Source organism: Canis lupus, chromosome 3, assembly GCF_011100685.1.
Source record: "Canis lupus familiaris isolate Mischka breed German Shepherd chromosome 3, alternate assembly UU_Cfam_GSD_1.0, whole genome shotgun sequence".
Taxonomy (NCBI): Eukaryota; Metazoa; Chordata; class Mammalia; order Carnivora; family Canidae; genus Canis; species Canis lupus.
This window is the reverse complement of record NC_049224.1, coordinates 11,111,992-11,184,080: the sequence shown is the minus strand read 5'-3', so window position 1 is coordinate 11,184,080 and position 72,089 is coordinate 11,111,992. Positions and strand designations below refer to the sequence as shown.

The following is a 72,089-nucleotide window of genomic DNA, read 5'->3' as shown; positions in this document are numbered from 1 at the left end:
TTATTTTTTTGTAAAGATTTTATTTATTTATTCATGAGAGACACACCCAGAGAGAGAAGCACAGACACAGGCAGAGGGAGAAGCAGGCTCCGTGCAGGGAGCCTGACATGGGACTCGATCCTGGGTCTCCAGGATCACGCCCGGGTTAAAAGCAGCACTAAACCACTGAGCCACCTGGGCTGCCCTGGGCAGAAGTATTATTCGGAAATTAAACCACCCCAAACCAAACAGAAGCCACAAGAAACTTGAAGCATTTTGCGATTTTGTTAAGAACTTTTACAGTGAGATAGAGACAAACATCCTCGGCCAGCATACAGTCCAGATTATTATTATTATTCTAAATCAATCATTTTTTATGTCATTCTGTCAGTAACTCAACACAGGCATGTGTCCTAATAAAGAGATTGTCTTGTTATTTTGATGAAGAGACAATTTGTAGATCTTCTCCTGCTCCTAAAATTAATTTTACCTTTTGGGTATTTATTATTTCTATTTCACGAAAAAAAAGGGAATTATAATCTCTTTCTAATGCTATACTACTTTGCCAGGATGGAAGAAGTGTTAAATTAAGGAACGATTAAATTTAACATTTGTTAAAAAAAAAAACATTTGTTAAATAAGCATCAAAGTAAATATGGTGGCATAGGTTAGGTGATGAGCTGACTGGTATGTGTCCCATTCTTTCCGTTTTTTTTTTTTGGTTCTTGCTTCTAATGCTGTTTGTCCAATACGGGCAGTAAGATTGGATGAACCTTTTTACTTTTTTGTTTGGTAGTGGTGGTCGTGGAATCTGGGAGGGAGTTGGTTGGTTTTATGATCTGTTTCGGGCTGTGATAGAAGGTGGATAGTTAGGAAACAGAAACTTTAGAAAAAGAAGGTTGTGGTGGCCATAAAAGATGAGGAGGTCATACACTGTTAGTTTATGTGTTTGCCTCTGTCCACAGTTGCCTATCTGCCTTTATCAAGTATATGAGGAATTAATTGGGGCAGAATAGTGAAATGGATGTGGTTTCTAAATTGTTCTATGATGTGGAAGCTTAAAAATAGAGTTGATAAGAGGCTGGTGGAAAAGGATGTATTTGTACATAAACTCTTTAAGTTTCCTTATTCTTTTCATTTCAGAAAATAGCATGATATTCCCCCCCTGCACATTATTTTCTAATCATTTAAATGTTGTCATTAAAATACAAAAATATTTTATCTAGTATTTCATTCATTATGAATTTACATTAATTTGAAGAGGGATTTAACTGAAATTTACATTTTTAATGAAAAAAGTTTGCTAAGAAAACTTTCATATCAAAGTGATATCAAAGTGATATTTGAATGGTACAACTTCCTAATTAGGTAAACTAATTATTTTCAACGAGTTTAGAAATTCTCTAAACATAATATAGTGTAATTGCTATTTATGGAATAAATATCTAAATTACATTTCAGGTACATCAGTAATTTAATTAAAGTCATTCTTATCTATTCATTAAAGTAAGGCTTTAATGTTGAGTAGCTCAATTAATATATGCAACTGTAATAATAAAGCTGTGTACTAAAATTTATTTTATAATTGGGCATATAATAAACACTTTTCATTAGATAAGATAGTTCTTTTTTTCTACAATTAATAAAAGCTTGATAAAGTTTTTTTTTGATAAAGTTTTATAGTCTTAGTTTTTCAAAAGACACTAAAAGACAAGGAAGATTTTGAAATAGTTAAGAGATCAATTTATTTTTTCATTAAACTCCTTATAGTTAAAAAGATTACAAATTACTTTTACACACTGAAGTAGAATCTTGGCAAAATATATAGATATATATTTTAACCTTTAGAGATTACAGTATTGATCATGTAAGCATTGTGAAGTAAGGGCTGGAAATGTGGGTTATTTTTAACAGAAAACCCTATACAGTATAAAAGTAGTATCAACAGTGCAGTAGTACAAAGCAGTGTATTATTACAAAATAGTATTAATTAATCTTGTGGTTGGGTCACTAAGCATGATTGAGTCTCAATTTCCCAATTCACAGTATGGGGAATTTGGATTGAATGATCTGTAGGGTTACTTATAACTCCAAAATAATACATATCTGTAGTATTACTATCACAAAGCCTCAAAGAACATCAGTGTATATCATGTAATTTTATTTAAAACAGCAAGACTTTTGGGATATGAGTTTATTCATGAGGTTAGTTTATTAGATCAAAACATTTCACTTTGAGAAAACTAATGAACTTTCACAATTGTTATCCCTGAAGGAAAAACTATTTTATTTCCTAGTGATGTAAATGATATGCCATCTGAAGTTTGAGTCTGTTGTTGGCATTCATGTTTGGGGACAACTGAAGAAACCACAGTAGCTCCTTATTATTGGTTGCAGTTGGTATTGATGGTATCAAAGGATGTAATCAGTTATTTGGAGTGAGATTCAGTACTTTCCTTTGGTCATGCAACATTTCAAAAACCTTGCTTGGAAGAGAAGTTTGTATTTCATAGGAGAGCTAGTGATCCTTTTGAAATGGAATTATGCTTGTGTTGTCATGGCAACACAGGATTCCATGCCCCTGCTTTGTACAAGGTGTATTTCTCCAAATCTGGATGTTTTTAAGTGTTTTCTTCATTGGTGGCAGTGTGTGGTTATTGGCATCAAGAAAACAGATTGGTCAGATGACATCCATGGTGTCTGTCAACTTTGAATTCCTAAAATCATTGAGCATTTCAAAGAAGGTGATTGCAGTGTCTCTTATAAGAGGTAGGTGAGATTCTAACTTTTACTTTCTATATTAATTAGTAATATGTTTAGTGCTAGTGGCTGTATCAAGCAACCACCATTTGTCACAACAAAGGATTTTTTTTCTTGCTTTCGGCAGATGTGAACAGGACAGATCTCTCTACCAGAGAGTGACTTGTCTATGTGGACCCCAAGAGGCTAGTGTGAGTCCTCCACTGTATCTCTCTCATCGGCCTAGCTAAGAAGGAAAGAGAAAACAAGCAGAACTGCACAGATTGTTTTATAGCTAGATTTGGAAGTGATGTCATTCAATTCTGCATACATTCCATTGACCAGAACCCAATCATGGAGACCTAATTAACTGCAAGAAAGGCAGGGGTGGGGGGAGCCCAGTGGCTCAGCAGTTTAACGCTGCCTTTGACTAGGGGTGTATCCTAGAGACCCGGGATCGAGTCCCATGTCGGGCTCCCTGTGTGGAGCCTGCTTCTTCCTCTGCCTGTGTCTCTGCCTCTCTCTCTCCCTCTCTCTGTGTGTGTCTGTCATGAATAAATAAATAAAATCTTAAAAAAAAAAAAAAGGCAGGGGTGCGATGATGTGTAGTCTTAGCAAGGCCCAGCAAGAGAAACCAGACCGACAAGCAGCCTGTCTCTGCCACTGTGCCTTTTGTTTACAAATGTTTTATGTTTAATTAGAAATCTTTAGAGAAATTTAGATCTCTATTTAAAATTCACTTTGAATCATGAACAGGTGGTAGCTGATATATTAATTAAAATTTATCCTTGTTGCTTTTTCATGAAAGACTTCCTCACTTTTCCTTTCCTTTACAATTTAGGGTATTCCAAATTTAACTGTTAGGTTCTTGTGTTTGTTTGTTTTTATAAGTATTGCTACTTTACAATCTCACTTTAATTATCCAGTTCTTGCTTCTGTTGAAAAGAACTTCGTAACTTACCAAGTAATAATCATAACAGGACTTTGTAATTCCTTAGAGGCCACATAAACTTCGTTTGAAATAATTTAAAGTAAATTATTTTGGTCTGAAATATCACATTTAGTTTACTGATCTGATAATACAAAATATGTTCCTCTTTTTCCTCTTTTTTTTTTTTTTTTTTTAGAAAGAAAGAGTGTGAGCAAGTGCAGCAGAGGGATGGGCAGAGGGAGAGGGAGACAGAATCTCAAGCAGACTCCATGCCCAAAGCCTGATGTGCAGCTCGATTCCATGACCCCATGGGTCACAACCCCAGCTGAAATCAAGAGTCTGATGCCTAACTTACTGAGCCACCCAGGCAACCCCTCAACAAGATGTTCCCAATGATGCCTTTGCTGTTCCTTATATGTGCAGTGAGTGTACAGCCATGTGTGACCAGTTAAAGGTGTCTATCAATTCTATGACTTTTTCATGGAGAAATAGAGTCTGTGTTCTCCTTCAATCTGGGTGAACTCTGAAACTGCTTCATCAATAGAATAAGGAAGGGTTGATGCTGTGCCAGTGTTTAGGCCTAGATCTTAAAAGAATGGCAGCTTCTACTTTTGGGCTCTTGGAATCGATGCTCTTGGAATGAAGCCTCATACTGTAAAGATCAACCCCACGTACAGGCTATGTGTAGGAGTTCTGAATGATAGCATCAGTTGATTTCCCAGCCTACAGCCAGTATCAGTTTTCAGCCATGTGAGGGGGCTGTCCATCTTGGTTGGACATTGGTGCAGTACATCCTTCAGATGACTTTAGCCCCACGTTGCTTTCTGGATGTAATCAATGAGATACTTCGAGCAAAAACTCTTTGGCTCTTCCAGTCAAGTCAGAAATAGGAGACATACTAATACATTGTTGTTTTAGGTGATGATAAAAACTTGGAACATCATGTTTTTCGTTATTAAGATTTTACTCCCAAAAAGCTTCTAATACCATCACAAGTTTTTACCAACCTTTGGATATAGTTGAATAGTCTTTGGATTTTAGGAAATGAACATGAATCATTTTACTTTCTTTTTATCTATCTTCTATCTATCATTTATTTATGTTAATTGCAATGTAGCTTCCAGCTGGGACAAGTGGGTGGATTAATATTTGAGGCTGAGTGACATTGCCAAGGACTGAGTTCAGTAAGATATATTTCTCAAGGTTGGCAGCAGGCAATATTCTTACAGTTTTCTGGGTCACTGTCATAAACCAGAATACTAAAAACATAATAATTTAGTTTAAGGGAACATGAAGCTCAATAGTTTGTCCCTGGTAGCAGTGTCAAAATGTAGTTGGTAGGAAGGCTTTGTGCTCAGGGAAAAACTGCACACTTGAAGCTGTGCAAGGAATAGAGGATCCAAACGTTACTACTGAAATAATGTGAGTATAATCAGGTCAAGCTGTATGTAGATTATAATGATTTATATTCCCTCTATAATCCTTATATTGCATGGCTTGGAACAACCAGTAAGGATCAGATTGCCTTAAAGACTTCTTTTAGATAGGAGTTTGAATCCCAAAATACAAGCATTGCAAATCAGTCATTTGAGTTGTTCTTTTCCTCCAAGACCTCCACTAAAGCATGAATATTCTTTGGAGAATATCACTTGAACAAATTTATGCTCAGGTATTAAGGATTTTCGGATAAAATCTTTCTTCTTTGTGGAGAAGAATTTTCAGAGCACTGGTGTTTTTATTTAAAGAGCCTTTAAGATTTGGTGTTGTTCCTGGGAAGATGCTGAGTATTAAAATAGAGAAAAAGAAGAGGTGACGTATACTGTGTACTTCGTAGTTTTATCTGAGTGTATGCTAAATGCACTGTGCATTCTAAATGCATACACTGCATTCTGCTGGTCTACTTCGTAGCCATTTGCTCTTTGAGGCAGGTTCATATATTGTATACATTTTAGAAACTAGTAATAGAGTAAGTCAACAGCACTTATTAAGACCTACTATTAATTAGTAAGCATTCCTTTTATCAGTTTTATTCTAGGGTATTTAGAAAATACCAATGTGAATCCTGAATAGAACATGATAATGCTTTCTTCACCAGGCATATGTTTAGAATTATGATTCTTTTGGTAGTTTCTTAAAGTGTTATGTATAAACGGACTAATAACCTAAGAAAATAGTTTCTCTGGATAGTACAGCTAAAGTATTTCACTGGAAGGCTCCCCTTCCTCTTACCATTCCATTTTTTGGGAGCCTATAGCCATCTAGCTAGAGACTACATTTCTCAGAATTCTTTTGGTTGAGAGTTCCTGCATGACCAAGTTCATTGGTGGGATGGGAATTGATGTGATACAGAGAGCTTCTGTCTCATTGCTTAAAAATTAAAAATATTCTGGATTTCCTCCCTGTTGCTCCTTGTTTTATGAACATAATGTGTTTTTGATCCAGTTTCAAGCATGTAGATGAAAATTATACATTAGGTGAGTGGTGGAGCAACTAGCTAAAAGAGTGCTATAATCTAAAGGATCTTGTGGATCAGAGCTACCCTGACAACCTTGAATGCTCCCCTTGGATTATTATATGAGAAAGAAGTTAACTGTATATTATATAATCATGGGTTAAAAAAAATCTTTGTTAAAGTATTTTAGCCTTAACTGTAACTAATATATTTCTTCTGTTATGATTAAAACGAATATTCTCTTCTGTGAAAGAGCTCAACACATAGCTTGTTGAGTCAATTGCCTCAGTAATTCAATGTTAAAAGAAAAGTTCTGAAAATGATGCACTAGGTTAAGAATGTACACTCTGTGGGAAGGATGAGCACTCAGGATATAGACCCAGTGGGAAGGCATTGAATTTCTTCCTGTAGAAGTATTCCTTATTTTTATTGTTCGCTTCTTTATTTATTTTAGCACTTAGACTTCTGTAGCTGCTTAATAAGTATCTTTTTCATTCACTTATTGTGTCCTTACTTTGTTCTAAACACTAGAGAAGTCAAAGAAATATTGGCTCTGTTTTCAAGAAGCTCATGCCCTTATCTATTTTGAAATATCATCTCCCAGGACTCAGAACAGTGTCTATGATGTAGGATATTTGAGGAATATTTGAAGACTGAAAGAATATAATTGATGAGATCTATACAGAAGAGCTTAGTAATACAAAATAGTATTGGGATGACAAGTGGCATTGAAATAAGAGCAGTGGCGTTCAGACTACTGAGAATCATCAGTAGAGTAGCAGCTCTGCAAGATGTAGGAGATTTAGCTGGAGAGAGTTATGTTGTTTTGTAGAGACAGGAAGAGGTAGTATGCACAAAGTTAAAAGCAATATAGATAATCTCTGTCTAATAGAACTTTCTTTGATGATGAAAGAATTCTATATCTGCACTGTATGTATGGTACCCACTAGCTATATATATATATATATATATATATATATATATATATATATATATATAATATAAATTAAATAAAATTATTAATCAAATTATATTTAATATATAATTATATTAAATTAATTTCAGTTGATTATAATGAACATTTAAATGGCCACACGTGGCTAATGACTACCACATTGAGGGCATAGTTATAGATAATTCAAACGTAAGGGTATAAACAAAGATTTAGATAGAAGAATGAGCTGGCTATGAGTGAGTTGAGGCTTAGCAAATGCCTGAACTCACCAACTAACGTGCCTGACGTGAGAGTCCTAGGTACAAAACGTAAAATAAGGCTGAGGAGAGGTGTATGTCTTCATGTCCCACCTCGAAACTGCTAAGTTTGCCTTGGATTTACCATAGCACTGCTCTAATTGTGCACACAGGCACGACCTTGAAGTGAGCGCTAGTTATTAAAAGATACTGAGAAAATGAAAGGAGGCAGCCAAGGTTTTTAAACTGAAGTCTGTGTTTTTTTTCCCCTTTTAAGTCCTAGTTACTGCTTTTTATAGAAAGTATAATTCTGAGAGTATGTGGATCAAGATATCCAAATTCCCATTACGTGAGTTTTCCTCAAGTTATGTTTCCAAGCAAAGCCATGGTATGGTAGCTAAATAATGAAATTATTTATTTCCTGGAAAGCCAGGGACAGCATTCTTTGAGTCTAAATATTTTCCAGGAAATCATGATTTGTGAAAATAGAATCTACAATGCTTTCCTTAAATCTACCGTAATTTACTTGAAAGTTGTAGTTATTTGTGTCGACTTGCCCAAAAAGAGGTCTTTTTATCCATAATAAGTGCTGATAGCTGAAATTTAGTAAGCACAGTTGTGAAATATAGTATGTCCAATTTTGTACATTTATGGAGAAAGAGAATTAAATAAGGGTAGATGGAAATGAAGGAAGGAAAGTTGAGAAAACAGGACAGAGGACATATTTACTGATTTCCTTGGTGGAATATCTAGTTACAGTGAATATTTGAGTCCAATTTCTCTATTCTTGAGCTGCATGCAAGTGAAATGGAACAGCAGCAAGACCTCTCTAAACTGAAAAGTATCAGAATGTGATAAATCTCTCTCCCAGCTGTCATGGGGTACTGCATAGTATAAGCAATGTGCAGTTTCTGTGATATGGGAAAATAGAAGTGGATGGGAAAATAGAATATTTTTCCTTCCAGATATCAAGGTCATTTTATGAGATGTAAAGACAGAAGTGTTTCTGGGAGGCATTCGGCTCACTCCCAGGGAGCTTTTATTGATCTACTGTAAAAAGCCAATTTCTACTTTCATATGTGTAGAACTCCTATTGAGGTCAAAGGTAAAGGACACACCTGGATCCAAACACGATGTTTTAGCTTGAATTTTCTAAAATAAATTTCAGCAGGGAAAAAAGTTAATATGAAATATTAAGCCCATAAGAGTCATTCTACACACAGTGATATCTCTGTAATGTTTCTCTGCTCTGTAGGAAACTTGATCCACTCTATATTTGTTTTGAATTGCTCTGTCCATCTATCTCACTTCCAAAGATTACCTTTATTCTCCTACTCAGCCATTTAAGGGAAAAGACAAAAGAAAAGGTCGAACGCAAAGGCTGCTGGAAACTTGGGTTTTTAATTTGCAGCTATTTGTTTTACTATTAAGTAGTAACAGTTGAGTGGCTTGGGGCAAGCTACATTAAACTCTTTGATATTCAGATTTAGCAGTTTTAGATTGGGCATAATGATCCCTGTCAATTGTTGATGAAAGAATTCAATAGGGATTTTTGTGTTGCTGTTTTTAAATTGAAAATATTCATGGTTTAAGCCTGATGAGCTTCTATGCCCTTCTATTTGCAATCTTGCTTTCATTTATATTAGACCAGTTATTGGGTGCTTACTGTGTTAAAGATATTCTTCAGGTCCCCACTGTAAAGAAGAGATTTGTGTTTGGACTAAGATAAGTTTTTAAAAGAAATTCTAAAAAAAAAAAAATAGGCTCTTGGTTTATCGAGTAATTTTATTTTTCGATGAAACACATTTCTAGATTTTTAATTCATTTCTGACAAAGAAATTTATTCCCCACCTTGCTGGGACATTTATATTTATTTAGAATATAAAGAATTTAGTCCTATGGCTCTGGAAGGCTTGATAACTGATTCCTTAGCAGAGAGTCCATCTCAGACCTCTGAAGCCATCTGTCTCCAAATCTGGACCTATAGACAAGCTGTGGACATCCTCACAACAATTTCATGTTGTAGTAATTGAATTAGTCTCTCCTGGGGCTTGTAATGACCTCTTTAAGTCTTCTGGAAAGTCTGCTAGGACTCTTTCTATCAGGGATGCATGCAAAGGAACTTCTCGGAATTTCTGATGAAGTTTGGGATGGCTGCTTGATATGGAGAATCAAGAGGGCCTTATCTGAAGGGCCGGCCAGGTGTGTGACTTACACCTTGTTATTTCCTAAACACAAGTCGGACTTTATCATATCCAAAGTATATCCCATCATAATCTTGCTCCACCAGTCTTCTTCCTTTAGCAAGATTATCACTGACAATGGCTCTTCCCAGTCTTAACTAAGGGTCCTTTTGTCAGGGAGGGTATATATGTGTAATGTAAATTTATACCTTCTCTCTTCAGGTTACTAGCTGTTTTCTTCTCCATTGATCCATGCCATGTCACCTCCTTATTCCCATATTACTCAAAGTTTTGAACCATTTAAAACAAGCCAAAACTTCCCTGTGTCCTTTCTTCAGCTCAAATTTCCATGTGAACATTTGATGTCCTATATTGTTAAAGGAGAATAAATAAATTCAAGGCCATTTTAAGAAAAACAACAGGTTAATTTTTTATATAGATTTTTTTTTCAAATGCAAAATTTCAAAAATACACAAAAAAGGAGAGACTAGTATAATGAACCTACATCTCTCTTCAAAAATTATCAACCTTTGCCAATGTTTTATCACCTTTTATCTTGTTGGTTGGTTTTGAAGCTAATCTGAAACATCATACCATTCTACAAATAAATACACTGCCCCACATTTCTAACATATAAAGAGAAATTTAAAATGTAGCTATCATGTAGTAATCATTTCTATCAAATTTAACAATAATTCCTTCATATCATTTATAAGTAGTCTTTACATTTTTCTCATGATCACAGTGATGTGTCCATAATTACATTTAGTTATTATATCTCTTTTTTTTTTAATTTTTTCTTATTTATTTATGATAGTCACACAGAGAGATAGAGAGAGACAGAGATACAGGCAGAGAGAGAAGCAGGCTCCATGCACTGGGAGCCCGACGTGAGATCCGATCCCGGGTCTCCAGGATCGCGCCCTGGGCCAAATGCAGGCGCTAAACCGCTGCGCCACCCAGGGATCCCTAGTTATTATATCTCTAAAGTCTCTTATTACACTAAATTCTTCCTTTATATACCTTTCTTTTCTTTTCTTTCTTTTCTTTTTTCTTTTCTTTTCTTTTCTTCTTTTCTTTTCTTTTCTTCTTTTCTTTTCTTTCTTTTCTTTTCTTTCTTTTCTTTCTTTCTTTCTTTCTTTCTTTCTTTCTTTCTTTCTTTCTTTCTTTCTTTTTTTTTGTAATTGATTTGTTGGAGAAACCAGTTAATTTGTCCAGTAGAATGTTCTACATTCTGGATTTGACTGATTGTTTCCTTGTGATGTTATTAAATGTCTGCTTTCTTCCATGTTTCCTGTTTACTAGTCATTAGAACTAGAGGCAAACTATGACTCTCAGATCCAAACTGTGAGAGAATACTTCATAGTAGCTTCCGTGTGCTTCATAACACATCACATCCTGAAGCCTGTTCTCCTTTATTGATTAATGATTAATTACACTGAGATTAATCAGTTGGTTTAGGCAAAGTTAGCCTAAGCCCTCCATTACAAAGAAGAGGCTATGGAACTTTAAACTATAAGATACTGTAGTTACAGGATACCTTGTAGTTTTAGCTCCCATTGCTGATCGTTGTCTGGATTCATCACTGAATTGTGGTTGTAATTTATTTTTTTAAGTTAAAGATTTATTTATTTATTTGAGAGAGAGAGAAAGAGAGAATCTCAAGCAGATCTCCTGCCAAGCATAGGGCCTGAGGTAGGGCTCGATTAACCCTAAGATCATGACCTGAGCTGAAATCAAGAGTCTGACTCTCAACTGACTGAGCTACTCAGGCACCCCTATTAAAAAGCTTTTTAAAAAACAATTCTTAAAAAAAACAAACAATTCTTAAACTTACTGAAAATTTGGAAGTACAATATAGAAAGAAGATTGTTTCTTCCTATGTCTTTGAGAGTTTGCTAATGATGTGAAGCCCATCCATTCCCTAATACTTCAGTATGTATTTCTGGCAACAAGGAAGCAAGTGTCCGTGTTGGGGAAGCCTGTGTGAAAAGGAACTGTGGAAAGCCTCTAGGAGCTGATGGTGGCCTCCTATCAATAGCCAGCAAGAAATCGATGCCTTTAGACTGTTAGAGAGAACTGAATTCTACCAACAGCTTGAGTGAGATGAGTGTGGATCCTTCTCAAGTCAGATAAGCCCGCAGCTCCTGCTGAAAGCTTGATGTTGACCTTGTGAGACCCTAAGCAGAGAATCCAGTTAAGCTGTGCCTGGACTTCAGATGCATAGCAACTGTGAGATAATAGATGTGTGGTTTTAAGTCTCTCAGTTTGAGGTCACTTGTTATGTAGCAGCAAACAACATTCCACTGTGGAACAGCATGTCTCCCTCTGTCCTCAAGCCTGGATGCCTACTTGCAATGGCCTAACTAATGACTCTAGGACTGGATTGTTTGGGAAGGAAAGAGAGGGGTAAGTGAGAGGGAAGGGAAGGGGAGGGAAGTGGCAGGAAAAGGGGAAGAGGAAGGAAAAGTAAGAGAGATAAGAAAGATGATTTTCTAATTTGGTTTCCTTTCTGTATTTTTTACCTGGAAGTCTTCTTTAAATAAAAGTATTACCTCAACTACTTTGCTCTCCAGAATTCTATTTGTACAGGAAAAGAAGAAAAATCCTTAATGTTCCCTTTTGTTTTTCAATGTTCAGAATAAGGAGTTGGTGCCCTAGCAATATCTGATAGTGAACAACAAGTTTATTTAGAGAAATATAATCATGAAGCCATGAAATTTTGTTTTCATAAGATGAATTTCAATTTATTGTTGCTATTCCTTTTGATGTTTAAATTGTTCTATTATGAGGTTATTGTGAGCCCCTTTATGTTGACTTCCATGTCCTTTTGACATTAATCTCGTTTGTCTTTGATAGCTTTTTACTTTCTGGTACAGCAAAATGATCCAGTCTGTGGGGTATATCTATGTTCTTGATATGGAATAATCGAAGAAGCCTGCTCAGAATTGTTATTTAAAGATCAGAATCTGGGAAATAGAGATATTACTACTACTGGGCTATCATTGTTTCTAGACCTTTTCAGTGGGTAGAGTGGGAAAACATAGTTTATTTTTTAAGAGTAAAAAATTGTGATTCATACTTTTTTTTTTTTTTTTTTTGATGTGTTTTATTTAATTTGTCACCAGGCACAAGGCATTGGTCTACCATCCCCTCCTCTCTATCCTGGTCCTCTCTCCCACCTTCTCCCTCCCCTGAATTAGAATAGATAAGAGAAACATAAATATGATATAACCAGGCAAACCTTCTGATTAGCTTTCCCTGATGAACACTAGCTACCTTGGTCATTACAGTGACGTTTGTATATTTGTTTTATACACTTTCACCTCAGTTTATCTCACAAAGCTTAATGTGCTTTGTTCAAAATTGCTACAGGTACACTTTTAACATTTCTGATAAACAAAAAAATAGGTTTTGTCTTTGCTGATTGAATAAAATTGGGAGGTGCTGTATTTTTGTTGTTTGGTAACAGGGCTTACATTGGCTGAGAATGTGGTGGCGATTTTCAAGGGCAAGAAGTCTGTCTAAGCATTTTCTGTTAAACCATTAGCTGAAAACATTTGGTCAAATCACAAGTAGCGTGGGCTGGGCTTCAGTAGGTGGGACTCTGGCCACTTGCCTTCTGGGGCTCACAGCCTCCCATCTGTTCCCCTCTCACCCCTGCCATGCCCCCTAGAGGCACAGGGTTGCGGAAGTGGGGGTGGGGGAAGGGGCTCTTACTTTTCACCCTATGCACATACTGATGTTTTTTTTTTTTAAATTCAAATTTAGAATTTGCAAGTACCCAGAGTTAGCTAACCTTGAAGTTAAGGGCACAATCCTCCAGTCTGGAGGCCACATCTACTTAAGACTTCTGATACCAGCCGTAAGTCTGGGAGTCCCCAGGGCCAGCCTGACTTCATATCAGTTGGCTACAAGTCCCCATGGACTCCCTCAGGTATTGAAATTAGCTGAAAATGAATCACAGAACTCATGAAAGCTCTACATTTATGATTATAATTTTATTACAGAAAAATACACACATCAGAATTGGACAACAGAAGAGACATTGCAGGAGGAATCTGCATCTGGGAGGGTTCTAAGCTTGAAGCTTCCATGCTCCAGGGGCATGTTACTTTTGAATCTTCAGTGTGTGACAATATTGCCAACCCAGGAAGTTTTGTGTCCAGATTTTTACTGAAGCTTCATTACCTGGGTATGATTGATCAAATCCTCACCTCATGGTTGAACTCAGTCTCCTGCCCCTTCATTTCCCTGGAGGCCAAGCTGATATCACATGGTTCAAAACTCCAAGTCAAAGCACATGGTTATTCTTTCTGATGTGTCGAGCTAACATCGTGAGTCATTTCATTAACATAAGCTATCTGGAAACTCACCAGGAGTCTACTAGGTAGCATAAGCTATATGAATACCAAAGACACTCCTACCCTTCAGGAAATTCTAAGAATTTAAAGCCTACTTCCCAGGAGTTGGGCAGATCTCTTTTTTGGGAAAATTAATACTTCACTACACAACGAAGTTTTACTTAATGCTTTTGGCTTGATAATCATATTTCTTTATGCTAAAACTCCTGGTTGATGCTCAGGGATAAGATGATCCCTGGTTTAAGGAATTAGGGAACTATAAAATGCAAGAAGCGTACCAAAAAAAATGAGGTCACAAATGAGTGTTGGAATGTATGGTGTAATGCACAAAGGCTCAATGGGTGTGAAAGAGAATGACCATAAGTAGTTTAATGGAAGAGGCCGGTTAGCATAAGTTGAGTTGTTGTAATGAATAGAAACCAAAATGTGAGTTTCAACATATTAGTAATTTGTTGTTTGCTCATGTAATAGTACAAAGGCTTCTTGGTTCCATATAGTTATCAAGAATCCAGGCTAATGGCCCAAGTTGCACTTTTAATACATGGCTTCTAAAGTCAATCTGGATATTACCATCCCAGTCTCTTGGTTGTAGGAAGGAGCATGAAGCACTGATTGCTGGACACTTGTTAGGTTATACTCATGAGTGGTTCATACTAACCCACTTACATTCCATTGGGTGGTCCTCTTTCTTAGGGGCCCCAACTGAGAGTAAGGGAGGCAGAGAAATCTGGTAAAGATATATTCTCAGCAGGGAGGTAAGAATTAATTTGGAGGCGAATTAACAGCCTTTGTCACATAGAGCCTGAGTTAACTTTGAAGATGAAGTATGATTGGAAAGGAAAAAAAGAGAACATATTTCTGGGGAAGATGGAGAACAGTGAGCAAAGCAGACCAGAGTCAAGTTACATGGTTGCGAAAAAATAAATTGTTGGAAGGGCTAGAGACATGATTTGATAGATTATTCCTTGATTCACATGGATTTATAAGTACTTGTTTAAAAATTAGTTTCCTCAACTAGACTATCACCTTCTAGCACAATATCTGTCATACAGTGGATATCCAATTAATGTTGTGAAATCAGGATGCTAATTTTGATTATTTAACCACTGAGTTTAATCAGTACAGTGCTGCCTTTGAGGAATAACTTATCTGTCATCTTCAGGATGTATCAGTTTTATTTTATTTTCATTTTTATAAAGATTTTATTTACTTAATCATGAGAGATACAGAAAGAGAGGCAGAGACAGAGGCAGAGGGAGAAGCAGGCTCCCTGCGGGGAACCCGATGTGGGACTCCATCCTGGGACTTTGGGATCATGTCCTGAGCCAAAGGCAGATGCTCAACTGCTGAGCCAGCCAGGTGTCCCAGGATGTATCACTTTTAAAGGCATCCCATCAACTAATACTCTAATCAACATGTTATTTATTTATTTAGCAGAAACTTTAGGTCTTACCTGGAACTGCCTCTTAATTTGTCGTAGTTTTTATTTGCTCTTGTGTTTATGCACATTGAATGTATGCCTTTATGAACCAGGTCAAAATGATCTACATATTATGGCTGGAGATTGAAATAAATTTTGTTTACTGAAAATACAGGTATTATATTTACAATGAAGGAAGATATCCTTAAAATAGTTAGACCACAAGTGAAGCTACTCAAAAGAAGAAAAATACGGCGAAGATGGAAAACAGTCAATGATTATAGAAATACATGAGATATAAATATCTTACCCTTTTTTATTCTTATCTCTTTATTTAGCTAGAAGATGAACAATTATTCTGAATGAAACACTTTGATTATAGTATTTACCATGATTTTGTGTCTACTGATAGGAATTTTGTTCTTATTTGTACTCAGAGCGCAGAATTTAATAATAAAACATAACAACACTGATAATTTTTATTCTAAGTACGTACCTTGATTTATTTCTTAAGGATCTGCAAATGTGTAGGCAAAAATACTGCTAAGGAGGGGGATGACTGGGAAAAAAATGTATGTTGCTTGGCCTATACATCTGATTGAATTTGTTTAAAATGGAGAATTTCAGTTACTATGCAAGATCTTGCCTTTGACCATTCAGATTCACCATCTATCCTTCTCTACCGTGGACTGTGTCCTGGGAGGCTACCCTGGATGGACTGCTTTGGGGTTTCTTGTCCTCTGGCTTCAGTTTGGGTTCGGACAGTGGGAATACTTGCAGTATAGGTCAGAGAGAGAAAGAGAGGAAAAATTATTCCTCTAGTTTCTACATGGTGGCATTGTGTCAAAAAATGAATGTATCTTTTGTCTAAAATTCACAGCTCCTTTTAGGTAGCCCTCTCTAAGCAATGCTCTCCCTCCTTCCTTCTCTCTCTTTCTCTGTGTGTGTGTGTGTTTGTCTGTCTGTCTCATGGATTCTAGTAGATATTCCTTATAATCCTCATTGTTTCAGACCTGCGAGGATTAGCATTTCCACACTATTACTGGCTCTAGCACACTATACTACCTTTTATTGCTTCCTTACAAACTGTCTATACCTTTGTAAACAGATTCCATTCATGAAATTCTCCTCACATAACAAATTTGAGACTTCATTATTTTGGGGCCAAAACCTGTCTGTAGTAATTGGCACCAGGGATTAGAAAGGGTACTGGGAGTGAATTGCTCGCTTAGATCAAGAGAATGTTCTTGCTGGGGGCATGGGACATGGATAATTTTTAGCATACAGTAGCAATATGATTATCTCAAAATTCATAGTAGTGGCGTGGGGTTAGGTGCAGGTAGAGGGCAAGGCATTGAGAGATCAGTTGTGAACTTAGTTGCTATCACGGCAATAATGATTAAAAGTTAGGGTCCTAGAGAGTGTATACTAGGAAATGGAGAATTTTAAAGCTTAGAATATGTATCAAAAAGCCAAACCGCCTCAAAGGCTATTTAAGAGTGCTATATATCTTATTGTGGCAGGTCAGATACAACTGACAAAGTAATGGACCTAGCCGGAAGGGGCACGGAAATTCAGCCCCAATTAAATGTTCAGCATTGTCAGGTCTATTAGATAACGTAAGAATAATAAAGGAGAAGCATGGGGACTCTGAAATATGGGAAAGAATCCTTTGGGCAGACACACAGACAAGGTTGACTCAAATCCTCTTCTGCTGGCAAAGGCAAAAATCTTTCCTTTATCTCAAAGAACCTGCCTTATCCTGTAAAAAAGACTTTTGATGACAGTTTCTGTTGCCTCAAGGAGATGTTTGATAACTTAGGACTTCTCATCAAGGCTGACCCAACAAATGCTACTGGTTTATGGTACTCATCCTGGACTATTCTCTGGGTTACAGGCCAGCTACCTGATAGAAGGTTGATTGTATGATACCATGCCTGTTCCTCATGGAGGGGACAAAACTTAATCTTTCATGATCTGGGCACGGATTTGTATTTCTTGCCCAGTGTGCTTCTGCTAACACCGCTATTAGTGCATTTATGCTATGGGATAGCATGCTATGGGGCGCCTTGGCCATTGACTTGGTATTTTTTTCATGACATTGCCTCCAATCAGAGGACTCATTTGACAAGAAAGGAGGGATAATAATGGGCTAATTCCATAGAATTAACTGGTTTTATCATGAGCCCCATTGAATAGAAGCAGCTGAATTACACATGGAGGAATGGCTTGTTGAAGCTTAGTTACAATTTCATTTGGAAAGTAATGTATGCCAGAGAAATGAGTCCTGTAATGCTGCTTTATCCTTTATGACTTTCCTACACCTCAACTTTTATGAAATTCTCTTTCATTTATCAAGCATGTTGCTTTTTACTCTTATTTTCCGCTCCTCTACATAGCCTGATTTATAACTGATCAGTTGAAGTCAGGGTGCATTTCTTGGGATTTATGGAACTAAACAGATAAAGGGATAGTTGTGAAAGATTTGCTCTTTAGCTGTAGAATGTTGCTAGTAATTAGGAGGTACCTGTAGGACAGCCCAAAATTTAATCTAAGAGGTTAAATTTAACTTGTAAATGGAGCAAACTGTTTGTTCCAAGTGTTGTATCTTCATTATTTTGACAGCAGGGATTTTAAAAAAATTCACATACATTAAAACTATAGATGTGTGCATCAGTGGGTGAGAAAAATAAATAATTGAAGACTCCACAGCTCTTGGGCCTTATTTCAGAGGCACATTAGGTAGCCTCTCTGAGCTCTATTATAGCACAATTCTTTGCTCATTCCCTGTTTCATTTGTCTAAACAGGAGCACGTTGGAGAGGGTTTTAAACGCCTGCATCCCAAATAGCAAACTCCTTGTGGAAATCATAGAGTTTTCCTCCTGTTGGTGGTTGGGGGAGGATTGGTGACACAAGTTTGTAAAGCTAAACATCTTAGTCTTGAGGGCTTATTCAAGGTTACTTGAAGGTTAATTTAAAATTTAAAAATTAATAACTTTTTAAAGTTAGTGCTAAATCATACTTTCTAGCCCAGTACTACACAACCCAGACAACTATGTTGAATTTTATTTATTTATCTTAATAGCTGCACTCCCTTTTCTGGTTCTGGCCCTTTTACTAGAGTTGATAACATTGAATGATATTCCACAATCCTGAAAATTATGATTCAGAAAACCTGTCTGATAATTTCTGATGATTCTACAGACTTCACTGACATGCATTTAGGCTGGTTCCCTTAATATGCATAAACTTGAAATGCCTGACCACTAAAGGTGAAAACCTGGAGGTATGAAAAGGTCAACTGTACGTATAGCCTTAGACAGAGGTCAACACATTCATGGTACATGTCAGCAGATGTTTGCAGCTCTTAGAAACCATATACTTTCCTGGTCGTATTTTATCAGAAGCTATTCCTGCAGCTCATAATTTAGGGATTTTAGCAAGTCATTGACCTCTAACTTTGTATTTGTATTCTTTTGGATTAAATTGATGCTAGATAGAGTGTGTATGAAGGACCAAATCAAGAGGCTCCAACAGTGTCTGGACAGTATGTGTCTTAGTGCAAGGTTCTGATGCCATCCCCCGTAATGTCACAGGTCCTGTAAGTCCCATGGAACTACTTGTGGTTTTTCACAGACATTATGCTCTTGTTTCTCTCTCCATTTAACCTGAAATATCCTTCTTCTTTTTATCTTTCATTTTCCAGTTCCCATCCCATAGAAAACATTCCTCAGGGACTCAAGTCTATGGCAGGTTTTCATCTACTGTGCCCTTATAGGGTGCATTTACTCTCTCTTTTATAGTTGACTATTTATTACACTAAATTATATTCTCCCTGAGGGAAGGAAATGTAACTATTTATATTTCTGTTCCTAGGAGTGGTTTAATATATATGAATACAGTCTTTGCTATCTGTGAAACTTGGGTTCAAGTTCCAATTTTCCATTCATGAGGTATCACCCTGGATGAACTATTTATACTTTCTGAGTATATTAGTTTCTTCACTTGAGAAATGTGAAAAATAGTATTACTTAATACAAGAATTTTGAAGATGAAATTATCTATATACAAAGCACTTAGCTCAGACCCTAGAGGATATTACATGCTCAATAATTATTATAAAGTATTCCCAACAGATGCAGAATAAATCTTCCCCATACATATTGAACTTGGATACCTAACAAAAATGGAACCACATAATTATCTTGAATCATTGGCCTACAGGAAAAACTGTTAATCATCAAGCAAGTAAAAATTAAGGGCAATGAGCAAGATCTGACAATTAGTTCATTATTGTGCCATTGCAAACATTATCCTACCACCCACACATGTATTATTACATTTGAGTAAGTTATAATATTGCTATGAAATTTCTTCCAAAATACTGGAATTGAGAGTTGTAGCAGTTAGCTTGCCCTGTTAAGAATATTATTGAAAGAATGAAGTTCAAGCTTATTTTCATGACACAAAGAGCTTTTCATGGTCTTTCTTCTTTCTCTCCTAACCTAGTTCTCTATTCCATTCTACATTTTTGGATTCCTGTCATAGGCAGTTTTATCATGAACAAACTCATCCAGTAGTTTGCATTCCTCCCAATTTCCATAGCAGACACTGAGATTCAGATCCTATGGCATATTTGCTGATAAAACTTTTCCCATAATCTAGTATATAAGTTACTATGTTATTTTTTGTGTTCCTACCATACCCCATAGATTTCAGGTCACATTTCTTCATATGGATATGGCTTCCTGTAAACCACGTGAGGGCAGGCCCTGGTATACAGCAAATGCTTAGTATATCGAAGCAAAGCAACAAGTAATACAGTAATCTAAGCATATTTAAGGGACATTAGAAACTGTAATTCTTACATTTTAATTCCACTTGTTCTCCATGTCCTTTAAGAAACATCTGTTTATTTCTTATATTTTCCAAAGAGTCTTTAGGTTTCTTCAATATGCATTTGGATATATAGATTACCCATATTTGCCCAATGATCTGGGAAGATAGTCTCTACAGGAATCAGGGAAACATGCTCATAATATTTAGGGATCTTTTATTTTAATGGAGATCTTATTCTCTCTTAAACACAATCAGTACATTTTCCAAGGTAATAAAATCTGACAACAGTGAAAATAAAGACAGAATTTCCAAATATGACAAACTACACTATTTTGTATATAAAATGAACTTACATAGTTTGGTCAATATAAAAACACTGAATTCAGGGATCCCTGGGTGGCGCAGCGGTTTGGCGCCTGCCTTTGGCCCAGGGCGCGATCCTGGAGACCCGGGATCGAATCCCACATCAGGGTCCCGGTGCATGGAGCCTGCTTCTCCCTCTGCCTATGTCTCTGCCTCTCTCTCTCTCTCTCTGTGACTATCATAAATAAATAAAAATTTAAAAAAAACAAACAAACAAACACTGAATTCAGATTTAGGACCACAGTTCAAGTCAAATCAGATCAACACAATGACTAATCTGAGGTCAAACTCAAATAAATACTGCCTGAGTGAGATCGATTGCAGGGCTAGAATTTAGGCTTTATCCATCGCACTCAGGATGAGAAGAAGCAAAACAGGAACTTGCCCTAGCCTACTTCGGCTGCTTCCTGTATCTGACCCCTGTTTGAGGTGCAGACATCTCCTTTTTCTCCTGCTCTCTTTTATCAGTCCTTTTGGCCCTGATTGTATGAGGGAGCTGGGGTTTGGTTGTCCTTCCTTAAGCACTTGTACAATCTCTCCCTGTTCTTCCCCTTGCCCAAGAGGCTGCACAGATATGAAGGTTGAGACATGAATGGAAGTCCACCCTCCCCTCATTAGAAACGTGATCTTGTACAAGTTTCTTAAACTCCCTGAAGCACAGTTTCTGCCTTTCCTGAATGAGATCACATGTCTTCACAGGATATTTGTGAAAATCAATGGTGGAATATATATGAAAGCAACAAGTAAACTGCCAAACAATATGCAAGGGTGAGTTCAATATTACACATCTGTGCTACATTGCGAGTGCCAGTAGGCCAAGACTGTTTTATGTTGAACTCTCCAGTATTTTTCTTTTAAGGGTGATGTTGGTAGACGACATTGTTCTGTTCCCATCTATTGAGAGGTAGAATGTGAACATGGGGACATATCATGCTCCAATCCACTCACTGGACAACCTTTGGGGTAAGAGTCTGCCTGTAGAGCCCAGTTTTCTATGTAGCTGTAGGTTTATCTTTTGTCTTAATACTTTAAAAATATTCTTGATGGAAATTGTTTAAAAATAAATTGAAAGGCTGAAGGAGCTAGTGAAGAAAGATGGATGGATGATTTATTGTGAACAGAAGGAAATATAAAATATATTCTGACTCTACCTCATTGCCTTCTAAAGAGCATAGTCACCATAATTTTCTATTTTATTAGTAATTCAGGGGCACCATTATGAATATTAGTTACACTCTGCTATAACAATATGATGACTTCAGGGAATATGCTGCATATTGGGTTATATTTGGCTTAATACCACATAACTTTAAATTGTGTGAGATTTGATTGTTTTATAATTTTTTATTTCCTCCTCTGCTGCTCTCTTCTCCTCACTATGAGGTAATACCTATACTAGCCCTGTTTTTTCTTATTTACTGCTTTCTCATAGAAGTCAAGAGTGTATTCTAAATAAGTCCCCCTCTCTGTAGGCCTCTCTCAGAAGAAGCCTGGTGGTTACTCCAGGACTCTGAGAGCTTTAGAGAGATCTCTAACCTCTCCCACCTCATTAGATACTAAGAAACTTTCCCCCAGATGTGTCTCAAGATAGTCAGGAGGAATAATCAGGCCAAGAAGCCATTGCTTTCCAGGTTATATATATATATATATATATATATATATATATATATATATATATATATTCATCTATTATTGGAGTCAGCCATTTGCTAAGCCACCCTCACTTCAGAACATCATTTAATCCCCAGTTAATTCATCTTCACATTTACCTCAGAAACTGCCACCGATCCAGAACTGATCCTTGCTTCCAAGTATGTTCCTTAGACTCCTTCAAGCAGGAACCCAACCCTCATAAAGGATGCCTCCCCTCCCTCTTGTTGAAAGCTGAATTCCATGATTCCTCTGAAGTACTTTCCCTTGATGCATCAAGTCAATAATTCTGATTTCGTCCTACTACAGGTGTGTTCCTCTTGGTCTTTGGTCGATTAGAGCATAACACCAGTTACTGGCAAATCCTCTTTATCGCTAACCTCTTTTCTGAACGTGACATTAATATTATGTTCTAACTGGATCTGGACACTTCTCCTGGAGCCCTCCTCAAAGTGATAGCTATATATATTTTTTCATGTGTCTTATACCACTGGGCCTGCAATGGACTCTATGTCCTCTTGGTTGATTTTAGATCATCCTTCTTCTTACAAACACTCAGTGTTAAATCTTATTTCATCAGACTACATTACTACCCATGACTCTTCCTTGTGGTAGTCATCTATTGTCATCATCTGCCTCACTCTTCCCTGAAATTTTCAGCTCTTGGCTTTACAACAATATGGTTGTTTTAATTCTTGGTAATTTCATTATCTATATAGATGATACTTCCAATACCCTCAGTTCCTCAGTCCTTGACTTTCTCTTTTCTTATGACTTGTGTCTTCAGCCATCCCTAAATCATTCACTCCCATGGTCATGTTTTCGGCGCGTTCAGTACACAACAATTTAATTCTTCCATGATCTCAACTTCAAGCCCCCACTCCCTGAATAGCAGCTCCTACTTTTTTTCTGATGCACTTGACTATCTCAACTCCAATAATTTTTCAGTCCTACTGGGTAAAATTCTACCAGCATTTGCCTGTAACTACATCTATGCCTTCAATTCCCTCATTTTTTTTTTGGTCTTAGATCACATCCTTTATCATTATAACTTCTTACTTGACCATGAAAAGCAAACAATGTTGTTTAATCCAACTCTCCCCTTGCTCTATGTCTGCATGACTAAACATGACTGTGGAGGAACATAAAGCCATGCTGTCTGATTTGATTTGATTTGATGATTTTTGCTTGACAGATAGTGTTTTTTATTGTGACAGAACATATGTAACATAAAATCTACCATTTTAAACATTTTTGAGGTAGACAATTCATTGGAGTTAAGCACATTTATACTGTAGTATATCCATTACCACCACTCAGTTCCAGAACTTCCTCAGCTTCCAGAACTAGAACTCTGTATCCATTAAACAAAAGCTCTTCCCTCCTCAACTCCCCAAACTACTGGCAACCACCATTCTACTTTCTGTCTTTCTGAATTTGACTAGTCTAGGTACCTCATGTAAGCAGAATCAGACAATATTTGTCCTTTTGTGACTGGCTTATTTTGCTTAGCATGAAGTGTTCAAGGTTTGCCCATATTGTAGCATGTGTCAGAATTTCATTCTTTTTTCAGGCTGGGTGTATGTAGCACATTTTGTTTATCCATTCAGGATTATATTTTAAATTTCTGGTCATTTAACTCCTTTGAGCTTCAATTCCACCAGATTGTCTTACTCCATTCCCACATTAATTTTACTATCTTTCCTAGACTATTATTTCATACCTTATTCTACTTTCGCAAATCCATAAGACTTTACTCTTAGCCATTGATTTTGCTTTCTATATTACTGAGAAATTAGAAGCATTCAAAGAGAGAATGTCTGCAAGATTCCATTGTCATATCTACCAATGAATCTTAGCACTAATATACACTATTTCCTCACCTTTCATTGTCATCTATTTTGGACTAGCTTACATTCCTTTTTATAAATACTCAAGGTCATTGCTGTAACAGTTGTCCTCTCTTTTGCCTACAAATCAGGTTTCCTTTTTAAAAAACAAGTTTAAAACTTTTTTCCAGTTTTACTGAGATATAGTTGACATATAGCACTCTGTAGGTTCAAGGTGTACAGCATAATGTCTTGACTTACATATATTACAAAACAATTCCCCCACAAACAATTTGGTTGGCATCTATCTTCTTCTCATACAGACACGTACACACACACAAATGTTTTTTTTCTTTCATATGAGAACTGTCAGAATTTACTTTTTTTCAAAGATTTATTTATTTATTTATTTAACTTTAGTGGGTGGTAGTAGAAGGGGAGATGGAGTGGGAGAGAATCTTTAGCAGGCCCCATGCGCAGTGTGGATCCTGACACAGGGCTCCATCTCACGACCCTGTGATCAGAGCCTGAGCTGAAATCAAGAGTTGGATGCTTAACCAACTGAGTCAACCAGGTGCCACCAGGAATTTCTTTTTCTTTCTTTCTTTCTTTCTTTCTTTCTTTCTTTCTTTCTTTCTTTCGATAGTCACAGAGAGAGAGAGAGAGAGGCAGAGACACAGGCAGAGGGAGAAGCAGGCTCCATGCACCGGGAGCCCGACGTGGGATTCGATCCCGGGTCTCCAGGATCGTGCCCTGGGCCAAAGGCAGGCGCCAAACCACTGCGCCACCCAGGGATCCCTCTTTCTTCTTTCTTTCTTTCTTTCTTTCTTTCTTTCTTTCTTTCTTTCTTTCTTTCTTTCTTTCTTCTTTCTTTCTTTCTCCTTTCTTTTTTAAGATTTTATTTATTTATTCATGAGAGACACACAAAGAGAGGTAGAGACATAGACATAAGCAGAGGCAGAGACATAGGTCCTGGGATCGAGTCTCCCAGGACCCCAGGATCATGACCTGAGCGAAAGGCAGATGCTCAACCACTGAGCCACCCAGGCATCCCAGGATTTACTTTCTTAACAATTTCTCATATACCATCCCATAGTGTTATCTACAGTCACAGGTACACTATATCAAGGGGAGGTATTTTCCTTTCTTCAGTTGAAGATCACAGTTCCAACCAGCCCTGAATTGTGAACAGGCTGATTCAGGAAGACTTACTATCAAGTCACTATAAAGTCTAAAAATTACAATTCTGATTTTTTAAGTGACCCAAAGCATGTGCCTTAAGTGCATTTTTTTCTTCTAAATTTTTATTTAAATTCTAGTTAGTTAACATAGTTTTAGGAGTAGAATTTAGTGATTCATCACTTGCATATAACACTCAATGCTCATCACAAGTGCTGTCTTTAATACTCATCACTCATTTAGCCTAAATTTCTATGTACTCTCAACTCTCAATGAGCCTTCAAGATCTTTTTTTTTTTTTTTAAAGATTTATTTATTTATTCATGAGAGACACAGAGAGAGAGGCAGAGACATAGGCAGAGGGAGAATCAGGCTCCATGCAGGAAGCCCAATGCCAGACTCGATCCCAGACTCTGGGATCACGTCCTGAGCCAAAGGCAAACACTCAATCACTGAGCCATCCAGGGGTCCCAGAGCTTTCAAGATCTTAATGAGTCTTACATAACTAAAATCTGATCACTTTATATAATTTCTTCCTTCACTTCCTGAATGTCTTGACTTAAATACCACATTCTCAGGTTAGGTCATGTTGGTCCCTCACACCCAACCATAGCAGTTTCTATTCTACTTTCCTGTTAGCCTTCATTGCTATCTAGCAAACTATATTTTCATTATGTATATTTTATATTGCACATGAGAACAAAGATTTTTGTTTTGTTTGCTTTCGCAAACAAATTCTATTATATTCTCAATGCTTGAAACAATGCCTGACACGTAGTTGGAATTTAATAAATATTTTCTGGATGAGTGAATGAAAAATTAGTACTGAGAATTAGGAAAAGTTAGATATTTAGAGCCATGTGTACAAGAGCAAATGGGTCCTTGGTTATCATATCCGTGGTTTTTCTGTGAGTAAAATTTTAGTTTTATGAAGTAGCAGCTTAATAACAATAATAACAACTGAGAACTTATTATGAACAGAAGCCATCCCACATGCTTTCTTCATTTCTTATTTAAGCCATACAATCACAAGAAATAGCTATCATTACCTCCGTTTTATAGATGAGGCTAAGCAACTTGTTCAGATTCACCTTGCTAGTAAGTGATTGTATTGGGATTCAAATCAGTTTCATCTGACTCCAAAGTTCATTTTTTCCCCCCACTACATGGTTTACTTTTTGGCTCTTGGCTGGTGTTTTGGTTAATGGGGTATTAATGTAGGCAATAAATTAGAAAAACTGAGTGATATGCCATTTAGCCTTTTGAGTTTATAATTTTCTTTATTATGCAAACTTAGGTATAATTCAGTTTTAATATCTTCTGTATTTGTGAGAGATATGAATAGTCAAAATGTAGGGTAAGCATTGTTTTCATTTTTAATTGAAAATTAAAGTTTGTCCTGTATCAGAATCTGCATGCATGTAATAGTAGAGACAGATATGCTTGACCTTTTTTAGTGTAATATTTGGTTATTAAAAATGGAATTTTATTTGGTTTGACTATTTCTCTTGCATTTAAAAGGCAATAAAAAAGCTTTCCTGCAGCTAATTTAAAAATAACAGCAAATTCTCATGGATGCAATGCAAATATCTGCTGTGAGGCAAAGTCTGTTTCGTTTTATTTATTTATTTCTTCACTCATTACATTGATTACACTGTAATCGGATTCAGGGACCCTAACAATGGAAAATAAAATTAGATAGGTATATGTGAGAGAAAATTAGTGAGCTATTTGTCCAGCAATTGTACATGACATGGTGATTTTTGTTTTGAATTTTGTAAATCATTCATTTTGAGATTGTGATAAGCAACATTGATATCACTCAATTTTCCAAATGTAATTTGGAGCATTTTTTTTCTTTTAACATATTTTTGGTCATGTGATAAAATGGTGATAAATTAATTTACTTTCATATATAAAACTTCCTTTCTTTGATCAAAGAAAATGTTCATTGTCATTATACATACCTGAATAACTGAATGGTTTAGCCCTTGAAGAACTGATTTCTAGCTCCAACTTTTTTATTTTCTTAATTTCTGTGCCTTGATTTCTTCCTCTGAAAATTCAGCGTAATCCTTTTCCTGTTTATTTTATGGATAAACTGAAACTTCCACTAGGTAATTTATGAAAAATCACCTTGTAAGTTGGAGTCTCTATGTAAATGTAAAATAGTTGTGGTTTTATTGCTATTCTGTAGCTTAAAGGAATTATTAAATGCTTTATCTACTTAGGGTACGTGGGTGGCTCAGTCAGTTAAGACTCTGGCTCTTGGTTTCATCTCGTGTCACGATCCCATGGGTCCTGGGGTGGAGCTCCAAGTTGGGCTTTATGCTCAGTGGAGAGTCTGCTTGAAGAATCTCTCTGCCCCTTCCCACCCACACACATGCACCCTAGTGCACAGGTGGTCTCTAAAATAAATAAACTTCTTGCAAGATACATCCACGAAGGCAAAAGAAACAAAAGCAAAAATGAACTATTGGGACTTCATCAAGATAAGAAGCTTTTGCACAGCAAAGGATACAGTCAACAAAACTAAAAGACAACCTACAGAATGGGAGAAGATATTTGCAAATGATGTATCAGATAAAGGGCTAGTTTCCAAGATCTATAAAGAACTTATTAAACTCAACAGCAAAGAAACAAACAATCCAATCATGAAATGGGCAAAAGACATGAAGAGAAATCTCACAGAGGAAGACATAGACATGGCCAAGAGGCACATGAGAAAATGCTCCGCATCACTGGCCATCAGGGAAATACAAATCAAAACCACAGTGAGATACCACCTCACACCAGTGAGAATGGGGAAAAGTAAGAAGACAGGAAACAACAAATGTTGGAGAGGATGAGGAGAAAGGGGAACCCTCTTGCACTGTTGGTGGGAATGTGAACTGGTGCAGCCACTCTGGAAAACTGTGTGGAAGTTCCTCAAAGAGTTAAAAATAGACCTGCCCTACGACCCAGCAATTGCACTGCTGGGGATTTACCCCAAAGATACAGATGCAGTGAAACGCCAGGACACCTGAACCCCGATGTTTATAGCAGCAATGTCCACAATAGCCAAACTGTGGAAGGAGCCTCGGTGTCCATCGACAGATGAATGGATAAAAAAGATGTGGTCTATGTATACAATGGAATATTCCTCAGCCATCAGAAACAACAAATACCCACCATTTGCTTTGACGTGGATGGAACTGGAGGGTATTATGCTGAGTGAAATAAGTCAATCGGAGGAGGACAAACATTATATGTTCTCATTCATTTGGGGAATATAAAAAATAGTGAAAGGGAATAAAGAGGAAAGGAGAAAAAATGAGTGGGAAATATCAGAAAGGGAGACAGAACATGAAAGACTCCTAATCCTGGGAAACGAACTAGGGGTGGTGGAAGGGGAGGTGGGCGGGTGGTGGGGGTGACTGGGTGATGGGCACTGAGGTGGGCACTTGACAGGATGAGCACTGGGTTTTATTCTGTGTGTTGAAAAATTGAACACCAATAAAAAATAAATTTATTATTAAAACAAATAAAATAAAATAAAATAAAATAAAATAACATAAAAATGAAAAATGGTGCTTAAAACAATTTTATCAACTTTATACCTTCTCCAAAATTGTTGGTTTTGGATTGTAACATTCACCTCTTATGATTATTTTTTTAGTTAGTGAAGAAGTCCCTGGGGTATAAAGTAAGCCCTTCATGGATTTAAATGATAGCACTGGTAATGAATTAACACCCTAAAACTTACTCAGATTGTATTTTGTTTTTCATGTTCATTTTTTTTTTGTTACTAAAATAATCAATGTTGATATTGAAATAGTTTTTATTTTTTGTGGTTATAAGCAAGGTGGTAATGCATTTTTGAGTGCATATACCTTCACATATAATTTAATCCTGAGTTTTCTGGTTGACACGGTATATGACATGATTTATAAGAGATTGTGGGTTCAAATGGAACCTCATTTTGTAGCCTCTTCCCAATTCTATTTTCTTTTCTTCTCTTTTCTTTGGAGAGAGAGAGAGAGAGTGTGTGTATGAGCACAGGGGGAGGGGCAGAGGGAGAGAGGGAATCTCAAGCAGACTCCCCACTGGACACGGAGCCTGATGTGAGCCGCAGCCTCACGACCTTGAGATCATGACATAAGTTGAAATCAAGAGTCTGCTGCTTAAATGACTGAGCCACCTAGGTACCCCAATTCTTCATTTTTAATCTATAATTTTAAATCTACAAGATGAACATCTAAATATCACATTTCTTAATATATGTAAATCCTGAATCATAGTCAATTTATGCTTCAAAAAAGAAAAAATAATAAGACTTTTTGTTATTAATTTCTAGTTTAATTCTGTTGTGGTCAGAGAACATACTTTGTATAACCAATATCCTTGGTTTTATGGCCCAGAATATAGTTTATCTTAGAAAATGTTCTGTTTGCACTTAAGAAGAATGTATACTCTGCTGTTGTTAGGTAGTGTTTTATTAATGTCAACCAGATCAAGTTGGTTGATAGTGTTATTCAAGTTTTCTATGTCTGTATTAGTTTTCTAGGGTTTCTGGAATGAAATATTGCAAACCGAATATCTAGAGGTCTGAAGTCAAGGTATTGGCAGAGTCATCCTTCTTCTTCTAAAACAGGAAATAAAAGATTTATTCCAGGTCTCTCTTCTAGCTTCTGGTAGTTCTTTGGCTTGTGGTAGCAGAACTCTGAAATTTACATATTGTGCTTGTTTCTGTGTCCAAATTTCCTTTTTTTATGATCCAATACAATCATATTGGGTCAGGGACCTATCCTACATTGGTAAGACCTCATCTTAACTAACTACCTCTGTAATGTTCTTTTTCCAAATAAGGTCTCTGAGATATTGAGGATTAGGACTTCAACATGTGAAGTTTTGTTTTTGTTTTTGTTTTTTTTTTTTTTTTTGGGGGGGGGGTGGTGGGGGACACAATTTAACCCATAAGAATATCCTTACTGATTTTTGGTCTAATTCCCTATATATTACTGAGATTGGTATTAAAATCTCCAACTCTAATTGTGCATTTGTCTGTCTTTGTATTTCCTTATAGTTGTATCAGATTTGCTTTATATATTTTCAAGCTCTATTATTAGGTACATAAGCTCTTAGAATTGTTATGTTCTCTTGATGAATCAACTCCTTTATCATTATGAAATAACTTTTATTCTTGGTAAATATATAATATTTTTTGTTTTGAAGTTGATTTTCTCAAATATTAATATAGACACTCAGGCTTTTGATTTGTGTTTTTCTGTATTCATATTTATTTGCACAGCTTATGAGTCATCTTTACTGTTTTTTTTCTCATTTCTCTCTTTGAATTTATGAGCTATGGATTCTTGGAAATGTCTTGACCCACAGGCCCTGTAAAGATTTTATACAAAATGTTTCATAGCTTAAATGTTCCTCACTGTTTGAAGAGACCTGCAGTAGATGAAGAGGTCTCATCTATTATTTTCAGCCAGCAACATGCACATGATGCATACAAAAAGAACTTGGGAAACCATGCAAGATGTCTGAGATATCTCTGTGCTTTGACTGTGCATCTTAATTTTGTGAATCCTTGAAATTATTAGTAAAGTTTGATAGTAAGATCTCTGATTTGTGGGAATCTGATCCTTTCGACAATCTGATCTTTTGTGTTAGCTCATATACTTAAACTTTTTAACGCACATCTGCCAAAAAAAGAATTTTAAATTTTCTAAAACATTTTGATTTTAAGGTCCCATTGGTAGTAGTAGATACGGCTTTAGGGATGGTAAGGAAACAAGCTTGCCAATTAAAGATTTATTACTCTCTTCAGATTTAAAACAGAAAAATAGCAACTTTAAAACTGGTAATAGTTATTCCAAAATTCTAATCTCTAGTAAATCTGTTACTATTTTCCCTCTTATATATTCTAAAGTGGGTTCTACAGGTAGGAGGAAGTTTACTTGACCTTACCAAGAAGAGGGATGATTTGTGTAGATGCGGGTCCCCTGCTATGATCTGAGTTCCTTCCTATCTCGTCTGGTCAGTGTACCCTTGCTGGCATATGCTGTTATGTTTTGAGCTGGTGAGACTCATCTTCTGGCCTCTCTGCGAGGCCTATGAATAGGGTAATGTCTCTCCATCTGCTGACCAGACATCATCTTGGAATCTGCTTTTCCTGCAGGTCCTCTGAGACTTAGCCATGTCATCCCTCAAACCTCAAGACCTTGAATCCCCTCACCCTTTACCACAATGTCCCTATACCAGACCCACTGGCTTCAGACTATATGTGAATGATTGGTTATTTTTCACAACCCATAGACTCAAAGGAGTCCCTGGAGAGGGATGCTCTCACCCACCATTTTTGATATGTGTTCTCCACACAATTTCTAATTTGCTGAGGCTATTCCATATTGTGGTAGATGACTTTCCAGTAGAATCTCTAGTGATAAGTTAGGCAAAAGCCTATATAATTTCAACTTTGTCCTCTCTTATGCTTTGATGTTGCTGACTCTTGCTAATAAACTGAGAGAATAATAAAGAGCTTGACATCCTACCTTTTTGTTCTACTCTTGGTACTGGCTACCCCTTTTATCTTATCTCTTGCAATATTCTTCTTTCCTCCACTGAATGAGTGTTTCTCTATGACATATACTTTTACTTTTTATTTCACGACCTATTTTAATCCATTCTCTGTTTTCTGATGCAGTAAATCTCAAATGAATACTCAATGGCTGAGCACTGTAGGAGGACACGATTTGTGGGATCTTAACCATATATTGGTTTGATATTTCCAAAATTATTGTCCCAAATTTTCAAAACAAACCTAAAACAAATGAAGGAAACAGATCAGAGAGTGTTCAGATTTTTTTAGGAGTATTTCCAGGGTGTTGGAACTAGATGAAGTTGTAGGAATGAGTTACCATTTATTAAAAAAAAAAAAAAATTTGCCTGAAAGGGGAGCTAGAGGATGATGCCAAGAATAGGGTAATTAAATGACATTATGAGGGTCCTGCTGACTCCTTCAATGCATAAGACACTTATTATAGCTTATTATTTCATATAATGCTTTTTCATTAACCTTGTAAGTTAGATTTTTAAAACATAAAGACTTCTTCATATATGAAAAACCAGAGAAAAAATTTATAGCTAAGTGTGAAAAGGACAGAATTTGAACCCACAAATTCCCCCTTTTTTGTGAATCCTAAATATGTGTCTATTATATTCTTCTATAGGTGCTATAAAAGACCTGAGGCTCATGTCTGTGGAATTATTGGCTGTATATAATCTACCCCACTAGCACCCATGAAAAGGAGTTAAATAGGCTATTGTGTCATACGTGATTTTTTTCCTGATTTAAGTGAGGTCTGTACACACCTATTTTTCTGATAAAAATCTTATAGATAGACACATAAGTAGGGAGACTATTCCTGAGTACCTCATAGCCCTAGGGAAAAAAACCCCAACAACGAATAAGTGAGATAAAGTTTAGGATTTGTAAAGGAGGTAACTATAAATGTACATTGGTGTTTGGGAAGAAACAAAGTGAAACATTTTTAGCAAAGAGCATCATAGATGCTTGAAAATATGTTGCTACAAAAAACTTAAATTAGGCTCAACAATTCTTGAGACTTTGATCTAAATCAAAAGGTTTTTGGACAGCTTATGGATTTTTCCTTCCCTGAAACTGTTGGAAGCCATAGATTTGAAAAGGAATTTCACACAGATATGATCATCACAGCAGCGATAAATGGTTATCTCTACAGAACAGAAGTAGGCAAGTCAATGGGACCAGGTTCCTCAGCCATGGAGACACCAGAGGCTGGTGTGGGAAAGCCAAACTGAAACCTGGGATATTATGCATGTTAAAGGGATCCTGATGAAGTTTCACCAACATACACCTCACCAAGTCACTTTCATGTAAATAGGATGCTTTCATACTGAATGGCTTGGAAAAGGGAACTTTTGCTTTCTCTACTAATTTTGATTTAATGAAAATATATAGCTATGTGAGCTAAAATGTTATCATCTGAAGCAGTGGTTTCCACATTTTCCAAATTGCACCCCTTATTAATAAAACATTTTAAAGCACACTTCTCCAAATTATATTGCTTTTATTTATTTAAAAAATTGATACTAATATGTATTATAAAATTATACTCAAATGGAAATTTAAGGCACAAAATGAAATAAATAACATTAAAAATTAAAATTTTGCTTTTACTTAAAATACTAGTATTATGAATAAAAATATAATTGAATGTATTTTATTCTTTTCGAAAAAAGTGGTTTCACATTTCGTGATCCAGGTATTTGGAGGTCTAAGGTCATACAATGTGAAGGAGATCCAATGCCATAGCTAGATTTCTGTGGATTCTTAAGTGAATTATGAATCTTGTAATTACTCTGGCTTTAAATTCTTATTCTGGTTGGGTGTTGTTTACAGTGTCTGATCACTAACCTGCTTTGTACTCAATGCAGAGAATCAGTAACTTTCCTTTCCCCAAACTGCATTGGGGTGTTCAATATCTCTGCTCTTAAATGTTATTTGGCCCTCCTGACATCAGGACTTTCTCATTGACCAACGTTGCCCATTGGCTCTGGCCTCTTAATAGTGGGCCTCTCTCCTTCCTTTCTCCCTCTCAAATCATTCTCTGATAGTTACTCATGGTAATTTACTCTCTGTTATTCAGCTTCTTCCGTATCTAATTATAGTTCAGTGTGATTTGTTAAAACAAACCATTAGCCACAATAAGGACTTAGGGAGACTTTAAATGTCTTCTGTTCCTTTCAGTTTTACACTCTGAATGATGCCACTGTCTGCAAAAAGCAGAAATGGCTAAAAATAGTTTTGTTTTGTTTTTTAACTGAGCTGAAATTCACATAACATAAAATTATCCCTTTCAAAGTGGACAATTCAGTGGCACTTAGTACATTCTTAGTGTTGTGCAACTACCACCTCTGTCTGGCTCAAAAACATTTTCATTACCCTAGATGCAACCTCATTTCCATTAAGCAGTCATTTTCTATTTCCTCTCGTCCCAGCCCCTAGGACATCATCTGTTCTCCGTCTCTAAGGATTTGTGTATTCTGGGTATTTTATATGAATGAAATCATATAATGTATGACCTTTTGTGTCTGGTTTGTTTTACTTAGTATATCAGCACTTTATTCTTTTTAATGATTGAATAATATTCCATTTTTTATACATGCCATATTTGCTTATCCATTCATCTGTTTTTTTTTTTGCACGTGAAACAATTTTATTTCACAGTTGTCTTTAAACCCACAAAGACACAATGTTCTCATAAAAACATTAGTACAGATAACTATACTTTCTAGAAAATGATAATATAGACTCTCTCAAAGAAAAATGCATACCATTATATGGTTTCAGACAAGTTGCTTGGAAAAAACATCTGGAGTGATTCCTAAAATATACCATTAGACCACCCTGCATCTTTTTCTTCTAAGAATTGATTACTGTCATTGGTACATGCTCCGGCATTTTTACTTATTGGATAATACAAATATATAGACTGTCCTGTGCCTTTTCAGCTCCATTGGTTTCATCAGCAGGCCCATCAGCAGGTTGCCTAGGCTATGCCTTTCTCTGTGGTCTTTCTTCAAGGACTTCCAGCAATGGAGATACATGATCATCATCATGAATTTTAAACTCCAAGTCTTCACCAGCAATTCCAATGGAAACATTCTTTGTAGTTAGGTCCTGTTCTGCAGGAAGTTCTCTCATAAGGCACACAGACCATGTTTAACCAGTTCGTTCAAATTTTCCTCTATAAACCCACTTATGTCTCCCTAAGAAAGTATGAACTGATTGAGAATGGGCTCCAAAAGGACATGGGTCTACAGTTAAAATAGTTGCCAGATGAAAAGGTTTGGAAAATGTGAGGGCCCATATCATCATAAATGGCAATAAGCAATCCAACACCATATGGTCTCCGGCCATCTTGTTGTGTTGGTATTTGGGTCTTGCTTCCAATTAGAGATACAAAATGAGACACAGGAAGAGGTCTGTCACATACAAATCTGGGATCCAAACACTCCTGGCACATAAAATTATGTAACAGTCTAACATCAGCAGTAAGACCTGCAATTGGAATACCAGTGTGGTTGTCAACATAGAGAATTTTTTTTCTGATGAGCTGCAAGTTCTGACTGTGCTCTCTTCAATGCAACTAACACTGCTTGGGTTTTTGATTTCAGACCAACTGCGGTTGAACCTTGTTTGAGGGCTTCCATTGCATACTCAATTTGATGCATCCTGCCCTGAGGGCTCCAAACAATGACATCATTGTCATACTGGTTGTGAAACGTGGTTCCAGTAGGGGTCCGGCTGCAGCCTCCCACAGAGGTGTGGATTCAGGAGCCTATCCATTCATCTGTTAATGGATATTTGGATTGTTTCTACTTTTTGGTTGTTGTGACTAGCACCACTATGAACATTTGTGTACAAGAATGTGGTATAATCTTGGTTTTAAATAATTTTTTTTCATTCCTTAATATTAGTTTCTCTTCTGAACATTGAATCAATCACTACAGTGATTTGACATCTATGAGAGTAGTTGAATTTTATACTGGTCACTACTTTGGCTTCCCACTCATTTTGTTGACCTCTGTTTTCACTGCTGGGGAGCTTCTGTTTTAACTGTTTCCTTCTGGAGGGAGAACACTAGATTTGGCCAGTGATTTGGTTCTGGATCAGCTTGTACCTCACTGTGTAGGTGGGAGTAAATGTTGGGTCAGCAGCTGAAGACATGCAGTATGAATCTGATGCAAAAGTGAGAATTTGAAGGAAAGACCCAGGAGCACTGGGCCTTGGAAGTTGATGAAAACAGGGGCATTAGTTTGAAGCCAGGTTCTGGGATTCAGTGGACATGATTTAAGACAAAGACACATTTCTGCCCCATTCCTTTTTTTTTTTTTCTCTCTTTTTTTTTCCTGCCCCATTCCTATGTTCTTTTAGTGCATAGGTCTCATCTTTTTTGCAGTTTGCCTTGTCTTTTTTTAGGTTAACTGTATTCATCAGCTAGAGTCTAAATGTTACATCTTCTTACCCCATAAATCAGAATCAAAAGACTACTATTATCACTTTTGTTAGCGATCAGTTGTATTGATAAAAATGTTTACTTAAACTGGGTCAGTTTTCATGTAAGGCTTCTGCCCCACACTGGAAGCACACAGCAATTAAAAGCAAGAAGCAATTGTAAGGAGAGAGCATTATTAGCACTCAGTTACAACTTCTGGGCCATGAGTTAACTGCTTGTCTACAAATCCATGTGTATGTGGGTTTTTTTCCAGCTAATCAATTTCTCCTAAATCTTCGAGCAATTGTATAATCAATGTGGCTGCTTAAACACTTAAGGCAGATAGAGTCAATAAAATTTCCTAAAGAAATTGGAATTAACTCTGTGTTGCCTCTTATTCTTTGGAAAAAAGATCATGTTTATTGTCCATTTGACAGGTTTTTATTTGCGGGTTTGAGGGAGTCAAAAGTAAAGCAAATAAACATTGTTAAAGGGACAATATTACTTATAGGGAAGATTAAGAATATTACGTAGATTTTTTTTGTTAATTGAAAATATTTTTTCTAGCTTTATTGACATATAATGACATGAAGTTGCATACATATATAAGATGTATGTGGTAGTTTGGTAAGTGTACATATTGTGAAATGATTGCCACAATCAAGTTAATTCACACATCCATCACTTTTCATTGTTGCCGTGTGTGTGTGTGTGTGTGTGTGTGTGTGTGTGGTGAGAATAGTTAAGAACTATTATCTTAGCAAGTTTCATGAATCCAATGCAGTATTATTAAATATAGTCACTATACTGTACATTAGATCCTCAGAATTTATTCATTTTATAGCAGAACATTTAGGCCCTTTGAGCAACATCTTCCCAACCTGTCATCCCCTCATAACCACCATTCTACTCTTTAGTTCTGAGATCAACTTTCTAGATTCCACATATAAGTGAGATCATAAGTATTCGTCTTTCTATGTCTGGATTGTTTACTTAGCATAATGTCCGATCCATGCTGTTACAAATAGTGGGTTTTCCTTCTTTCTCTTCACTGAATAATATATATTATAATTATATAATATATCATACACCATATGTTTATCCATTCATTTGTTTGGTGGACACGTAGGTCATTGGAATTGTGAGTGTTTCCTGTGGATCAGAGGTAGATCCCACGGACAGAACATGCCAGCATAGATCTGGTTTTGATCTTACTCAAAAGAGGAGTGATGGGATTCCAATGGTGAGAGTCTGTGTAGAGTGGCAAGGAGATAGCCAGGAGCAGACGAGTGAAGGAACTGAATATGTCAATAATGTTATGGAATTTAAAGTCAGAAGGATTCAGTAGAGGAGCCTCTGATGGGCTCAAGAAAGCAACCACAGGAGAGGGAATCAGCTCAAAACATCTGCCATGCATGTTGTGGTCTAGTATACAATACATTTTAAATTGTTCTATGGGCATATAATATTCTCTGTAAGATATAAAATTAGGAATAACATACTTTCCATTAAAAATTTATTATCAAAAATTATTGTCAAACTCATTAAACATTTATTATCAAAGTGTAGTTGACATGTAATGTTATATTAATTTCAGGTGTGTAACAGTGATTCAGCAATTCTACCCATTACTCATATACTAGGATAAGTGTAGTCATCATCTGTTACTGTACATTTTATTCTTCTTATTATCATTGATTTCCTTTATGTCACTTATTTTTATTTACTTGAATGAACATAAACAATTGTTTATTGAAGACTGCCAGTCAAGTTTTGTTTCTTTTTGGTTATCTTTGCATCTGATAGATTTTGTTTTATAACTTAGTTTGATGCATGGAAGTTTGAAACTGCTACATCTTAATTACGAAAACTACTACAATCCTAATAAATAATTAATAAAGGACACAAAAAGTTCATTTATAACAGAGAAAAAATTAATGTAAAAATGCACATACAAAAAATGTTGAATGTGAATAATAAACAAAGCAGCAAATTACTGTGGTCGTTCAAAAATATCCATTAACAAATATTTTTTTTTTTTTTTTACATTTTTTAAATTTATTTATGATAGTCACAGAGAGAGAGAGAGAGAGGCAGAGACATAGGCAGAGGGAGAAGCAGGCTCCATGCACCGGGAGCCCGACGTGGGATTCGATCCCGGGTCTCCAGGATCGCGCCCTGGGCCAAAGGCAGGCGCCAAACCGCTGCGCCACCCAGGGATCCCCCTATTTCTTGAAAACCTATTATGTGTCCACCACTGTGCTGGCCAGAGGTGGAGGTATACGACTAATATCAGATATGGTCCTTGCTCTCATTGTGCAGATGGAGAATAATAGGTCCTATTTTTATATAATTTTATTTTGCCTAGCAAACCAGCATGTATAAAAATTATAATGCATAATGCTGATAAAGGTGCATTGACAAGGCATTCTTGCAAACTGGTGATCATAGTGTTTGGAAATTTATCAATATTGGTCATACTTTTTAACTTAATCATTGTATTTCTAAGGTCTTTGGGAAGAAAATAATAAAGAAAAAGAGGTTAAAATCATGAATAACAGTTTTTTTAAAATTTTTTTTTATTTATTTTTGATAGGCACACAGTGAGAGAGAGAGAGAGAGGCAGAGAGAGAAGCAGGCTCCATGCACCGGGAGCCCGATGTGGGATTCGATCCCGGGTCTCCAGGATCGCGCCCTGGGCCAAAGGCAGGCGCCAAACCGCTGCGCCACCCAGGGATCCCTGAATAACAGTTTTTAATAGCACTATGAATCATAGCAAAATTATATAAAACTCCAACATTCAGCTAATAGTGGAAGATTATGTTATGGAATGCTTGTGATAAATTGCTAAGTAAAAAGTAAAATATGAAGTTGTATCATTCAATATAATTTCAACTATGTAATATATCTATGAAAAAGATACAAAGAAAATACATTAAAGTGATAATAGATATTAGTCGAGAAGATTTCCTTATGGCTTGGTTATAGGCATATAGATTCGCCTTCACTTCCTAAACACATCTTGTTGACTGCAGAGGAAACATGGTGAGGATTCCGTTCTGGTGAGGGTGGGGAGTAATCCTGAGACTCTTCCCTTTGGAGGTGGAGGTCTACAGCAACTGCTGTTCTTTTTCTAGGTTAAAATAATTTTTCCTGTGTTCCAGCTTCAGAATTTGGATTTGTTCTTCTTTTATTCACCTTATACACTCTGGAAGACTCCATTTTGGCATTTGGATCACTGGAGAATCATATGATATATAGGTTATATGAAAGAAAATTGACAGGTTAAGCAAATATGGCACTGACTCACACTGTATATTAAATAGAAATTAAATCTGCAATTTTAGATATTGCAAGATCTAGAAATTGCTTTGCAGATATTTCAGAAAGCTATACAGTACTGTGGATAGTATAATTGTTATACTGTAGATATAATTAGTAGATAGAATGAACTCCATTTATAGCTGTGTCAGCAAGAAAAATGCTAAAAGAATAACATGATAATAGGACAAATGTATAACTTGGGAATGAGTATCTTAAGCCACTTAATTATAGTTTGATCAACACTTTTTTTTTGCTATCGTCTAGTTTTACTAGTTATTGAATATCACTAAAAGAAAACCAAAGGAAATGAAAGACATAGAAGAAAGATTGAATATATAGCAAATTGAAAAATGTATTCCTATTTAGATATACTTACTTCCATATAGAGGATATATTAAGCATGCCTTTGTGTGTTCATCTCAAAATTACCAGAACTTTTCGAACTTCCAAGACCTCTTATCATGATTTTATGATACATATCTGAATATAATGAAAGATGTAAAAGTGAACATATCTGTGTACAATTAAATGTTTTACAAACCCTACATGGTGGCCTTGTCATTTTAAACAGTATGCAAAACAGTCAAAATGACAAACACTTGCTTGAGGTTTATTTCAGTGCAGTATAACCAGAAGGTAATGCAAAATCTCACCTTATTTGCTTGCTGTTGCCTGGTACAAAACTTGTAGCCTTAACAGAACATCGCACATAGTAGTGACTGAAAATAAGAACACGGTAAACCACTCCCAAGAATTTGAAATGTCAGATTATTAAGAGTGAATGCATAGGAGTAACTGGGTGGCTCAGTCAGTTAACCATCTGCCTTTGGCTCAGGGTCCTGGGATTGAGCCCGCATTGGGCTCCCTGCTCATCGGGGAGTCTGCTTCTCCTCCCTCTGCCCCTCCCCAACCTGTATTGGCAGGGCACGTGCTCACTCTTTCTCTCTCTCTCAAATAAATAAATAAAATCTTAAAAAAAAAAAACCTGAATGCATCGAGATGATCCAGTTGAGGATGCCATTTAAGAAAGTTTCTGAATATGCTTTTGGGGAACTTGGGGCCACCGAGGAGTAGAATCAAGAAAGTGTGGGTAAAGTGTGAGTGTAACTTAAGAGAGTTGAAACCTCAATCAGTTGTGTTCTACTGGAGTCAAAGGGAAAGCACGCATATTAACAGATAGGGAGAAGGTTTGCCAAGAATCTCGAAAAGAGGAGCTCAAGCTTTTTGTTTCTCTCTTATCCCAGGAGGGGAGAGTCCTCACAACTACCTGAGAATTCTAATCTTACACATCAACCTCTGCCAAAGGGAGGAGCGGTTTGGCCATCACAGGTCAGTGTGATGCTTACTAATCCTCTTATTCTGATTCTACAATAGTCAAGCAAAAATGTGTGTATTTTAATTACAGAATTTTTATCAGGGAGACAAATAACAGATTCTTTTTATCCTAACATCACATAAATTAATTGAATAATTCAATAAATATTTATTGAGTATCTATGTTACATCTGGGTCTTAGGTCTATGAGTCTTTATATCATTCCTGGTTATTTATCATTATTAAAAAATTATGATACGATGGTGTATGTATTTGGATTCTTTATTTTTATTGGGACTCTTATAATCTGATTAGATGCATACGAGTCATGCTGACTTGTGTTGTTACTCTGTAAGCATTGTCAAAAAATTAGTTTTTAGAGAGGCAAGTGAGAATAAGATTCTTGACTGCAATGTCCCCCAAATGGTTATACAGAACACAGATATTATCTGCATGGTTAGCTTGTCACCTTCAGTGACATCTCTATCTTCTTTCCTCTTACCTGAAATGAATAATAACTTCAGAAGCACTGATGAGACAATATTTCAAATGAAGTATGTCAAGAAGTGAAAATGATCTTCATAACACTATTCCCGAATAGGGATCATGTAAAAGGGGTTGTATTGATACTCAGTTCTTGCACAAATGAGAATAGATACAAGTAAGTCACATTTTAAGTCATCTAATTTGGTCTATGAATTATTTCCCCATTTAGAAAATCAAAGCACAAATGTCACTCTAAAGGAGTTTCTTTAAAACAACTTTGTTTATAATGTCAGATATTTTGTTTGAAATACACTTTTTCTTAGCTAAATTTTTCAAATTTCTTCTTTTTTCCTTCCTTCCTTCCTTCCTTCCTTCCTTCCTTCCTTCCTTCCTTCCTTCCTTCCTTCTTCCTTTTTCTCTTTCTTTTTTCTTCTCTCTTTCTTTTTTCTTCCTTTCTCTCTTTCTTTCCTTCATCCCTCTCTCCCTCCCTTCTCTTTTCTTTTTTTTCTTTCTTTCTTTTTTTTTTTTAATTTTTATTTATTTATGATAGTCACACAGAGAGAGAGAGAGAGGCGGAGACATAGGCAGAGAGAGAAGCAGGCTCCACGCACCAGGAGCCCGATATGGGATTCGATCCCGGGTCTCCAGGATCGCGCCCTGGGCCAAAGGCAGGCGCTAAACCGCTGCGCCACCCAGGGATACCTCTTTCTTTCTTTCTTTCTTTCTTTCTTTCTTTCTTTCTTTCTTTCTTTCTTTCTTTCTTTCTTTCTTCTTTCTTTCTTCCTTCCTTCCTTCCTTCCTTCCTTCTTCCTTCCTTCTTCCTTCCTTCCTTTCTTTCTTTCTTTCTTTCCTCCTTTCTTCTTTCTTTCTTTCTCTTTCTCCCTCCCTCCCTTCTCTCTCTCTCTCTCTCTTTTTCTTGCCTCATAGCCCAGGCTATACTAAGCTTCCCTCTGATTGTGATAATCTCTGTCTATTCTGAGCCACACTGTAACGTTTTGTACTTTTGTTCAGACTTATTAACTACAAATTCTTACAAATTCAAAAACCACTTCAATTGCTACACCCATACTACTCATTTATAGATGAGGCTTTATTTATTTATTTATTTATTTATTTATTTATCCATCCCACACAGCTATAGTCCATAAAAAACTATATGGACACCTCCACTTAATACACCGAAAAATGTTCCACAGCGGACTTGGCTTTTTCTTCATTTATGTAGATTGTTTTGGTGAGGGAGGTAACTTCCTTTCTGGAATCTAAGCTCTTAGGACTACACTTATTTCCTATTTGTCCTTATTAAACATCTCTTTTGTTTTAATTTACCAGTATCTATAGGTTATAATCCTATAGATAGGGATCCTTTGAGGACAGGCGATTTTCATTTTGAGTAATAGGAAGACACACACAATTTGCAATTTAGGTGCAAATGTGTCTGAGCATGTACGTGCGTTTTTATATATTGCAGCTTTTATACTTATTAATGTTATAGATTCTCAGAGAGGTCATGATTGCAAATCATAAACTGGATAAAGCATTTGTGGAATAGTAGCCCAGAGATCTGATTCAGATAATTTCTGTTGTTGTTCACATATATTTATGACAGCTTCTTTTCATTATAGTAATAACAAACCAGTCCCCAACTTATGCCCCAAAGCAAAGCAACAGTAAAAATAAAACAATGCTGCATATGTAGAATTGGGAAATCATCAGTCGAATTATTGTATATAAAGCTAAAGACACGTTACAAAGGTATTAAACTGATGTTTACAAACAATTTTGACATGCAAGCTAAAAAAATATTATTAGTCAGAAATGCCTCGTGTTATTTTTAAAAAAGAAAAGACATATGTATGAAGTTATTAATATTTACTATTTTAGGGGTAGCAAAATTATATTTAATTTTAATATTTTTATTTTTCACATATCTAGATAAACATGTATTTTTATTATTGAAACCAACAAACTTTACTCAAATGATTTAGTTATATTTATTTTGTAGCTTCCTTCTTCAATGTGGCCTCTTCTCTCCCTTTAGTTGCGGAGCTTTTTCTGTCAGTCTTCAGGTTGATTTATGGGTGTTTAGGATGATTTGATAGTTATCTAGTGTTCATGGGACGAGCCTAGGATCCTCCTATTGTGTTGATGTCTTCCTGTCCTTCCGATTCAGATCATAGCTGAAGAATTTAGGAAAGTCATTTAATTTCTACCAGAATCCTTTTTTCCATCTATGATTTTAGAAATTGAAATAGAGGATATCTAAGAGTACTTTCTACTCTGTAAATTTATTATTGTGGCTTATTTATAAATAATGTTCTGAATATAGAGTACTTGTGAGAATTTTAGATACTCTAGTTTTATAAAGAAGCTAATGAACAGGGTTGTGCTTCATATTCAATGAATCATCATACTGAAAAATAGGTAACTTACAAAATACAAATACTCATTTTACACAGCTAAAGGTAAAAGAAAAATAAAAATATTTTATAAAACCATGTTGTAAGTTTGGGTTTAGAGAAGAGAATTTATTTTTTATTTATTTATTTTTAAATATTTTATTTATTTATTAGAGACACAGAGAGAGAGAGAGAGAGAGAGAGAGAGAGAGGCAGAAACACAGGCAGAGGGAGAAGCAGGCTCCATGAAGGGAGCCTGACGTGGGACTCCATCTCTGGTCTCCAATATCAGGCCCTGGGCTCAAGGCGGCGCTAAACCACTGAGCCACCCAGGCTGCCCTAGAGAAGAGAATTTAGAAAGCAAAAATAAAACTAACTTTAAGAACTATCTTCTGCATACATTAAATGATTATTATATTTATGGTTTAAGATAGGGATAGTATTTTTTCCAGCTTTATTAAGAAATCATTGACAAAAATCACTGGGTAAGTTTAAGGTGCATAGAATGATGGTTTCATTTACATATATTGTGGAATGATTATCATAACGGCTTCAGCTAACATCCATCTTGTCATGTAGATACAGTAAAAAGAAAAGCACGAAAAAAGGAAGAGAGGAAAAAAAAATTTTCTTGGTGATGAGAACTCTTAGGATTTACTGCAATGGCTTTCCCATGTCATATAGCACTGCTAGCTATGGGCATCATGGTGTACATTAAATCCCTAGTCCATGCTTATCTTATGAATAGAAGTTTGTATGTTTTTACCACCTTCCTCCAATTCCTTGTCCCTCCATACTCCACCACTGGTAACCACAGTCCTATCTCTTTTCCTAGGAGTTAGTTTTATTTTATTTTATTTTATTTTATTTTATTTTATTTTATTTTATTTTATTTTATTTTATTAATTCCACATATAAGTGAGATATAAAGTATTTGTATAAAATATTTGTCTTTCTTTGAGTTATTTCATTTAGTATCCTATCTTCAACATCCCTCCATGTTGTCACAAATGGTACAATTTCCTCTTTGTATTTTGGCTGACTAATATTCTATTGTGCATGGATACTACAACTTCTTTTTTTTTTTTTTTAAGACTTTATTTATTTATTCATGAGAGACACAGAGAGAAAGGCAGAGACACAGGCAGAGGGAGAAGTAGGCTCCCTGCAGGGAACCCAATGTGGGGCTCAATCCCAGGTCTCTAGGATCATGCCCTGGGCCAAAGGCGGCGCTAAACCGCTGAGCCACCCAGGCTGCCCTATACTACAACTTCTTTATCCATTCATCTATCAATGGACACCTAGGTTGTTTCTATGCCTTGGCTCCTATAAATAATAATGCTGTTATGAACATGGGGATGCAGGTATCTTTTCAACTCAGTTTTTTCATTTCTTTTGGAAATGTTCCAATAAGTGGAACCACTGGATCATATAGTAGCTGTATTTTTAATTTTTGAGGATCCCCCATACTGTTTTGCATGGTGGGTGCACCAATTGGCAATCCCACTGCCTGTGCCCAAGGGTTCCCTTTTCTCCACATCCTCCCCAGGATTTGTTACCTCTTATCTTTTTGATGATGGCCGTTCTAACAGGCACGAGGTGCTATTTCATTGTGGTTTCATTTTCCATTTCCCTAATGCCTAGTGACGTTCATCATCTTCTCATGTACCTGTTGGCTTTTCATATTTCTTCTGTAGGAGAGCTCCTGTTGTGACCTCCTCACAATCCTGCTGTAGTGTTGCATTGTGCCAATTCCTTTTATTTTAAGGGTACCTCATATATTTCAGTATATCCTGACTCAATGTGAAGCTCCTGGGAGCAGAATTGAAGGCAAGGACTTGGGTGAGGCAGTTTACTTGCGAGGTAACAGCAGGATTCATGAGTGAGGAGTAAGAGAGTAGGGATGGAAAAGGAGCAGAAGTCAATGGAGATGGCTGCCTCAGGCCATGAGGGCTTGAACTCTGAGTAGTTCACCTGGGAAACGGGAGGTTGGATCATTAGCCTATCTAGTCCCATCTACTGCTTGAAGGGTGCACTAACTACCTGCATCTACTGAGTTCTGCTTGAAGGAAGATTTGGTGCCCTTCCCACAATGGTGAGAAAGATTCTGGGGCTTGGCAGGAACCTGGAAATCTTGGGGATTGAACCCTGTCCCACAACTTTAAGTTAAAGGGGGAATGCGACACAGGCCCGAGAGGCATTTGCTGCATACTCCATTGAGAAATCAGTGCTTTCAGGTTGGGGCTTCTGGGATGGAATTGGACCAAGCAGATCCACTTTGGGTGAAGGAAAGATTGAGAACAGTGGTTTTCAATCTGTTGTCCTTGGAGTTCCTTCTAGAAGTGTGGGACAAAGGAATAGGTTTAGATATTTAATCCTTCACCTTCGTTCAATCAAATGGGTTTAGTTCAAATTTATCTAGTGTACATATTGAACTTCTGAATGAGCTTTTGCTCTGAAGCTAAGAACAATTTTGAAAACCATGGAGAGTGATGATTAAGAGTGTGGGCTTAGGCTACAAGCCTGGGCTTTGCCACTTAGTAACTATGTGAATGTTGGGGAAGTTACTGAAGCCTGTTTACATATCCCGTCACATTTAATTGTGAAGAGGATTTAAATGCATGAAGGGTTTTAGCATAGGGCCTAGCACAGTGCTAATCCCATGGTAAGCTGGATAAGAAGCTTTGAGCAAGGGAGACAAATGGAAAGCCTGAGAACCTGGTCAGGCTTCAAGGCAGGGAAAAAGAGAAATAGAAATTTAACTATTAGGAGCTGCACACATGGCCTGAGAAGGACGCTGATGATGGGTACTAAGCATTAGAGATACTGAAGAATTTTAAGCTTGACAAAGCCAAAGTCCAAGCTTTGTACGTACTTTATACAATGAGAAAAATGTGCAGCTTTTGAATAATACAATTAAATTCAATCGGTTTCTTCAAATATTATCAACATTTTAAAGATCAAATCTCTACATGTTTCCTTGTGTAGCTTCATGTTTAGAGCAGGTAGAGAGAATTCGTTTTGGTGTATGTTGATGGTTATACAGTTATTCCATATATTGATTAAATCTTTTTGGCTCTGAATATGTATTTAGCATACTAGCTTTCATTTCACACCAATTGTAATCCCATCTGAACCAAATTAGAGAATAAATTAACATTCTACATATGCAAACTCATTTAGACAAAATGGCTAAAAAAGATTATTTTTTGGATTCTGATAGCAGACCTGAATATTTAATGTTGCTTTAAAATTTTTATTCTTATAATTTAATTTTTGAACGTTCCCTTTATTTTTCCCAGAGTTTGGGAAAGTAGCCATAATTTCTATTTCCTAGCTCTTTTGTGTTAATTGTAAGTTTCTTTATAAGGAAGTAATAATACACTATTACATTTAAAGGAAATTATTAAAGCAATACCTATAAAATAAATTTTATTATGTGCTTTCTTTAAATAGATTAATAAGCATATAGTTAACTATTCCTGTAACTGGAGGTGGTTTTATAAATAATGAATACTTGAATTGCTAATTGATGGAGTTCCTCACTCTTCTGTACTACTGATACTCATTTAATGTATTAGCTATTACATATACACATCTAATATTGGCACTGTTTTTTCTTTTCAAGATTTTATTTATTTGTTTGAGACAGAGAGAGAGAGTGAGAGAGAACATAAGCAGGAGGGAGGAGCAGGCTCCCCACTGAGCAGGGAGCCTGAAGTGGGGCTTGATCTCAGGACTCTGAGATCATGACCCAAGAGGAAGGCAGACACTTAACCGACTGAGCCACTCAGTGCCCCTGCACTTTTTTCCCCTATGTTATCTCATTAATGCAATATTCAATGCCATGGGTATTATCTCACCCATACTTAAAAGAGGAAAATAAATCACACAAAATAATTAGCTCAATGTCACAGTGATAATATGTGACAAAGAAGAAACTAGTACCTAAATCTGACCTCTAAGCAATGATGGTGGTATGTATCTCTGGAAGAGAAGAGATTTAATTTGCAAACCAACTTCAATATTTTTGGGGGTCATTTTGTTATACACAATCAGACTTAGTGAAGATTCTATCACTTTATTACCAGTTGACTTATTCTTTGTATGAAAAGAAATCTTGGATCAGTCAGTGTGCCAGTTTAGAAACCATTTTTAGGGGATACCTGGGTGGCTCAGTGGTTTGATCCTAGAGTCCTGGGATCGAGTCCCACATTGGACTCCCTGCCTGTGTCCCTCTGCCTGTGTCTCTGCCTGTCTCTCTCTCTCTCTGTCTCTCATGAATAAATAAATAAAATCTTTTTTTTTTTTTTTAAAGAAACAATTTTTAGACCAGAACATCTAAGGTACCCGGTATTTCACTTATTCCTTATGTGACCATCTTTTAAGGACCTCCTGCATCAGGACCTGTGTTGTTGCTGGGGATGTGGAGATGAGGGACAAATATTGTGCTGTAGGGGATTTCATGGTATAGCAAAAGGTACAGGTACGATGGGGGCCAGACCACCGTACAGTAGGCGGCAATCCTTATGATAGAGGAATTAACAAAATGTGATTGCCCTATGTATACAAGGATGAGGCGGGATATGATAAATAAATTTCCAAAGGTAGCAATAGGGTAATGTGGGTGAGTCAGTCTAATTGAGGGGACATATGAGTGTACTGGGTGGGAGGGTGGTGTCACCATGGAGCAGTTCATAAGGTTCAGGAAAATAATGGGAACATTAATTCGTGTCACTTCTCTCCGGCCAATCCAAGGGCATCGATGGAAGGCCCTCACCAGATAGCAGCTAGAATGGGTGTGTCTCTTTATCATAGGATGAGTGATGGATGGCTTTGCTTGTACTTGCACAAATTTCCCTGCTGCAGAGTCTGGAGGGGACTGGAAATCTCTTTGCTGATTTCCTTCTACCCACATACCTTGGCCTCCTTACCCACCATGTTTAGTGACTTGTCCTAGAACTTAAAACCAACCCAACTCCCCTTTTCTGACTCTCTCCTGGCCTCCTGGAAAAAGGCTCATCTGATTTTTCTTCACACTTTTACTGGAGAATATTAGGACAAAAACACCCCAGTGTTGAGCTTCCTTCAGTACCTCTCCTTCAGACTCCAGCGGCTTTTTTTTTCCCACAACAAAAACACGCATCTTGCAAATCAAAGTCATCACATCTGAAACTTGTTTGTGATAACGGCTTCAGAAGCCTATTTAGTGCCCGCCTCTGATGGGTACTCAGAACAGAAGGAGAGAGAAACAGAACTATAAATTCTTCTTTTTTTTATTTTAGGAAAGTAATTTCTGTACATAATTTAGAAAATCAAATAGTTTTACAAGTCTTTTGATGAAATACAGTCGTCCCTTGCTCTTCCCCTCATCACTCCCAACATTTTCTCTGGAGATACAAGCATTTTTGATATTTTCAGTTTGTTCTTTTGGCATTTCCCTCTATCTTTCAAAAGAACTTGTTCAACTTTCAGTTTTATATATTGTGATAGGCAGAATAATGGTCCCTACATTTGTCTAAATCCTCACCTCCAGAAATTGTGAATGTGTTGTGAGGGTGCAAGGGACAGGCAAGGGAATGGATGGGATTACAGGTGCTAATCAGCTGGCCCTAAGATTACGAGAGGAGTCTGGGTTATCCAGGTAATCACAGTTTCCTTTAAATGTGGAAGAGGGTCCTGAAGATTCTGCGTTAGAGTGGTGTGTTGTGGCAAAGACGGGTGACTCTTGCTGGCTTTGGAGATGGAGGCGTGGGGCCCACACTAGCAGCTGAGAAATCCAAGGAAATGTATTTTTGCCTACAACCTCCAGGAAGAAACACAGACCTGCTACACACCTGGTGTTAGCACAATGGGAGACCCATTTTGGATTTCTGAGCTCCAGAACTTGAAGTTACTAAGGTAATGTTTACTTGAGCTGCTGAATTGGAGGTAATTTGTTTCATTAGCAGTATGAAGAAACTAAAACAGATGTTAGCAGTGGACTTCATACAATGAAAGATGAGGATTTAATTTTCTTTCATTTTCCCTTCTCCACTTTTCCAGTAGGGATCCATCACAATGTTGGATATATTTAAATTCAGTGTTTATATTTCAGGGCCATTTCTTGCTTCTCTTGTGTGAACTGTGTCATGGCTTGGACAAGGGCTCATTTTACCAGTTGCTTGCAAGTTTGTGTTTGGGTAAACGGGAAAGGCTTTTCTGAGAACTCTAATGTGTGAACTGTCTTTATCCTACTTCCATGGTTGACAGATATGTAGCTGGGTATAGAAACCCATGTTGAAAAAAAAAATTTTTTTTTTTGTTATTTTGAATCCATTGATTTAGTTTGCATGGGTCTCTCGTATTTTTGTTTGTCTCCTTTGCTTTTAGCTTTTAAATAATGGTACAGAGCACACAGCATAATATAAAGTATTCATGTGTTTTATAACAAAAATTTTTAAATGATAATATAACCACCATTTGGGTAAATAAATAGTATATTGCTGACCTCAAGGCAGTCTCTGTATATCCTTTTTGATTTTACTACCTTCTCCTTTAAAGGCAAACATTTTCCTGATATATTTAATTATTCTCTCTTATTTGTATTTTTACTACCTATGAATGCTTCTAAACCCTATATTTCAGTTTCCCCACTTTTTGAGTTTGCTATCAACAGATACAGATTATACATAATCGTCTGGGTCTTAATACTTAGCTGAATATCAGGATCATTAGCTTTTTCCGTGTTGTTAGGAGTGGTTGCATTTCATCCATTTCGTTGCTGTGAATGTGCCATGGCTTGACTTAGACGACAGTTGACTTTTATATTGTTATTGGTGGACATTTTGTTATTTTCCACATCCATCTGCCTTTTAGCTTCCAAATTGCTATTTACTTTCTGCTGTTGACCTTTCTTAATTTTTTTTTCTCGTTCAAAATAAAATCCTTCATGGCTTTTTTTTTTTTTTCCTTAGTGATTTTCTTTTCATGGGTGGGTTAGGGGGAAAGGGTTGGGAGGTAAATTCTGTGTTTAAATGAAGCCAGAATTGTTATATTATTATCTGGTACAGTAGCTATGGAAATTTTCAATATATTTTTATACACTTGAGTTCCCTTGTTCTTTTTGTTGTCATAAAACCAGACTGACAATCTTGGGATTATGTTGAAATCACATTTTGTAAAACCTAAAACTATGGTTTCATAGGTCAAGGGGAATAGGTTACTGTGTTTGATGGAAGGATTCTGCTGGACAAAAAGATGGGAAATAGCTGCATATATAAGAAGCAGGACAACCACAAATGATTTAAAACTTGCTGTTGAATTTGTAATACCTTTTAACCCTCCAGGGTCTTCTCTTCTTGATGTTCCCTTAAGAAATACTACCTAGAGTGATCCTTTGTTCAGAGGGAGGTACACATTCTGCAATATTTAATAGAAAGAAAATAGTGAATTAAGAAGAATTTAATATTCTCTGACTTGCAGTGCATTTCAGTATCCTCTGCCTTAAGGAAACAGGCAGTCCTTTGTTATTTTGACCACTGTACCTCAATGGAGCTGAGCATACACAACGGCCCCTGGATATTCTGGCTATGGACAGTATTGATACTTGAGTACAGACCCAGATAGAATCACAGTAAACAGAATTGCAGGAATGGTTCATAGTTTCTAGGCAGTAGCACACAGCAAAAGGGAGAATATAGGTAATTAAATACAAGTGATATAAACACATACTTTACTCTCTTGTTGCTAAATATAATTATATCACATGTATCACAAATCGAAAGTTTTATTTCAAAAAGAGCAACCTAATTATTTCTAAAGCTCTTTGCTTTAACTCCATCTATGACCTTGATGATTACACAGTTTAAAGAAGCTGTATTTGAATGAGTATTTTTCTGTGTAAAGGTTTTTTTTCCCCCTCAGTTCATTAAAATCCCTGTGAAACACTGTTCTTTCAGATTATATGGGATAATGGTAAATACACTTGCCTTATCATAACCATCAATGGCTGATTGAAGAGTAAGTCTGAACTTCAGAAAATGTGATATCTATTGTAGGAGTGGATGTTTTTACATTTAAAAGATATTATACACATAAACAAAAATGCAGATACCTTAGGGGGTAGAAATCAGAAACATGAGGAATTTTAGCTGTGAGATAGTGGTGACATAATGACATAGTGGCCTAGTAACCCTTTCTATGGTGTCTTACACTGATCTTCAAAGGAAGGTCTTGTCCTATTTTATTTACAGAAAAATAGGGTTACATGGAATCATGTTACTTCTATAAAAGACAGTAAGCTTTCATTTTTTTTCAATATGAATGAAGCCTTTTTCAGAAACTGGCAATGATTGTTCTAAAGCTGCAATCTTTTTTTTTTTTTTTTTCTTGGAATGTTTTAGTTAACTCTGTTATGATCCCCACTGGAGTGCAAGACTTGGTTATTTTTTCTTTATATTCTTTTTTGTAAATGGTTCTAACGTTTCCGTGGAGAACAGAAGGTGGCACTCTGCCTTCTATCTTGTGATATTTTCCACTTGAGTGTTTATTTTAATTCTTTTAAGATTCAGAACAGCACTCTGTTGGCTAGTTGATTGTTTCTTTGTGGTTAATGACCACTTTTGCACTTATCAAAAGGCAGGGACATATTCCAATGAAGTGTGATACCAAATGAGGCACCAACTGTCATTGACAATTCAACAGTAAACAGTGGTTAAAGTTTGACAAGGTCCCTTATAGTTCACTTGCCCATATGAGCAAATCGTCTCCTGAATGATTCTCTCCTCATTCTGTTTTATAGACATGGGTAATAAAAAAACATTTAGGTGGATAAGAGCACTTGGAAAAGATTTGCTATTAGCAGTTTCACATATACAGATACTGAGGGTTGATTAAATGAGCGTATAGTGATGTAATCTGTGACCTTTGAGCCAATTGTCACATTAACTTCTTTGTGAAACTTAAATCTTATTTTATTTCCTCGTACTTGGTCTGATCTTGGCTAGTTTACACCAGTAAAGTTGAGATTACCTCACGGATGGCAGTAAAAATCAATTTGATGGCTTTACTTTGTGTTTATGGTATGTTGTTTTCCAAAGGCCTGAAGACAGAGATACTCATCAAGTATTGTCAAAATGAGGTTACCTGTTTGTGAAAATTAATATACTTTTTCTTTTCCCGAAGGTCGACTCTTTAATGATTCATATAAAACAGACTCAGCAGATTTTCCAAATGATACTATTTCAGGCTTCATTATTACCTAATTTTTAAAAAATAATGTTTTACCTTTTATATTCCTGGCCCCAAATGAGTCTATTTGAATTATGAACCTCACTATGTCTGTTAATAATGCAAGCTTGGGACGCCTGGGTGGCTCAATGGTTTAGCACCTGCCTTAAGCCCAGGGTGTGATCCTGAGTCCCGGGATCGAGTCCCACAATGGGCTCCCTGCATGGAGCCTGCTTCTCCCTCTGCCTGTGTCTTTGCCTCTCTCTCTCTTTCTTTCATGAATAAATAAATAAAATCTTTAAAAAAATAATATAAACTGTTGGGATATATGTGTTGAGAAGTTGTTGGTTATTTAAAACTGGAATCCTATAACTTGGTGTTATTTTTTAGCATTCTACGTGATACCAGTGTAGAGCCAGACAAAGTTGTCCGTGTTCGCCTCTTAGATAGGGCCTTTGGAAAACTGACCCTGGTTTGAAGATCATTGGGAAGCTGTGTGATTTTTAAGAGATGGCTATAGAAATTCAATGTTTTTATTAGGAATCTTTCCTAGGACTCATTACCTCATTCCTGGAGGCTGCTGCTGCTGGACTTCCAGCCACATGGCCACATCTACTGTTTCCAGAATCTCTGTGAACCATCTGCCAGCCACATCCCAGATAGTTGTGATGCTATGTCCATTACAGCACCCATTGCTTTTAGCTAAATTTAAGACTTAAGCTTTGTACCCTTGTAAAAGCACATCTATTAAGGAAGCAAACCAAAATTGACAAGTTTTCCCAGGTTTATAAGAACTAGATAAAAAAAAAAATGTTCCATGTAGTGACATCCTTGGGAACATTGAAACAAAAGGATAATATCTTTGGGTATATTTTTTAAAGCTCATTCCTAGTAAGCGAAGTGTGGTTCTGATAACCATACTCAGAGAGAGTTGCTTGGATGTCCTGGTACTCCTCTGTCTTCTATCTTTATTTCCTAAATAGATAACATCTGTGAACCCTTCTTCTCAAGTTGAACAAGTAAAATGACTGCCCTATACAGATCCCTTACAAAATCCAGTCCTGCAGAATAACTGAGTTGTTACTCAGTCTTTGTGAATTTGAAAGCTATGAGTCCAGGGACCAACCTATAACTTTTTATTGGGATTAGGGGCATCTATACAGGATAATATAGATTTTCCCAATTAGAAGGCCAGTGATATTCTGCAAATATTTTGGAATCTGTAGATGTGGCCATATCACTGGAAGTCCAGCAGCAGCAGCAGCCTCCAGGAATGAGGTAATGAGTCCTAAGGAAGACTCTTTTTTTTTTTTTCCCCCCCTAAGGAAGACTCTTAATAAAGATAATAAAGTTTTGTAGCAGGGGTCAGCAAACTTTTATCAAGGATCAGGTCATATTTTAGTTTTTCTGGGTCATTTGGCAAACAAGATATTCTATATGTTTGTATAACATTAAAAACAAAACAACAACAAAACATTAAAAACATGACCATTACAACATGTAAAAACCATTCTTAGGCTGTACAAAAATAGGCAGCAGGCCTGACTTAGTCTATAGTCATAGTGTGCTCATCCTTATCAGATTCAAACATTTTGTGCTGTGTCTACATTGTTTTTAATATTTCAGGCAAACATTGAAAATACTTAGTTGATCAGATAAATTGGCACAACAACATGCTTACAGGTCCACTGCTGTTTGAATTTGTGGAAGAACTGGAGCTGATTAGACAGATGAAAATTTTGATTTGGTTGATTTGCCTCCAGTAATGAGGACAAAATTACATCTGGTAAACATAAAAGTCAGGTCCTCAACAATCAAATGGCATTTATTTAAACTATTAGGGAAATGTCAAAAGTCCCACTAGAGACAAAACCTCCTTGCTGCAGATAGTTTGTGATGTTTTACAATTTTATGCTTGGGGAAGAATCTGATATACTTTAATAAGTTGAATCACTCAGGAAGATTTAAAATACTGCTTATTGAGAAGGAAAAATGTAAAAGGATAGTTCAGGAATTAAATTTTGTCTTGAAGTTACAGAGGCTTTCAATTGATTCTTTGGGCAATACTAAGCTTTTAAGAATTTGCAATTTAAGTAATATGTGGGGAAACTTCCCACAGATTGGCAAAAGGCCTTGTCTAGCAATTGGCAGTCAGGTCATCCAATCAGACAAACTCCTTCTCTTGAGGCCTTGCACAACTGTTTTTTCTGGATCACAGATAATGATCAGGCTATATGGGTGCTTTTAACGTGTGGCTGATAACTCCAGGAAGAGTTCAGTTAGTTCAGTCAATTAGTTGGGCTAAATCTTCCAGTGTTTGTTTCATAATTTGTCAAAATCCCATTTCTTACTGGGAAATGAGGCTTATCATCATCAGGGTTGTATTTATCTTAGAGTTCCCATGTCTACGAGCAATGTTATGAACAGTGATTTTTTTGAAACCAAGATATTTCCCCCTCAGTTTTGTCCTATGGGTGCTTCTCTATGGATGCAGTACAAGTCTAGCCTTTGTACTACAGGTGATACCTCACTAGCATTTTCAGTTGATTTTAAATTTCATTTGTATGACAGAAAATAGATGAAATTTAGTTAGGGACAAATGATGTGGAAGTTTAGCAAGTGTCTCCAACAAAGAAAGCAAATTAAGAATTTTTCTAGACAAACAGAATTGTAATTTTAAAAAGTAATGGAGAGGTTTGCTCTAACTATAACTAATGAACACTTAGTAAATTATTCAGTAAACATGTGTCAACCATATTAATTTGATTTTTAAATACCATTTCTTTACAGTTATCTTGGTATAACTTAAAACTACTGATATAATGTGAACTCTTTTAAAATAATTTGCCCCTAAAATACACATTTTACTTAGGGAAGAGCCCTATAGAGTCTTCACTAATAACTCAATAACTGACTCCTAATAAATTCTCATTGTTTGATAATATTCCTAGATTAACTGTTATATTGCATCTGTTCTAAAAGGGATGCTTTTTTTTTCCACTTTAATATGTTGGAATTGGAATGCATTCTATAAATGATAGCATGTTATGGTATAATTGGCAGTCTAGAATGGCATAAAATGTCAGCCTATCTTAAAATTGATGTAGTCTTAGATTCAATGAAATATATGATATGAGTTACCCTAGAAAGAAGCAAATAGAAAAAAAAATCCTATGACAGAATAGAAACAATCATCATTTGGGGGATGTGGATCTCAACAATCTGAAGTTAAATACACCATTAAAATGATTATTCATTGGTGGCTTCTTTTATGTATTAAAGTAGAAAATGAAGGGATATAAAAAGTGTATGACACCATCCCTCACCTCAAAGGAGTGAGAATCTGTTTCGGCAAAGTGAGGAAAAAGCAATAATGGAACAAAACCTACCTTGTCTAGCTACTTTATAACTATCACATGTATACGTATATGTATTGGCATAGACACTATTGTGGTTAGATTAGTTGAATACTTTGGAATTTTTACCAACATCATCGTTATCACACAGCATCGTGTGATAGCATGATGTTTACAAACAGCATCATGTAAGATCTGAATTACAGAGGATGCTGAAGAAATACTAGAATTTATCGAAAGGCTTGATGTCAGGACAAAAAAAGGCATTCCAGATAGGAAAAGGACTGTCAAAAAATGTTAGGATCCCATTTATTGGAGAGAAGACTTACCGTTGCAGTTTAGGGGGTTCAGGACTAATGCTGGAGGCATTGGTCATATGATGGCCTCACAGGCTGATACCAGATGGTAGAGAGAACTGTGAGCCAGAATGAAGAAGGCCCTGGAAGCCATCAAGCATATTAAAGTGAAGGCCCTCTTCTTAATCTTTGAAAAACCTCGTCTTGCCTCTGCTGTTTCCTGTAGCTTCTACTGTTTTCATTCGCTGCCAACCCTCACAGTTGCTGTTGACTCCATGCCTTACTATATATTTAATAAACTCTTGGTACCATACAGCATGTCTCCCCCTACATCTGATTACGCTGAAACTGCTCTAAGTATTTGCACATGAAATCCATTTTATCTCAGCTGTGTCATGTTTAGAACTATGGAAAATTGCCATTGTCAAGAGGAGAACTGAGGCGTAGAGACTTTATGTGACCCATCCAACATTATTTAGCTCTACGTGTAGTATCTGGTTCTAAAACCAGACCTGCTGACTCTTAGCCTCCCCGCTACACACACACACACACACACACACACACACACACACACACACACACACACACTGGAACCAGAGATCCTTTGTTTGTGTTCCCATTCCTGCCTGTCCAGGACCTCCATGATCATCCTGCCATACAGATGCCATGAGACAGACCTAACCAGGGCAGTCATTCAATCATTCTGCCCTCAACTGTATCGCCTCATAGCTATAACCTAACATCAGAATACAAATAAGAGCTGAGTGATCATAATAGGTTGATATACAGAACCTACTACAACAGGAAAACCAAAGACTAGAACTTTATTTATTTGTTTATTTTTTAAAGATTTTATTTAGTTATTCATGAGAGACACAGAGAGAGGCAGAGACACAGGCAGAGGGAGAAGCAGGCTCCATGCAGGGAGCCGGATACGGGGCTTGATCCCGGGACTCCAGGATCACATCCTAGGCGCTAAACTGCTGAGCCACCCAGGGATCTCCAAGACTGGAACTTTAAGTAATTTAATGGCTTAAACCAGTGGAAGCGGTTGCCAAGGTTCTGTACTGTGATTCTCACTCTTGATCACTAATATTGTTAACAGAAGCTCTCAAATGATTTTAATCCATGTGTTATCTTTGTCTTTAATGTCTTAACCTACAAAGACACAAATCAAGAATTTTGTTAATAACTTGATGAATTTGGTAGGTTATACTCTAGGAAAATTTGTTAGTATGTGTAATGATTATATGTCATGCATATATTGTCTAAGTATGAAAAACTATGTTAACATTTAGGGATCAGAAATCCCTAAATTGATATTACCAAAGGATTCCTGTGAATCTATGGTTTTCCTTTTTCATCCTCTAGTTCCTAACCTTGTAGGCACTATCACTTTGTGTGAGAGTATTCTGGATAATAGATTTTTTTTTTTCCCCAAAGTGTTTCTCTGGAAATTATCTAAATGTTAAGAGAGATAAACTCTACTCTAATTGGATTTATCAAAATTGGTAACTGATTTGCTATATCACCTAAAAGTGTGTGTCCAGATGCTCAGTTGATAGAGATAAGTAGAATATTTATTTTATCTCTTGGTTAAGTGACTATATAGGTTCTTGTTTGGGATAATCCAGATCTATAGAATTTTCCTGGAAGCCTGTTTAGCATTTGTCCTGGATGAAAGTGTCTTACTTTATTTACTTATTTTTTTTTAAAAGATTTTATTTATTTGAGAAGGAGAGAGGGAGAGAGGGAGAGCATGAGCAGGGTAGGGGTGGGGGGGGGCAAACTCCCCACTGAGCAGGGAGCCTGACATGGGGCTCTATCCCAGGACTCTGGGATCATGACCTGAGCTGAAGACAGATACTTCATCCACTGAGCCACCCAGGTGTCCTGAAAATGTCTTACCTTAGAAGACATGATTAAGTACCCAGTTACTCTGTCAGATCCCTGAATCGATCTTCCACAGATTTCCCCTGAGTGGTAAGATGGGCCTTGGCAATTCCAGTCTTGAATTGCAGTGGCCAGGTTTGTCAATAGCATAGACTCCTCCTAGGTAGGTCATGTGACCTCCCTGAATGGGTTATTTTGGCTAGCTAAGTGTGCTAACCAGGAGATCTCTGTTATTGTGGAGGGTTGGGTGGGGGATGGTTTCAGCTCTACCCAAACTGAAAAGACTGAGAGGTAGGAAACAGTGCTCCCTCAAAGCAAAATGTCTCTATAAGTGGTACTTCCAGGTAAAAGGTAGGATAGACACCCAGTAAGCAAAGGTGCGCGCGCGCGCACACACACACACACACACACACACACGATCCTGAATTCACCTCCTACATTGACTTCTCCTCCTGAGTGTTCTCTTTTACTGTGTACTTAAGTACTCAAGTAAAAAACTTAGAATTCATGCTTGAAATCGCCTTCCGTTTTCTTAGAGTCAATCAGGACTGCTGATTTTTACCCTTAAATGTTTTTTTTTCCCCCAATTTTCCTTCCATAGTAATTGTTACTATTCTTTCTTAGTGTTTCAGGTCTCATGTGCTTCTATAGTCTGCTTTGCTTTGTGGTTATCTTCATTTCAAATCCATTTTCCACATGATAGCTGAATATGTTGAAGGCACAAACCTAAATGTATTGTACTGCTCCTACTTAATTTTGAACCCTTCAGAAGCTCTTCATCTGGGGCACCTGGACTGCTCAGTCAGTTAAGCATCTACTATCAGCTAAGGTCATGATCCCAGGCTCAGGTCATGGTCCTGGAGTCCTGGGATGGAGCCCCACATGGGACTCTGCTCAGCAGGTAGCCTGCTGCTCCCTCTCCCTCTGCCTGCAGTTCCCGCTGCTTGTGCTCTCCTTTTGAGTCAAGTAAATAGAATCTTTTTATTTATTTTTGTTTTTAATTTTTAAACATTTTTAAAGGAGCTCCTCATTGACTGCCATGAAAAGTCCCAAGTCTTTAAGAAGGTTATGCTTGATCTGGTTTGAATACATCCCACTCTTACTTTCTTGCTTTTTCAGGTGCTTTGCCTTTTCTATTACATGAAAAATAGGGGCAATAATGTGAATAGAAAGATAAAGCCATTACCTGTGTGGGGAGGGAATGGAGGTGATACTTTCCTAGTCAATTATTTGTGACCATTCCAAGACAGATTATAGGCAAGGTCTTTCATGATTTGATTACAAAAAAAGAAAGGTTTGGAAAATAGATGTTGGGTAAGAATTGAAAGAGGAGTTGAGCAGTACATTTAGAAATAAAGTACCATTAGAGTCAGAGTTCACATGAGAGTATATCCTCCCTTATTGGATCAACTATTAAATATATTTCCTGATAAGATGATAAGGAAATAATGTGTGTAGTGCATGGGGAAAATTAGTGGGTTTTTAAAAAGTTTAGTGCCAGGATTATACAGTATGTCAGACCAAGATTGGTCCTTAGCTGGTGTCTATTTCAACTTAGTAATTTTATAATAAAACAAATTTAAGTACAAATATCTATGCAGGTACCTGGATTTCTACTTTCTATTATAGTATTGCTAAAAGAACTTGAAGTAGACAGATAATTAAAATGATTTCTGCACTGCTATGTTATCCTTCCTTTGCTTTGTTCTGTTTTTTTTTTCTTTTCTTAGTTAACAGCACTGTTAAATTTTTCACATGGTGATGAATGGATTCAAGTAATCAGACTTTGAAGAGATGGATTTGTAAACCAGAATCCAGCTTATTTATAAAGTAAGATCCATCTAGAGCAATCTATAACAGGTACCAAATGTCTTCTCAGCATGTCACTTTTTGACATCAATATATATGGGAAACCCAATTTGCTAGTAATAGATAGCCTTGGCACATATAGAACCAGCCAGAGCAAAGGAAAGTAGATGGATTTAAGGGACATCTCTTTTAAGTTGAGATAGAGCCGGAAGGAATTATGCTTCTCCACAATGAGGATAGATTTGAAGAGTAAGTAATCAGTGCCTGCTACTCAGAGGCAGTGTCTCTGCTGACCAGGTCAGTTCCTGGTAGACACTGGGAAATTTGTTATACTCTATTCCCAGCATTCCTTCTGACTCCAGTGGATTTTTATTTTTCTGAATTTTACCCCAGGACTGAATCTAGGTAATACTGGGAAGTAGATAAATTTTCTTCATGTGTTTTTGCATGATTTTTTTTCCTCCCCTCCTTATTTTTAGCTATTTGTCAAAATACAAAAAGGAGTGGCTCAGTCGGTTAAGCAAACGATTCTAGATTTTGGCTTAGGTCATGATCTCAGGGTGATCAGTTGAAGCCCCACATAGGGCTCTGTGCTGTGTGTGGAACCTGCTTAAGATTCTCTCTCTTCCTCTGCTCCTCCCCCTCTTAAAAATAAATGGGAAATCACACATAAATGTGCAGTTTGTTGAGTTACTAAAAGCTGAACATTTCAGGAAACAGTGTCAAACTCCTGTTCCTTTTTAATAAGTTGCCTTTCACATGTGATCTGCTATCATTTAGTCATTTTTCACTTTGGTTTGTGTATTTTAAAACCAGTCCACACAGCAAGATCGGTACTTAACACAAAGTGATGAATTGCTGAAGATGGAATATCATGTGCATCAGGGAAGATAAAAACCACAGAATTGCCCAATTTTTTTCTTGGACAAGTGCTGGGAGATTGGAGGAATCAAAATGCAGTAAGAGTTGGATAAACTTTATGGAAAAAATGGGGAATGATCCTTGAACTAAGGGTAGAACACAGGGGAGAAAGTGAATAGAAGTGAGGGGGATAACATAGTGTAACATTATATAAAACTGGATGAGGAAAGAAGAAATAAGGCAAGTGGGGGTGGGGTGGGGTACAGATAGTAAGAGGAAATGTTGTAGAAGTACAGGGTCTTGCAAATAGAAAACATTAAATACAAAGTGGAGACTGAGTCATGGTTTAAGGAAGAATGGCCATGGCAGATAGGCTTTAGAAAGAACGATTTGATAGTAATACATGTTGAAGGCCTTGGATGGGAAGGGAGTATAGTTAAGAACAATTAGACTATTGCTCTAGGTAAGGTATGGTCAGATTTAGATATTAACTATAGAAATGGAGAGAAAGGAGCAACTGGGTATTTGGAAACAAGGGTCAGTAGAATTAGGTCAATATAGGGGTATAGATACCAAGAAAGTAAGAAAAGACTTCAAATTTCTATGTCTAAGAACAGCTCGTTTGGGGGTTCAGGGGATTTTAGTTTGGCATATGATGTGTTTACATACCTGATGTGATACACAAGTGGAAGCCTCAAGTGGGCAATTGGAAATACAGTCTGTGGCTATAAGAGGGTAGGATTAGAGATGCATTTGGAAGTGATAGGCACTGAGAACTATGAGAATGAATAAGTTGCTATTTGAATGCTAAGATGGGCAGAAGGACAGTAGCCTAGACTTTGGATCTTGACATGGAAAATGGGATGCTTCAGACATAAGAATTGAAGAAATACAAACAATGAGCAGTTTTTATATTCATGTAAGTTGTATTTTGAGTGTATTCATTTAATTCACATCAAAGAAAACTGAAACCCTAAAATAAACAGAAGAGAGTCATAAAAATCAAAGGATTCAAGTGTTAGATTTTCCCTAAATGTTATAAAAAAGTTAAATAGATTATGAATGATCATTATTGAAGTTGAGATAATTTTTTAAAATTTTTTGTAAGAATTTAGAGAGAAAAAAATTATTTTAGAGAGCAGTGGGGGGCACGGGTAGGAGCAGAGAGAGAATCTTTAAGCCAACTTCCTACTGAACATGGAGCCTGCATATTGGATCATGACCTGAGCTGAAGCTGAGAGTTGGAAACCAGAATCCAGCTTATTTATAAAGTAAGATCCATCTAGAGCATCAATCAACTCAATCAACTGAGCTACCCAGGTGCCCCAGGGGTAATAGTTTTACAAATAACTTTACAAAAAAAGAAACTTTAGAGAAAGAAGTAGAAGATATTTAGAAGCAGTCTGAAGGCAACCAATATGTCATGAATCTGGCATTGAGTGGAAGGATATAAACAGGATGAGGGGGAAACTATAGGATTCTTGAAAAGGAGAGATTAAAGTAAAAGTAGTTGGAAGGAGGAAATACGTGGAAGAGAAAATACTGTAGATCCATGATGGAGGGCGCTATCGGGGAAGGGACACCCTGGGAAATAGGAAAAGAAGTGGAATCTGGTGTATGCATGGGAGCATGAACTGCAGAAACAGGAGACCTGTTTTTGGCTAGTTTTATGGAAAAACTGAGGGAACTTGGTAACAAAGCCCTCTTGTGATGACTCATTACATGAAGAGCTCACAAAAGGCCTTCATTGTCTTCACTAAGTCAAAAGCAGAAGCAGGCAGTACTAGGAACTAAAGTGTAAGGAATGATAGAAGAGAGGATGAGTGGAGATTAGGAGAAAGCTAATGTTCATTGAGAATGCACTTAAGTGCCAGGTTCTGTGATTAAAAACTCTGACAAGTAGGTCAGTGAAAAAATTTTTTTTTTCATGTATCAGTTTTGTAAAATTGAATGTCTTCCTTCAGGTTATCTATGATTTTTCAATCTTTTATTTGACTTGGGACAATTTGTGCTCTTCTTTCCTGTTCCGTATTTTATCTCCCATTGACTCTGGGTTGACTTATTTTATTCTGTAGGAAAAATTCTACTCAGGGTGAATTCCAATTTGGATGTTCTATGTGTAAACGTAATCTCATGTACCAGCAATTTCCTTGAATTTGAAGCTTGCATAAATACACTTTCGGGTTCTCCATCATCAGAGGAGAAGTCTTCAATCTCCTTAATGCAATCTTTAAATTACTTTACGTCTTTTGAAATGTTCATGTTTTATGGAGAAGTAGATGAGTTCTTATTCTTTGGCAGACTAAAAGAATTATGATCCCAGGAATAAGAAAGAAATAATAAGTTTATTATGTATTTGACAGAATTTTACTTGGTGTCTTTATCATCTCGAATGTGAAAGAATATTCAAGCAGTTCTTTTCTATAAAATGATACTAGGTTATAATATACAAAAGACTGCACTGCTATATAGTTAAATTTGTGTATGTTTTCTGTGTTTGACCCTTCTTACCTCACCGTTGAACGCTGGTGCTGCACATGTACTTGAGTATTAACAATGGTACAAGCTACTTTGGGAAGACACAAACTAATAATAGGGAGGCTGCTGTTCAAATATTAAGGAAAAGCTTTTCAATGGTCATTTACAGTTGGGTCTGCCTATTTTATTCCCCTAAGCTCTGTAAAGCACCTTCTAAGGGTATATTTCTGGTTGTTTCTTGTTTCTGCATAGATTTTCCCCAGGGTATTGCTATCAGTGATTGCTCTGTCTTGGAGATGCACCCAGACTCCTCAGTGACAATTTAAAAACATTTGTTTTTAACAAAACATTTGTTTTAACATTTGTTAAGATTATCAGAAAGGCATTTGCAGGGATGAACATAATCCATTAATTGGATCAGCAGGAGTAATTTTCTTAGGCAAGGAACAGGATTTTTAAAAAGTTACTCTGGTATGTATCAGAATCACTAATGTAGTCCCCTCTTAGAGATTCCCGATCAATGTATCTGAGAAACTTTACTGAATATGTGTTTGGAAAAATCTCCCTTGATAATTTTGAGGTATTCCAGTCGAGTGAAATTATATATTGCACAATTGAGAATTATGAGACATTTTGTAAGTAAAAGAATTTAAGCTTCCGGGAGTTGAGAATTTTCTAGTTATGAAAAATTTCTGATGTGGTTGTTAATTGATATTAAATGCTTTTTGGTTGTATCAATATTTTTGTGTGTTACTTTTGGAATTTACTCACTGGGCCTTTATGTTTAAATCCTTATTTAGAATACTAAAACTTAAAAAAAAATTTTAAGAAAAAGTAAAACAATTTTAATAGATAGGATATAAGCTGAATTACTCTAACAAGAAAGCCAAAAATGAGGACTATCTTTCTGAGATAGTTGTGCTATTTTTCAAGATGTTCCTCCTGCTACACAGGTGAAATGCTATCTCCCCAGGAACAAATCTGCATTCAAGAAATAGGAAAAATACATGGGGATTTCTAATAAGACTATAATCTGGAAATTACAACCATCATTTCTGCCCATTTCCCAATGGCCTAAATTCAGTCACATGGCGGCCCCTTGCTGCCAGGGAGCGGGGAAATAGAGTCCTTTGCTAATACAGGCTTTTAGTGCATCTGAAATTCATGAAGTTCTGTTTCTTAAAAAATCCAAAGTCAAAAAAACAAGCAAAAACAAAACAAAACAAAACAAAAAAACAAAACAAAAAACCCCAGGAATGATCGAATCACTCCGGCAAATTAGTAACTCAAAATTGTGGACTCAAAATTTTGTGGTAATGAGAAGATAAAAAATTGTCAGGGTAAAGTGGTGAATTCCATGAAAGTGTAAAACTTCACCTACTAATGTAATAAAATTTATTAGACTTTTTACTGCTAGGCTATTTGTAAATTAGAGAAGTATAATATACAGTGTTCACAGGTAGTATGTTGATGTTTTTTCCCCCCTGGCTTCTGGAAAAAATTACAATACTGAAAAAGTAAACAGTTTTAAAATTCCTACCTCTGCATTTGAGAAAGGCTTCTCAGTGTTTAACATTCATAACCTCATTTTTTCTTCCTCCTGACAATACGCTGGACAGTGACTGTGTTTCTAATCCAACCATATTATAAAAACTGGAATGCCCTTGTAGTCTTGCTCATTCCTTACAAAGGCAGAGTGACAACCCTGAGGGTTGAAGTTTTAAAAAAAAACACAGTAAAAATTTCCCATAAAGCAATAACCACATTTAAACCAGTTGATCACTTTCTACAACAAAGCCCAGCTCAAGCCTATAATGAATTTTGAAAGCTTTTCCTTTAGAGCAGGAATAAAAAGAGATGATCGATAAAAACACCCATATAATTCAATAACGTTCACCTTTACTTGTTTTCTTTCTTTCATCATAGTGCTAACCTCATTTTATTTGATTATGCTGTGTGGTTAATAGAAATGTCCAAAGCTTGTCCAGCTTTGAAGATCTACAGAACCGTGATCAACTCTATCATGGTTTCCTACGTATGCTTTTAGGTCCTTAGCTTTAGGGTCTGCAATAGTTCCTCTAATTTACTCCCACCATATGGACTTGTGCATGTCCCCCCACCTGTGTTTCAGAGTCTTTATGTTAATAGTAATGTGATTAATAGAAAGACACCTCTTAGTTTATATTAAAAGTACTGGTTTTTGGCATTGGGAGTCACTAGCTTCTCTGTGCTACAAATGGAGGCCAGTTGAGAGATTATAGCCCATCTGATAAGACTCACTTTTGCTAATTCCTGCTTAGAATTTTTCGCTGTAACCCCTGTTTTCCTCCTTCATCATAACCAATTTACTTCTACTGAAGATGGAAAAGGACACGTGCTCATCTTACGAGTCCTAAGCAGACTTGAGCATGAGGCTCATTGATAACTGGCTCATCTCCTTTATTTCAGTATGTGCGTCCCACTTAATTACAGTAGGAGACAGATAATACACAGCTCGCAGACTAAGATGGATAACTTGATTACATTTTATAATTTTTTTGACTAGACAAGCATTGGCAAAGGCAATACATTAGTCTCACTGTGGAGGGCATCAAATGTCATAGCGATAATGGGGTTTGGGGTCACGTGTTTCCTTTGACAGGCTGCCACATGCTGTTCTGTGGTTTTAGACTAGGGCTTGAAAGAGATGAGAGAAGGTTGCAAGGAGGTGAGAAGTATATGAATCAGTTCCTGGGGTATCCTGGGGCTTGGAAGAAAATGACTTGAAACAATTCCAGCTCTCACTTTTTTTCCTTCAATCAATTCCCAGCTGGGCTGTGACAGAAGGCAGATGATAAGAAAAGAGAGGAGAGCAATAAAGTGCAGCCACTTTATAAAAGAAGTGGTTGTTTCCCAGAGGGAAAGAGAAAGAAAAAGAAGCAAAAGAGTGGGGGTGGGGAGGAACAGAGCTTGCTCGGAGGAGGGGGAAGTACCATAAAATCTTTAAAGGTTATGAACATTTGCCATAATAATAGTTAAGAAGTTCAAACAGGTGTAATGGGGTTCAATGGAGAAGGGCTTCACTGTAACCCTACACTGACGACGGTAGTCAGTATTCAGGTCTTTGACGATGAAAGACTGCTTTGGAGAGTTGAAAGGAAGATAGAAAAAACTATCCCAGTTACCATGTGAGCTTCATGTAGTCATTCACAAGGCAGGATGATTTCTACATCACCAAGAAAGCAACCAACAAACTACCAGGGACTCCAGTCTCTCTCTCTCTCTTTTTTTTTTTTTTTTTAATTTTTTAAATTAAAAAAAAATTTTTTTTGGGGGGGGACTCCAGTCTTAAGAAAAATTGGAACACGTAATTTTCTTTAATTCTGTTATTAGGTGTATTAACATTACTGTCTTTGTAATGGCTTCACAGATCCAAGTTCAAGAGCACCGGTTTGATCAGACACATAGTAGAGGGAGCACTGGAGCACCTCTGTGTCCCCCATAAGCCCAGGTGTGGCCATACATACGTGGGCACATGCACACGTGGGGCTGCTGAGACCAAAGCATGGGAGCTCAGCAAATCCTGCTATTACAAATGAGCCACTTGGGGTTTTGTCATTCTCAGTGACATATAAAGCAGAGTCAGATCAAGGGGTGTAAACTATTTTACACAGAACTTTGGGATAATGGGATACATGTAGAGGCCTAAAATACAATCCTACTTGAAATTAAGTGATAGGATATTTATTTATTTATTATTTTTTTTATTGGCGTTCAATTTGCCAACATATAGCATAACACCCAGTGCTCATCCCATCCCATCAAGTGCCCCCCTCAGTGCCCGTCACCAGTCACCCCCCCCACCCCCTCTTCTACCACCTCTTGTTCGTTTCCCAGAGTTAGGAGTCTCTCATGTTTTGTCTCTCTCTCTGATATTTCCCCACTCATTTTTTTCTCCTTTCCCCTTCCTTCATTCATTATTTTTCATTATTTTTTATATTCCATGATAGGATATTTAAAAGGAGTCCTAGCAATATGGGGAGAAGAGCCTTTTAAATGAGCCACTAAGGGAAAAAGGAATGTTCTGTGTTTTTTCTTGGCCTTTTTTTTTTTTTTTTTTCTGGTAAAGTGGATGTCAGGTTGCTCTTGGCTAAGTCAGAACATTAGAAACATCTGACATTTCTAGTTTTCTTGGGAAAAGCAATTGATCAGTTATTTTCTCTGGCTTCTGGTGGCATGAATAAATGACACCAGTTTACACAGACAGGAGAAAAGCCAGAAGAGTGAAGGAGCAGAAGATTGATACTCAAATAATGATGACCTTACTCCCATGTGAGTAAAAATAGTAGTGGTAGTTACTCAGATTGTAGTAGGTTTTAGTTTATTTTATCTTTTTTTAAGATTTTATTTTTTATTCATGAGATGCACACACAAACAGAGGCAGAGACCTAGGCAGAGGGAGAAGCAGGCTCCCTGCAGGGAGCCCGACGTGGGACTCGATCCCAGGTCTCCAGGATCACCCCGTGAGCCGAAGGCAGACCCTCAACCACTGAGCCACCCAGGCGTCCCAGATCTGTGGTGGTTTTAATGATGGCAGGATCTAGGTAACCTTACAGGATTTAAGGAAGTAGCTATACTGCTACATAAATACTTTAGATTTAAGCATTAAGGGCACTTCTTCACTGTACTCAAGGTCTTCTCTAGAAACACAGGAAAGGCTTTGCTTCCAAGGCACAGAATTACAGATCCATGACTTCATTCCATTTGATTCCCCTTTCCTCTCAAGACATAGAAAATCCACAATCCTAGACACAGCCTTATATGTTCAGTAACTAACTACTCATTTTGGTTGAATAGGCGTGAATCGGCCAATTACATACAGGCAGTTCTTTGCACTATGAACCTAAATTTATTTTGTGAGCTCCAGGCCTGCCAGCATTCTATTTTCCACCATGCTTCTTCCTAATGGCACACTCAGTAACAAACGTTTTCCACAACTGTAGCCCTGCCACCAAATAATAGGATTAAAGTTGAGGCAGATCCTATTAATGTGTATTATATACCCCTGTTTAACTCTTACTCAGGAATACTTGATTTCAGTATTTGGTTATGGTCAACTGGTGATTTTTGTAGCTTTTGCAGTGATCTGTAGAGATGATAGATATCCTACTCCTAATGAGAAAGACATGGAAAAATTTTCTAAGTCTAGCTTTATCACTCTGAAGGATTAGAGGACATAATTAAGAAATTAAAGTGACATTTTGTTTTTATTTGTTTAAACATTTATTTATTTGAGGGTTGGGGCAAGGGGAGAAGGAGAAGGAGAATCAGACTGTGCACTGAGCCTGGAGCCCTATGCATGGGGCTGGATCCCACAGCCCGGAAATCACAACCTGACCTGAAACCAAGAGTCAGACACTTAACTGACTGCATCACCCAGGTACCTCTGAAGTTACATTTTCAAACAAAAATTCTGTCACAAAAATGTAGCTCATCAGCTAATTTCTTCAGCAGTAAGAAACAGATTTTCTAATAAAGTAGTTTTCCTGTTGATCTTCAGAGTCCTAGATTTTATCTATCTATATATATTTTATCTTAATCTCCAGAGAGATTTGCTAGTGGGCTGGGCTCAAGACATGTAAGTATGATACAGTGATAAAGCTAATAAAATGCAAATCCCACAAGTTCCAGTGGTGACAGATAAATGATAAGTTTGTTCTCAATAACATGAAAAAAAATCGAGTAAGACTATTATTGGGGGGAAATTTCATTTTTTCTCCCAGGGGTAATGCTGATTTTTTTTTTAAATATTTATTTATTCATGAGAGACACACAGAGACAGGCAGAGACATAGGCAGAGGGAGACACAGGGAGCCTGATGCGGGACTCGACCTCAGGACCCCGGAATCACCCCCTGAGCCAAAGACAAACACTCAACTGCTGAGCCACCCAGACATCCCTGATGTTTTTTTTTTTTTTTTTTTTTTTAATCATTATTTTCTCTGGCTATGACTGTACATTGAAAGGTTGTTAACGACATAATACTTAAATGCATTTCTTCAGCATAGAATTTTTTCTTAACCTTGAAACCTTTCATCTGTTTTAGAAACTGCATTTGCTTATTCTGTTACGAAAATAATCCTGTTTTCCTTCAACCAGGATTGAATTCTGACCCTTTAAAGAATGGTGGGATAAACACTAAGAAGGGAACAAATGCACAGAGAAGTTTAGCATCTTCATGCACTGACAGGACAAACTGACCTGTGCAAGTGTATACTTAAAAGTATTTATGGAAAGAAAGAAATTGCACTGCTCATGATGCCGCGGTACCTCATGTTGTGCAGAGCTGTTGGGGTCAGGAAGATGCAGTGGTCATAATGAAAAAAATTTATTATGCATGAGTCAATTCCCTTATGTCGTGTCTGGAAGATGTTGTACTTGCCAGTAGGGGGCTAGTGGGAATAAGAGTTTTTAAGTTCTTTATCTGTAACCTTAAAATAAGTCAGAAATCGAACATGATGGCCTCACATAGCAGAGCTCCTTTTAACTCTTAAAACATCTTAAATGGAGCCCAATTCTTTTAAATTAATGGACATATATGTTAGACCAACAGACAGAAAAGCTTTCCCTAAATCATTACTCCCCTTGGTAGCCTGATTTACTAAGTGGTCCCTAGGAGGCTTTCTTTCTTTCTTTTTTTAATCATTGGTATAAAAAAATAAGTCTGCAATTCTTTGGAACCTGGGCATAACTTGTAATCCCTGTTCAGGATATTCACAGGTTACCATGGTTGATTCTAAGTGGAACCTTCTTGTAGGCAAGGATAGTGTTTTAAATTTTAAAAATGATTTTTTTACTTTGCATGAAAAGATAGTGAATTTTACTAGCTTTGAGTGTTTTTGCTCAAACCTTGAAGGGGATTTCTACCCATTTCTCTCAAATCCCTCAGGGAAGCCTAAATACTACATTTTTCAGAGCCTTTTCTGAGCTACCCTTCATACAGGGCACCTCTCCCCTTAAAAATCTAGTATTTTTTTCTGCATCCTTTTCTTAGAATGCCTAGAACATGCTGCCTTGCGTTAAGGTTATTGGTGCACCTGTATTTTTGTCGGTGTTTTGGGCAATTAATTCCTATTTGCTTTCTTCCTATTGTGTCTTCTCCTTTCTCCCAAACAAGAAGCAAGGTTATCAACTGAGCCTTGCCTCCAGGGAAAGGTGTGACCAAAAGGAAGGCACATGTCAAAAGGTTTTCTTGACTTTTGTTTCCAGAATTATAAGCCCTCAGGGGAATGAAATGAATTCAAGAGTTTAATCAAAATTTGAGAGAGTTTAGAGAAGGAGAGGATCATCCTCTCCACCTCTAGAAAAATTCTCCTGTGTGTTCAGGAAAGGAAAAAACAGGGGAAGTGATTGGATGATAGAAGTTGGTGGCTCAGGGATCCCTGGGTGGCTCAGCAATTGAGCACCTGCCTTTGGCCCAGGGCATGATCCTGGAGACCTGGGATCAAGTCCCACATCCGGCCCCCTGCAGGAAGCCTGCTTCTCCTTCTGCCTGTGTCTCTGCCTCTCTCTCTGTCTCTGTCTCTCATGAATAAATAAATAATTTTTTTTTTTTTTTTTTTTTAAAGAGGTTGGTGGCTCACAGGGGCTCCTGCTTCTAGGTTTGGGTCTCTGGGGTCAGAGAGGGAAGGGTGTCGAGGAGTGGATAAGCTGCTAGAAATTTCAGGGTGTAGAGCGACCTACAAGGAGAAGGACCATTCTTTTGCTCTCAAGTAAGGAGCAAGTAGTTGGCAGGAGGAAAGACACGTTTTCAGTTTTTCTTCTGTAACCTTAAAATGCAAGTAGTTGACTCTATAGACCTAAAGAGACAAAAGACAGTGGCATCACAGTTTTCTACCTGCTTAGATGAAGGATTAAGGAGAAGATAGGATGATGGGTAATATAGAAGAGAGAGGAGAGAGAGAGAAGCGGAGACCAGATCATTGTCCTTCCAGCTCTTGATGCCTGTGCATTTTATAAGCCTTAAGAGCTGGTATGCAAATTGAAATAAGACTGACTGTGGCCAGATAATTTGTTGAAAGTATCTGTGCACCATCCTATTTGGAATGAGGGAAAGAAGAATTTTTTTTTTTTTTAAGTTTTAACAAAATAAGCAAGAGTATATTGGGGGTGGGGGGCTTTTGGCACACTTGAGTTTATGAGGCCAGCTTCATGTCTTAACTATATTAAAAAAAAATAGGGGACATTTATGAGGTACCAGAATTTCTTTAGGTATTTTATGAATGTAAACTGATGAATTCTCACCATTCCACGATGGAAAGATTGTATTTTTGCCTCGTCTCCATATTTTTAAATAGATAGGGAAATTGAGACAGAGGGTGATTATGGAAACTACCCAGAGAGTTTAAGTGGCAGATGATGGGATTGGACTCTTGATGTCTCAGAAAGCTACCTTTGACCATGACACTCTGCTGCATCTCCCACTTCATAATTTTTTAAGAGCAGGGCTATATTTCAACTGTCTTTGCTTGACC

General features: G+C 36.8%; 1 pseudogene; it reads right to left on the bottom strand.

Moving 5' to 3' along the window:
- Positions 1–34,619: 34,619 nt before the first annotated feature.
- On the bottom strand, positions 34,620–53,487 carry LOC119876119 (annotated as a pseudogene).
- Between the last annotated feature and the right edge of the window lie 18,602 nt (positions 53,488–72,089).